Source organism: the organism of the source record quoted next, unplaced genomic scaffold, assembly GCF_019419815.1.
Source record: "Pyrus x bretschneideri cultivar Hongxiangsu unplaced genomic scaffold, Pyrus_bretschneideri_v1 Contig4, whole genome shotgun sequence".
NCBI classification, from domain to species: Eukaryota; Viridiplantae; Streptophyta; class Magnoliopsida; order Rosales; family Rosaceae; genus Pyrus; species Pyrus x bretschneideri.
In genome coordinates this window covers 3,044,976-3,117,064 of record NW_025999723.1, presented here as the reverse complement: position 1 = coordinate 3,117,064, position 72,089 = coordinate 3,044,976, and the positions used below count along the sequence as shown (strand labels likewise).

General features: G+C 35.8%; 4 protein-coding genes and 1 pseudogene across 4 annotated transcripts; 3 read left to right on the top strand and 2 right to left on the bottom strand.

Annotated features, from left to right (window-relative positions):
- Window positions 1–2,120: 2,120 nt before the first annotated feature.
- Window positions 2,121–5,872, top strand: LOC103942688. The gene is made up of 4 exons (XM_048564930.1): window positions 2,121–3,425; window positions 3,638–4,048; window positions 4,150–4,197; window positions 4,334–5,872. The coding sequence occupies exons 1-4, from the start codon at window positions 2,303–2,305 to the stop codon at window positions 5,761–5,763; spliced, it is 3,012 nt and encodes a 1,003-aa protein (XP_048420887.1). The 5' UTR covers window positions 2,121–2,302; the 3' UTR covers window positions 5,764–5,872.
- Window positions 5,873–9,452: 3,580 nt separating this feature from the next.
- Window positions 9,453–10,713, top strand: LOC125468701 (annotated as a pseudogene).
- Window positions 10,714–27,115: 16,402 nt separating this feature from the next.
- LOC103942611 (gibberellin 20 oxidase 2) lies at window positions 27,116–29,082 on the bottom strand. The gene is made up of 3 exons (XM_009352794.3): window positions 28,326–29,082; window positions 27,918–28,239; window positions 27,116–27,703 (listed from the first exon to the last, which is right to left on the bottom strand). Exons 1-3 carry the CDS (start codon window positions 28,907–28,909, stop codon window positions 27,431–27,433), a joined length of 1,179 nt encoding a protein of 392 aa, XP_009351069.2. The 5' UTR covers window positions 28,910–29,082; the 3' UTR covers window positions 27,116–27,430.
- An 18,572-nt stretch (window positions 29,083–47,654) lies between these two features.
- On the bottom strand, window positions 47,655–52,955 carry LOC125468747 (phosphoglucomutase, chloroplastic-like). The gene is given in 23 exon segments (XM_048565083.1): window positions 47,655–47,933; window positions 48,010–48,115; window positions 48,227–48,304; window positions 48,406–48,452; window positions 48,517–48,598; window positions 48,705–48,846; window positions 49,225–49,248; window positions 49,250–49,332; window positions 49,454–49,528; window positions 49,622–49,740; window positions 49,924–49,991; window positions 50,072–50,136; window positions 50,233–50,311; window positions 50,513–50,562; window positions 50,651–50,773; window positions 51,092–51,160; window positions 51,343–51,411; window positions 51,520–51,571; window positions 51,710–51,762; window positions 51,907–51,999; window positions 52,097–52,141; window positions 52,310–52,375; window positions 52,528–52,955. Coding segments are annotated over 23 exon segments (1,884 nt in total). The 5' UTR covers window positions 52,756–52,955; the 3' UTR covers window positions 47,655–47,865.
- Window positions 52,956–68,284: 15,329 nt separating this feature from the next.
- LOC103960497 (probable fructokinase-7) lies at window positions 68,285–71,786 on the top strand. The gene is made up of 7 exons (XM_009372982.3): window positions 68,285–68,511; window positions 69,317–69,561; window positions 70,003–70,215; window positions 70,322–70,519; window positions 70,633–70,773; window positions 71,109–71,225; window positions 71,441–71,786. The coding sequence occupies exons 1-7, from the start codon at window positions 68,490–68,492 to the stop codon at window positions 71,579–71,581; spliced, it is 1,077 nt and encodes a 358-aa protein (XP_009371257.2). The 5' UTR covers window positions 68,285–68,489; the 3' UTR covers window positions 71,582–71,786.
- Window positions 71,787–72,089: the final 303 nt, after the last annotated feature.

Below are 72,089 nucleotides of genomic sequence, written 5' to 3'. Positions count from 1 at the left end.
TATTATCAATCGGTTTTATGATGAAACCTCAACTTCATTCATGGTATCAGAGCATGTTATTTCATGTATGGAGCTTAATGGCTACACGTGCTCTACATCACTACGGTTGTATTGTCCACGTGTTTAGCTTGAAAATATGAGATAAGGAACCTTGCAGGAGCTTATTTATAAGTAAGTTGGTTTAATATCTATATTATCAATTAATTTTATGGTGTAACCTCAACTTTCTTCTTGCATAACGCCACAAGTACCCAATATTTAACTTACAATCATAATTATGCATGCTTCTTATTGTTCACTAGTAAAAAATATTAAGGAAACCATTATGAGTCAAGATTTAAAGGCAAATGTTAGACTCTCTTCGAAAAGAAAAACTTACTTACAAAAAAAATAATATTGTCGTTGTATATTAAATTAGTTTTACATTGTTATGTGTTTTAAATTTTTTGCATAACTCGATGCATGCAATGCAAACTAATCTTAACGAAAGTGGTCATGACTTTTATCAACAAATAAAAGGCATGCACACATTACTTCGTTTCAATCTAAATGATAAAGAGCTGAAAAACGTGCAAGCTGCAAAGCTTTATGCAGGTATTATTGCAGTAGATAAACAAGAAGAAAAAAAGGAGCATCTATCTTGGTATACGAATTCATATAAGTTGGATCAAAAAATGAAAAAAAAAAAAAAAAACTTTAGATATCCATTTTTTCACTAATTTGAATTGTGTTTCAATCAAAAGGAAATCAAATGATTAAATAGAGCAGAAAACCTGTACTGAAATGCAAGTAAGCTACTCCACAAGGGGGCCTAAAATATTTATATATTTTGAATAAATTGGAGTGAGAGAAGTGGAAAAAAATAAAATAAAAAAAGACGTTGAAAATAGTCATGCCAATCGCTCACTGGAGCAGACCCATCTATTCGTCCGGTCCCCATCGTTCTGAACCAAAAAAATGCCGTCCCTTTGTTCTCACTCGCCACTCACTCCCTCACCTTGCGCGGGAAAACGTGGAACTCTGTCAACAGAACAATTTATATGGGGTATGTGGCAATCAATTAAGAATATATATAGATGTATAAAAACGTACATATATTCTTATTTTGTTAACACAAAATAGGCTTATTTTTAATTATACTTCCTAAAATTTAATTTTGATTTCAGTTTACCACTTATGACTCAAAAGTTGCCCCTTAAAACATATGTGGGAGCAACTACTCAATAAGATCATATCACACATGCAATGTCTTGAATTATAAATCTCTACTATGTCTTAACATTCAACAATTAAAAAAAAAATATTAAAATCGAGTTTTATAGAGTAAAATAACTAATTTAACAGAAAATATTATAAATCTCCACTCTACGTTAACATTGCATGTAACGGAACTAACAAAATTAAAGCAATGTAGAGCGAGTTCTGAGTTTTATAGAGTAAATGACGATTTTTGAATTCTAGAAGTAAAATGGGATCCAAATTTGAGTTATATGGAACAAAGTGGAGCAAATTTAGAATTTTAAAGAGTAAAGTGACAACTTTAAAGTTATAAAAGACAAAATCGAATTTTGTGGCTAAAAATTTTATTCATTTCATATAAATCTTTCTCATTTTTATATGTTTCTCTAAAATCAAAACACATTCAAATCGGTTTGCAAAAAGCAGATGTTAAGTTCTTATATCTTCTTCTTCCTAAAAAAAAAAAAAATTCTTATATCGGAGCCGCGTTTTTCAGTGGTAGTACAATCATAACTCCCTTTACTTTTTTACTCTCTCACACAAGCTATACAAATGTGACAAATCAAAATTACCGTTTCAAGGGCCGTCTTAATTAAGTGATTAATTAGACTGAAGGGTCTTATTCAATCGCAGTTCCACAACCACGACTTTTTCAATCTGCTACTTTTTTCTGCTGTTGCTTTTAACTGGCCTAGACTGAAGGGTCTTATATGGCTGCAACCTAAGTGCTCTAGTCCAAAAAGCAATGGTCAGAACTCCAAACCCCAACTTAAACATTCAAAAATCCCAAGCCCTACATTATACATTATTGCAATTAACGGGCTAGATATGCTCTGAAGAATTTCGAAAAATATAACAAATAATTGTACTTTACACTGCCAATTTTTGTGATCAGATTTCAACTTTTAACTACAAATTAAAACAAAGATGAGAGCGTTATAGTGGAATAACAAAACCAAACCAGTTCCACTCCTCCAAAACTTGTTCTTCCTTGTTCTAGTTCTTCTCCAAGGCTTCTGTTTACCTCAAGTCCTTTTCTTTTTGGGCCCATTTGAGAATTGAAATGGGTGACAAAAAAGGAGAAACAACCAAGAAAAACCCACAACAACCTCAGCAGCAGCAGCAACAGATTTCACCTTCTCGCAACGACCAACAACCGCCGCCAACGGCTGTTAATATCAGTGGAGCTGCAGCTGCAGCTGGTGTCTCCTTCAATATTCCTCCTCCTTTGTTTGTCCCCACCGGTACTCCAACAACCTCATCGTCATCTCCCTTCGATCAGCATCAATTTGAGGCAGCTGTGAATCCAAAGAGGCCAAGATTTACAAGTACAACCGGACAATGGAAACTTCTTCCTTCTCCATCTTCCCAACAGAAACAACCCCAAATACCAATTCTACCCTCAGAATCAAACCCATCTCGATCTCCAAATCCAAAAAATACTCAATTATCTCAACCCCATGTCTCCACCACTGGAGCAGCCTCCTCCTCCGACACCGCCTCGTCGTGGCCGCCGCACTCTCCTCTACCGTCTCTATCAGCAACATCAGGGCACGACACAAACAAGACAGAGGAAGGAGACCCTCAAAACCCGGTTCACCACCACCACCAGTTCAGAAAAGGAAAGTATGTGAGTCCGGTTTGGAAACCAAACGAGATGCTATGGCTGGCGAGGGGGTGGAGGATTCAGTATCAAGGTGGGGCAGCCCGTGGATCTTCGGATCATGGGTCGGGCTCATCTTCAAGAGCAGAGCAGTTACAAACAGAGACAGGCGGCGCCACCGCCACTACTCACACCAGAAGCAAAACGAGGGCTGACAAGGACAGGGAAGTCGCCGACTTCCTTCAGAAGCATGGCGTCAACAGGGACGCGAAAACGGCGGGAACCAAGTGGGATAACATGCTGGGAGAGTTTAGAAAGGTTTATGAATGGGAGAGAGGTTCCGAGAGAGAACAACTTGGAAAGAGTTACTTTAGGCTTTCGCCGTACGAGAGAAAGCTTCATAGGTTGCCTGCTTCTTTTGATGAGGAGGTTTTCGAGGAGCTCTCGCAGTTCATGGGGTCGAGGATGAGGACTCCTCAGAGCAGATTAGGGTCGGTTGGGGACGACAGTCGATCGGCTCTTGTTATGACAAGAAATCTTCCCCAACCGCCTTCGTTCAAAGAAGACGACTTCCCTCTCTCAGGTATATAGAGGAGTGGTGAACCGCTTACTGATTATATATATAATGCCCACAGCACAAGTTGTATACAATTCTTTATTTTATGATCAATATCCATTATCTCTAAACAATGGAGGTTACTAGCCAGTTAATATAACAAGTTAATTAAGTTGTGTCATTTTATTTAACTTTTAGTTTCGGTTTGATATCTATATATTTGCTGTTATTATATGCAGGTAGGGGAAAGCAACTAATGATCATGAGCGGTGGAGGGGAACCGTTTTACCACGGAGGAAGAGGGACCTTGCTAGGGTTTCATCATCATGATCAGTCTTCCCTAGACTTTGCAACAGGCCTCTCTTCATCTTCTTCCAAGGAGCTCCGTCGAATCGGAAAGATTCGAATGACGTGGGAAGAATCGGTGAGTCTGTGGGCGGAAGAAGGGGAGCACCACAGAGGGAGACTGAGGCTACAAGGCTCGAGCTTCTTAAATGCCGACGAGCTCACTTTCTTTGATGATTCCATGGTTGCTTGCACCATGGAAGCCTTTGAAGATGGCCCCTTTAGAGGCTTCTCCGTTGATCGATTTGTGTCCGGACAACAAGTCAAAGTCTTTGGTAGAAGAAGACCTTCATCCGCTACTTCTGGTAAAAACGAGCTTCTCTATATTTGATATGGTACCATGTCACAAAATCTAGGTTAATTATAATTCCACATCTAACACTACATTGTTTAACAATGTTATTAGGGTTCAATGACAAAGTCCAGCTTCCCTTACCAGAATCCTCATCAAGATGTATGCCCTAAAACCAATTTGGATTTATTTGCCAATGTTGTGTTTAACTTTCTTTTGTCCAATTTTATGCTACATATCGATTTGATTAAAGGTTCTATTATGATCTATACAATATTTGCATGCGTATATGTTGCAGCAATGCCTCCATTTGAATTTCAAGACCCAACGGAGTACTACGTGGGGTGTCTTCGAGTCCCACCGCCATCACTTCCTACCTTATCCGAGCTTCAATGGTACGTACAAGAGCCACCGCCGGAGGAACTCCGTTTCCCACTCCGAAAAGACGTGTACCGCGACTTACCACAAGGCAAAGAGATCTTCTTCACCACCTCAACCGAATTGCTAGACTGTAGAGCCATCATATACGATATTCTAAGCCCCATAATCCGAACCAATCTAAGTCTTAGTGCTGCCACTGCCACAAGTAGAGACTCCTTCATTCCCATTTGGGACGACTGCATCAACCGAATCGTCTCCAAATTTTGTTCACTGGAAATGGTCTTCATCCGCAAGCCTAACGCTTCATCCCCAACCGAACCATTACAGGATCAATGGCCGAACGTGACAGGCTTCGTTCGAAGTTTCTGTCTATGGAGAGGGGAAGAAGCCGATAATTTAAGAGATGACCGGGACATTAATCCGTCAAGCTCAATAGTTGAGAAACTTTTGTGGACTTACATGGATCTTCCTTACATATTAGGGTACTACGCAATCGGTCATGTTGTAACCTTCTGTGCATTGAGTCGGGTTCAAGATCGAATAATTCGCACTGATTTAGGAACCGTTGATCTGTCATCGACCTCTGAGAGACTGAAAGCCCTAGTCCCATGTTTCAGGATTGCAAGCCTATTGCCATTGCTAGCGGATCGATGCTTCAACATTAGTAGTAATTGCAATGGTGGTTCTTACAAAATGCCACCTTTTTGCGATTTCGAGAGGATCGACGTGGGGAACGGAAACGCAATTGAAATGACGCCAACCACAGTGACTCGATTTTACAGTAACATTCGGAAGGCGACCGCCGTGAAGGAAATCTACGATTTTCTCGACCAGAGAATTCCCCATGCAGAGTACATCCACAGATCGTTGGAGAAAGATTGGGCTTTGGTGTTTAAGCCTAGAGGGTGCAAGTTCAAGCCTACAAATTGCGACCAGCTCGTTGAGGCTCTCATGTACGTGACAAAAGCGCTGGTGGCATTACACGACTTGTCGTTTATGCATAGGGATATATGTTGGGAGAAAGTGATGAGGAATGAGAGGGACAACGAGTGGTTTGTCTGCGGGTTCGAGGAGGCTGTCGGGGCTCCGCAGATATACCCGCACAGTGTGGGGATGGCTGGAGATGCGGTGGCGCGTGGGAGGCACGCGCCGGAGATGGAGAGAGGGTTGCATGGGGTGAAGGTGGACGTGTGGGGAGTAGGGAATCTGGTGAGGAGTTGCGGGTTGACAGGTGTGCCGAAGTTGCTGAGGGAGCTCCAAAACCGGTGTTTGGATCAGAACCCGGAGAAGAGGCCAACTGCAGCCGACTGTTACCACCACCTGCTGCAGCTGCAGTCGTCTCTGTAGTCAGTCACAGCTGGTGTGGTTTTGATGTGACTCCGACCCTCCTCTCTTAGTTTCTCTCTCTCTAAAATACATTGTTAACAAATTAATTGGAGTTTGTTTTTAGTTTTTATGTGTTGTCTTTATGGAGAAGGGTTGTGTTTTGGTTGGTTGGTTTGTTTTATTTCGATACCTTAAGAAAGAAGAAAGGGTTTTGTTTCTAGGTTTGCGTGGGTGGTGATATGGCGGCGGTTGCAGAAGCTGCCACTGGCCGGTGCCTGCTTCGACGGTTAGTTCCATCAAATCACAGGGTCAGAAATGCATTTTGGGGAACACTGAAAGCTGATGCACGATGGGTATCCCTTCACATACTTTCAGAGTTTGTTTGAGGGCTTTGATTGGTACGTACGTCTCGGAATGGGTTAGGTAGGATTATTAGGGTTATATAGGAAAAGGCACTGTTTTGTTGTGGAGAAATTTTTAATTTTTAATTGTGATGAGAACACGGATGATATATCACGTATTTTTATGTAAGTGGTGAGAAATTTTATTTTTTAAATTATTAAATTTTTAATGCTTATATCCTACTATTTATATGACGACACGTGGTGTACTATTTCGTGTGACGGTCACACTGAAAAATCTCTCTATGGTGTGGACAGTACTTCTTTAAAGTCTTTAATCTTTAACCTAGATTGCAAAATTTTCAGTTCCCCAATTACTCTATTTTTCTTTCCTTAATTTCATTGATGCTATTTCATCTATATATTATAAGAAGTTTTAACGAAACAGTCTTTGCTTTTAACGAAAATGATATTTTTATTCTAAAAAGTCATTTCTGTTACTATTTACTTACAATATATATATTTTTTTATTAAAATTCAAAGTTTTCAAATTATTTTTATTAATTTTTCTTATATTATATAACATTTTCCAAAGGGTATTAATTAGACAAATTAATGCATTTGCTAACACATCTTTAATATAAGTGGATTTTACAAACTAAAATTAATTTTTATTTTTTTCTTCTGCAAAATCATGTAATAGAGTGATAATTTTGTAAATTGCAGTATTTTTTTTTAATTCGGAAATTATTTAACACATTTTTTCTTAGAAAATATAAATTGAAGGAGCATTAATGAGAGAATTTTTTTTCCAAGGTATTAGCGATTTTCACTAATGTATTCTCAATTTCTCTTACACTAGTTTACTTATTTTTGTCCTTGTCTTTTCTGGTTTATTCAATTCAAATTTAAAAATTAAAAAACTGTACTAAGAGACAATAGGACCTAAAATTACTTTCCATAATTATATGAACCGCGTGACATATTATGTGATTTGCTCTGCTAAAGTATATATTCCTCAAATAGATGGTCAATTACAGGGAATTATTCAGATCTTAAAAAAATATACTTCGTTCATGCATTTCGAAGTTTAAAGACAGCTGGGAAGATCATTTGCCTTTGATACCGAATTAGAACAAAACCTCTAGGTAGTACTACTGCCCAGCATTTGTGCAAAATAGTACGGTATCATGGTATATTAGGGGTTTAAGGTGTTTGTATCCATGAATTTCCATGATTATGTTGAAAGTCCAAACAATCATCAACATATTGGACATATCTAGCAAAAGCATTAGTCGTCTTATTGCAAGTTCATTATTCTGATTTTCTATTCCCAAATGATTCATCAGATGCAACCCAATTCTTCATTGAATAGCTATTAAAATTAAGTAAATACCACATTTGGTCATGTCATATGTTTGATTTGTGTTCTGTACGTTTTTTAAAGAAAGGTAATGGAAAAAAAAAATAGTGAATAAATATAAAATTATTATCAAAAGTGGAGAAAGTTGAGATGCTATTGTAAAACTAATTAGTGGTATAGAGGGTAGCTCGACTATTTATAAGCTATTACAAGTTTTCTTCTTTTAATTATAGTGAAACTTTTTTACTTTGACATTCTTAAACATCTTCTCACGTGTAGTCGATTTTTCAACCAAAATATGTGAACAACACAAATTGAATGACGCAGAACAATTGTGATTGTCACTCTGATACCATGAAAAAACTTAGAATTCCACCGTAAAACTAATTTTACAAGTTTTCCAACAATTACTAGGAGGAATTTCACATAATTCTCTCCAGTAACCTTTCAGCTTATAATGCCAAAATATTAATCCATCAAAACGCAATATTTGTTAAAAGTAAAACGGAAGCATGGCTGCTGTAGTCTAGCTACTGAATGAGTGCAAATATACGTATGTTTCACTAGTGGGATAACCTCTCTAACATGTTAAGAAAATGCAAAACCTAATTGCTCTACCCTTGTGGGGCAATGTGTCTCCACTTTGGCTTCATTGCCCCAACTATAGTAAACATTCGAATATGCATGTAGTAAGTAATCAGTCCTTAACATTTGGGTATTTTGATCTTACGAAAAATACATGCACCACACACTTTTTGTGGTTTCTGACCTTTTCGCAACTTAGTTTTATCAGCCAATAACGATGTTTGAGTCGCACAGCTCGAAGATTGTGTCTCTTTTTGGTCGGCAGTCACACACACGCGGCTTGAATAATATGTTTTCGTGACACTGTCTTACACCAAGGCTTCATATCATATATATCACCTAGTTTTGGTCATTCCCCCCTTTGACCAAAATAACTAAAAGCCTCTATTCTCATGACATGTGTCACTCCTCTTACACATAAAACATGCAGTAATCAAACAAAAAAATTCCGAACGAGAAGGCTAAAGGAAATGAATGTGTGTGGTTCACGTTAAAATTCGTAATTTAATATTTAAAAAATAAAAAATTTGATCAACTAGGAGGCGAGTTGGTATGATAGTGATTCAGCATTTTTTCTCGATTCATGACTTTCCTCATTAAAATATGTCAACATTTTGTGTTTTTATCGGAAAAATGAGTTTGTCTAAGGAAATAAAAGGGCTATGATTGGGCCATCAAATAACACCGGTCAACACAAAGGAAGGTAAATAACCCAGTACAAAATTGAGAAACCCCAAGTACCCTTACAACCCAGCCCAATGACCAAAAAGACAAACACAACAGACACCCTAATTCCTCAATGATTGAACATCGCTGCCAAACGTCTTGTCAGTAACACTGAGGCAACTGCAACGGACAGAGTAATTGAGTGGTTCATTTGACCAAGACATTGCAAAACAAAACCTTCAAACCGCAACACGAAGTTCACCGGAACTAGATTTCGCCACTAGCGACACCCCATCAAAAGAGAACATCGAATCCGATTCACCTTCTCACACTCTTGCAGCTACATCCCAAGACAACTAGGCCTAAGGTGGCATGCAAAATATCCTTGATGCAACGCACTTGTTCTTGAAAATCCAGCAGGTCGGTCGAGTGAGGGGCAATAAAAGGGGGAATTAAAACTAGCGTCCGTCTTCGAATAGCAAACACACATGTGAGAGTTGTTGGCAGCGGCCAAAAGCTTATTCGAACAAGATTACAAACATTTGAATTAAGTCATCGAACTGCTACAATAGTTTATCCTCCCCTCGCTATGAGCGAAGTGAGGAAAGACGATAACCTATTATATTGATTAGTTGGTACATCGTGACGCATAGAAAATTGACTGTATAGATTGTATAAGCATCAATATATGATTGACCGTGTATAGATTGTATAAGCATCAATACATGGTGAAAACATACGTCCAAAACGTCATTGTATGGATTTGTTTGAGACTCATGACCAATTTGTGAATTCTTATTTACCTTGTTCTTCGAAGCTCCCTGTCGATAAAGTCAACAAATTTTGGATTTTGTTAGGCACGCGCTAGAAAAAAATCTATAAGAAGTTCAAATCCAAAACGCGCAAAATCCTACAAATTGAATCATGTCCGGTATCATTTCCAACCCGGATGGCACGTACACCCGTCGCAAACAATTCCCAACCGTACCCGCCGAGCCCAACGCGACTTCTCCAACGACTCGGGTCCTCTCCAAAGACGTCCCTGTAAACCCGGAAACGCGAACCACGGCCCGACTATTCCTCCCCCGCGAAGCCCTCGATTTACCCGCCTCTAAACTCCCTCTCGTTTTTTACTACCACGGCGGCGCGTTCGTTTACCTCAGTGCCGCGTCATCCAGCAACCACGACTTTTGTTCCGACATGGCTCTCCAGCTCCGAGCTCTTGTCGTCTCCCTGGAGTACCGCCTAGCACCCGAGCACCGCCTCCCGGCGGCATACGATGATGCTGTGGATGCGTTGCACTGGATTGCCTCCACCAAAGAAGAGTGGGTCACTGAATTTACAGATCTGTCCAGTTGCTTTTAATTGGGAACCAGCGCTGGGGGGAACCTGGCTTACCACGCGGGGCTGCGCGCGTGTAAAGCTATTGGCGATCGTCTCCAGCCTCTGCGAATCAAAGGGCTGATATTGCACCATCCGTTCTTTGGTGGGTCCGACAGAACAGGGTCAGAGCTGGCGATGGCTAATGACCCGATTTTGTCGCTACCCGGGTGCGATGGAGCGTGGAGTTTGGCGTTGCCCATCGGCACAGACCGTGACCATGAGTACTGTAATCCAACGGTGGCAAAAGAATCTGATGATCGTTACGTTGGAATTCGGGAGATGGGTTGGCGGGTCTTGGTTACGGGTTGTTTCGGAGACCCTTTGATTGACCGTCAGATGCAGTTGGCGAAGATGCTGGAGAAAGAGGGCGTACGTATAACGACCCACTTTGGCGATGGTTTCCATGGTATGGAGGTAATCGACCCGTCTAAAGCCCAAGGCTTGTTTGTTGTCTTGAAAAACTTCGTGTACACTACTTAGAGCCAATTTGGAATTATTATGATTTTTTTTTTTTAAATTGTTTCTGATGTGTTTCCAAAATAATCAGCTGTAAAATAAAATGGTTGAATGTGTGATAAATTGTATTTTAAAAGTGTTGTGGGTATGAAAAGCAGTTTAAAAATGTTTGGTAAATTTTAATGTAAAAGGGATATAATTGTGTATAATGACCAAAATAAACATGATAGTGTAGGTAATGATGACAACAACGGTGGCGAGAGCAATGGTTTAATAGTGGTTGTGCCAATAGAGGGGGTGTGGTGATTGGACTGCAGAGGTAACAATGGTAGTAAGGCGGCCACAACGGCGGTTATGTCAGTTGTGGTCGTGGTTATGTTGACAGTGGTGAAGGTTGTGTTTATGGTGGTGGTGGCAATGGCGGTGACAGTAATGATGGTAGGGGTAGTTATGGTAGTGTCAATTGTGATTGTGGTAGTGGTGATGGTGAGTATGGTTGTGGTGGTGCCGTGATTGTGATGCGGTGGTGGTGGCAACAATAGTTGTGGTAATGGCAATGGTGGTGTAAGAGATTAAGATTTGTAGTGGGAGGTGGTGGTCACTTTGTTCTCTAAGTATAAAATGTGTTTAGAAGGATAAATAATATCATTTTTTTTAAATTAAGGAACATTTTATATGAATTAAAAATATTCATTAACGGCTCAACTTCGCTATTTATTAAAGCAGAAGCAGTTTTTAAAAGCAATCTACATACTGCTTTTAAAAGTTGTTGTCTTAAGGCTATTACTTTTAAAATAAGTGGGATATTTTATTTTTACCAAATACTTTTTTATTGCTTAACTTTAAAGTGACATAGTTTTTGGTTGAAAAAACAATATCAAATTAGGCCTTAAGCAACAAATCTACAAGTTACTTACATGTTTTTTGTTTTGATATAAAAAACAATTCATATAATATAAGATATGGTTAATTATTATACTTTGCATTTGTTTAGTTTTGGCTCGATAAGGGTTTGATCTGTCTTTTAAAATTCCACTCTTTAGTTTGTACAACACTAGAATTTCGAATTATTAAACTACTGATCGATTGTATTGTAAATTAACTTGATATAAATCGGTAGAAAGCAATACCTAAAAATGTAACAGTCGATTGTATTGTAAATTAACTTGATATAAATCGGTAGAAAGCAATACCTAATAATGTAACAGTTTGTAAATTTTTACGATAGAAATAACTTGACACTTAAATCACCTTAGCTTAAGAAATAGGCCAAAGGATATTCATCTAAGTTGTCTTAGATCCGAAAATAGCCATAATTTGGCTTATGATTCATTCAAACCTAAAAGACGGCAAATCATGCAGATTTTAGTTCAAACACAAATGATATTTCACCTTAAACTATATTATGTAGAGAGAGACAAACCCCAAATACAAAAAAGCTCTAATCAATATTGTCACATACGTGATGTTACAATAACTTGTAAGTTTAAACGTTGTTTTCAAGTGTTTATGGAACATTGACTAAACTTTTTGGGGTGCAGTATGTCGATAGTATTGAGTGGTGAGCTCAATTATTAAAGATTGATTACAGCTTAATCCACCTAAATTATAATGTAAAGATGCTTCGACCTTAAGTCTTCGCACGCACCTATCCTCTCCCAATGAAACAATTAATAAAAAGTTAATAATGTCCGACGAAACGCCAGCAACCCATTCCAATTCTCTCTCTGCCGTCGACGGTCGATCCCTACCAACAACTCCCGATTGCATGTGGAGAAATTTTCTGGTGTACCGCGAACACGTCTCAATACAATAAGTATCTTAATACAAGTAGTTGGAATTTTTATTTTTTTTCAAGTATCCAACCACTTGTATTATGACATTTGGTGTAACGAATCGTGTTATTGATACACTGAAAAATCTCTCCCACATGCAACCCTTCTCATGCCAGTTTTCTCCAAAGACATCCAATCAATCTAACAACAATTGAGTTCGGTTGTTCCTGCCCCGTCATGTGCTGGATTGCTCCTCCTCAACTACACGTGCCGCCAAGTTTTCCCTAGTTGTCTTTTAACAAGATTGAGATTTCATGTAAATTGGGCTACTTTTCATATTACTAATTAATTTTATGGTAGAACCTAAACTTTCTTTATGGTGTCAAAACAGGTTCTTCCACTTGTGAAACCCAACTGCCATATGCGCTTCATGTCACTTCGTTTGTGTTATCCTCGTGTTTTGTTTGAAAATTCGTCACACATGAGAGTGTATGTTGAGAATCAATACCTACATTGATGAGGAAATGGACCTGCCGTGAACTTATAAGTAAGTTTAAACTACTCTCTATATTATCAATTGGGTTTTTGCTAAAACCCCTACTTTCTTCATTTCAATGAAGCTCTATCACATCATTCATGTCGGATGAGGATTTTCTCCGGGTCATTTTTGTGAGGATCTTGGTACCACTTCATCGTATCCTTTTATCGTACATCGTGCGACTATTTTTTGTCAGGTACTGGTTGTATTCAATTTTAAATAAAAAATTATCATTTCATTGTATCTGTTTATCATACATCGTGCAGCTTTTGTCAGGTACTGTTTGTGTTCAATTTTAAATAAAAAAATTACCACTTAATCGTATCCGTTTATCGTACATCGTGCGGTTAGTTTTCGTCAAGTACTGTTTGTGTTCAATTTTAAATAAAAAATTCAAAATAATTTTTGACAGCATAATGACAGATGAACATATACGATAAAGTAATATCTATTCGATTCACGTCTGTGGTACGTGATTTCATGTAAATTTTTCTAGTACGATCTCATTTACAATCTCAACCATTATCCAATATAATTAGTACACCCTCTTTTATATACCAAGTGATTTCAAGCTCATATCCCTACTTCATAAAATTTTGCATAGACCAATGAGCTATCTTTGGTTGAGAATCCTTGTTGGGCTTAGCCCAGGTTTTAAATGTCCAAAAGGAACTAGAGGAACTCTGAGAGTCATGTTCATTTTGGACCGTCCAGTTGCATGCAAAGCCTATACATGTACGAGATTAACGTAGGGTTTTTATCACAAAAGGTTTTTGAGATTGACCAAACTCATCATTTTAGTCTCTCATTTTTTAATTCAATCAATGTTGTCCCTGATATTCATCACCGCACATCAATTTGTCATTCCATTTAGATTCCGTCAATTATTCTGTTAGTTTGTATGTGGGACCCACAAATCCAATAAAATGATGACACATGGATTACACAAAAGAAAGGTTTTTATCGCAAATGGTCATTGACATTGATCAAACTCCTTATTATGGTCCCTGAGTTTCAAAAATCGATAAATTTGGTTCCCGACTTCATTATCACGCATCAAGTCATTCCGTTAAAATTTCGTCAATATTTTTTGTTAGTCTGATGATGTGGTCCCACTAATTTATAGTGAACTAACCGACGAGTATTCCACGCTGACATTTATCTCGCATCCCACAATCCCAATTTGAAATTTATTTTTAAGCATATCTAGATGAAGACGATGATGTCTTTTTTTTTCCTTTAGTTTTTGTTTTTAATTTCTTATTTTACTTATAGTTTTAAATCTTAAAAAAAAAAAAAAAAAAAAAAAAGATTTTTTTTAAATAGTTAATCCATGTGGCGCCATATGATTGAATTAGTGGGACCATGTTATCACACTAACAAAAAATATTGACGAAATTTTAATGGAATGACTAAATTGATGTGTGGTAGTGAAAGTCAAGGACTAAATTTATTGATTTTTGAAACTCAATGACCAAAATGAGGAGTTTGATAAATGTTGGGAACCATTGGCGATAAAAACCCTTCTTTTGTGTAATCCACGTGCCACCATTTTATTAGATTTGTGGATCTCACATACAAACTAACAGAATAATTGACAAAATCTAAATGGAATGACCAAATAGATATGCGGTAGTGAATGTCAAGGACGACACTGATTGATTTTGAAAGTGAGAGATCAAAATGATGAGTTTGGTCAATCTCAGGGACCATTGATGATAAAAACCCTTAGCGTAAACCTATCTAGCTCAACAGGTTATAAGTTCTATTACATTTGAGATGTTGTGTTCTAAGTTCTAACAAGGACAAGATATTGGTAATGAAATATTAAACATGAACCACAAACTTAAAAGTATAAACTTGTCGAATGATTAACTCAACAGAGGCTACAAAGCATGGAATTTGAACGTTTTGTTGCTAATTGACTTAATTAACTAACAGAATACCAAAAATCTAATTCGTGAAGGTGATTGGTCACAATAGTGTAACAGAGAATATGACTTAAATCATCAGGTACGAGTGGTGAAGCACAACATATTTGGGGCCAAAAGTTTTCTGTTCCATGACCACATAACACACGAAAACACTACCGGTCCGCAGTTTTTAAGGGTTGTTTGCGATAATCATTTTATGGGTTCTTCAAAATTTGGCTAGATTTACTCAACAAGTTTTTAGTTTTCAAGTTTAAAAACATGAACACTATAATATTAGAACTAAAAACTAAAATAATTATCAAACAAACCCTTAATAATAATATAGAACAAATGGCGGAATGGATCAAATATCAAGCGTAAGGTGCTAATTGGGAAGGAAATGAGCAAACCGTTGCATAGTTGGGCTTCGGGTCCGATGGGCCTCTGACCCATAATTTAAAGAGAACGTCAACCCATCAAACTCACCACTTTCCCATGACATATGGTTTTTTTTTGTTTGAATTCTATTGGTTGCTAGCCCTAAACGAGATTTTAATAGTTTAGGATGTTTTTGGTATTTTCTTATTTAATTAATGCATTTCCTATTAAGAGTAATTCTAGGGTTTCTTAACCGTTAGTTTGTTATCTTTCACATTATTCATTTATAAACTTTAAGGTTTTTGCATATTTTTGGTAGATTCTTTATGTTGTTGTTCTCTTAAGAACAACGTTATTTATTCTTCTTTTTGTTATGATGCGTCAATAACAGAAAAAAAAAATAGCGATTTGCAACTTTAAGCTATAAAATAAATTTCCTAGCCATTAAAATTTTATGCCACACATAACACACTCCCATTAAGTAAAATTTCATAAGTTGAAGCGTAAGAAACATCATATTTGATTAGTAAAATAGTTTGACTTGTACTTTAGTTGGTATTGGGGAAGAGGGGCCAGAGGGTGTGGATTGTGTCAAGATAAGCAGGCAGACAGGGAAGGGGTTTGAAATTTTGGCAGGAAGAAACGGGGGCAAGGCCACCGTTACCCCACGCCGCCACTGGCCACACATGTAATTAACCATGGTGGACCTATATATATACATCTATCGGTTTATCTTTCTATATGCCCACGCTTCAGTTCAAAGATAAAAAAGCCTTGGATGTGAATAAGAACTAAAAGGAATTTTAGACATAATATGATTATAATTCAAGGATCAAGACGATAGAAATCCAGCATTTTTAATTTAAATTAGTAATTATCAGATAATGATTATTAGAAAAATTAATATATTTGATATATCATATATGTAGTTACAAGTTTCTGAAATTAAAAAAAAAAAAAAAGGAACAAGCAGGACAGCAAAAGAATTAAGGAGAAGGATATGCAATATATGGAGTCTATGCTCTACAGACACCTAAAACATGGAGACAAAAACCATGCAAATGATGACAAACTAATGGTCACCTAATAAAATGCCATATGGTTAGCATTTGACATATATATATTGGGCTTCGATCTTATAATATGTATTAATTAAAAGAGTTTTTTTTTAACTTTAATCTTTTAAGAAGATTGAAATTTAAAATAAACTTGGTGTTAGATTACATATTGATTATAATCCATGTCCTTTATTCAAAATAATTAATGTGCATTTTATTTAAAGTCTCTCTTTAAATATTTAAATTTATTAACATAAAAATTTTAATTTATTTTTTGACCAAAAAAGAGTTTTTTAATTTATTAATTTTATTGAACATTCTTCAAACTTGAAAGAATCAATTAATGTACCTAAATGTTAGTACTGAAATGTGTGTACCGAAATGTATTATATTGAACTAATGTAATTAAATGTTAGTACCGAAGTATATGTAACGAAATATATGCACTGAAATATATTATATTAAATTAATGTACCTAAATGTGTGTACCGAAATGTATTATATTGAATTAATGTACCTAAATGTTTGTATTGAAATGTATGTACCGAAATATGTGTACCAAAATGTATTATATTGAACTAATGTATTTAAATGTTAATACCGAAATATATGTAACGAAATATATGCACCGAAATATATGCACTGAAATGTATTATGTTAAATTAATGTATCTAAATGTGTCTACCGAAATGTTAGTACCGAAATATATTATATTGAATTAATTTACCTAAATGTTTGTATCAAAATGTATGTACCGAAATATGTGTACCTAAATGTATGCACCAAAATGTATTATAATGAATTCAATGTACTTAAATGAAGAAGACAAAGTACATCGAAATATATTGTATAATAAAAATTAGTTTATCTAAATGTTTACAACAAAATATATTACGATAAATGAAATGAAAAATATAATTATAATGAAATAAAATTAATACATTAAAAATTAGGAAGAAAAAGACAAATAATTAAAAATAAAAAATATAATTAATAAATGAGATTATTAATGTATCAAATGACTAAAATTAGATTTTGATCTTACTCATGATTTTAATCTAAAAGTCATCTTGATTAAAATGAAGTTTTCTATTAATTAAATCAAATGTCATTGTAACATGACTTGAGGAAGCTTAATTAGTGCTAATTGTAAAAGAGTTGTTAAAAACAAAAGGATCATGATGTGAGTCGACTCCTCCAACCGTATATTTTCTTCCTAATTAACTAATAAGTTAATAAGCGGTTTGAAAGCTTCATTTTCACATGTGATGGTACCTCTACATGCATCTACGTGTAGATATGGACTTGAGAGTCGTTTTTATGCGTTCAATTCCTTACAAAATTACAAATAAATTGAATCAGAAACAAAAACTAATCACATAACGAAATAATCAATTTTTAGGTCGTGCTATCCACATTCTTTTTATCTTTTACATAGAGACATAAATTAATAGGATGTGTGATAGCACCACCTTTAGAATTTTCAGTTTAGAGTCACGTGGCAAGCCCTCATCCTATAATTCACATACCAATACTGTTAATCTACATATAATTCACATACCAAGACTATTAATCTGCATACCAAGCAACTACTATGATACATAGAAAAAGATTGGATGTTTGACTCGCATGCACTTAGACTAATGCAATGACTCATATGCCATACTAATCATAATTTTATACGACATAATAGTTTGTTGACCAATTTGTATATCACACCTCTTATAAAAGTATGTACAATTCAACTGGATATATGCGTCTTACATTTACTTATGATAGAGCCTATATTTCTTGTGTCCTTATATTTTTGTTAATGGGTGTTCTCTTTAATCAAATATGTAATTCTTATGTAAGCTACATACTTCCAAATGTCATGGTCGCTATAAGAAATTGCCCAAAAGACTAGAAAGAGACTTCAGATGTCTGTTGCCAGAGAAGGTAGTTGGATTCAGTGAGCTTGAGAAAGGGAGCATCATTAGGGCCAGAGGAAGGGGAGGAGGCCATGGGAGAGAGAACAGGGAGGCTCGATTGAGGGAGGAGAGAATACCGAGTAGGAGAGAGAGGATCGGCTAGGATTGGGGACCTAGGATAATGTAAACTACTGATACCATGTAGAAATTATGATTCTCATTATTAATTGAGTATAATGTACAATATATATGCATGGTTACACAAAAAAATACTCTGAGAAGGAATCTATAACAGATATATACATAAGAAGTTCAAGGAGCAAGGCTTCTGAAACTATCCTTGAACTCGTGGGATTCTATAACTAACTTTATAACTTCAAAATACAGCATCATTAACTAGTTTGTGATAAAAATAATTTCTTGTTATGAAATTGTTTAGTACTATTGTGAGCTGTGTTCTCTCGAGCTAGGCGTATATATATCTCATGTAACAGGCATGTATTTGTAGGCCGTAGGCCTGGAAGTTTCGTATATATTACTGTAATCGCTTTCTGCTTGTAGATACCAAAGATGATAAGAAATATGAAGGTTCCATATATATGTATGAAGGTTTAAATTGTCCAAAATATGTCAAAACAGGAACTAGAATATGGAGACAAGCAGGACAGCTAAAGAATTAAAGAGAAGGATAAGCAATATATGGAGTCTATGCTCTACAGACACCTAAAACATGGAGACAAAAACCATGCAAATGATGACAAATTAATGTTCACATAATAAAATGCCATATGGTTATCATTTGACATATATATATATATAGGGTTTCGATCTTATAATATGTATTAATTAAATCAAATGTCATTGTAACATGACTTGAGGAAGCTTAATTAGTGCTAATTGTAACAGAGTTGTGAAAAACAAAAGGATCATGATGTTAGTCGACTCCTCCAACCGTATAGTTTCTTTCTACTTAACTAATAAGTTAATAAGTGGTTTGAAAGCTTCATTTTCATATGTGACGGTATCTCTACATGCGTCTATGTGGAGATATGGACTTGAGTCGATTTTATGCATTCAAATCCTATCATGTGACAAAAATACAAACAAATTGAATTAGAAACAAAAACTGATCAAGTAAACAAATCATCAATTTATAATTTTCAGTTTAGAGTTACGTGGCAAGCCCTTATCCTATAATTCACATCCCAAGACTATTAATCTACATACCAAGCAACTACTATTATACATAGAAAAATATTGGATGTTTGACTCACATGCATTTCCAGAAAATATGACTCATATGCCCTTCTATGACATGCCATGTATGCTTTGTATACTGATCATATTTTATACGGAAGAATAGTTTGTGGATCATATTGTATGTCATATTTCTTGTAAAAGTACATACAACTCAACTGGATATATGCATCCTACATTTACTTATGATAGAGCCTGTATTCCTTGTGTCCTTATTTTTATTAATGAGTGTTTTTTAATTAAATATGTAATTCTTATGTAAGCTACATACTTCCAAATGTTATGGCCACTGCAAGATAATTGCCCTAAAGACACGAAAGAGACTTCATATCTGTTGCCAAAGAAGGTAGTTAGATTCAATAAGTTTGAGAAAGTGAGCAGCATTATTAGGGGGCCAGAGGAAGGGGAGGAGGGCATGGGAGAGAACAGGGAGGCTCGATTGTGGGAGGGGAGGAGACCGAGTAGGAGAGAGAAAGAAAGAGGATCCGTTAGGATTGGGGACCTAGGGCAATCTATGTAGAAATTATAATTCTCATTATTAATTCTGTATAATGATGTACAATATATATGCATGGTTACACAAAAACTATTCGGAGAAGGAATCTATAACTGATATACATAAGAAGTTCAAGGAGCAAGGCTTCTGAAATTATCTGAACTCATGGGATTCCCTAACTAACTTTATAAAATCAAAATACAACATCATTAATTAGTTTGTAATAAAAATAATTTCGAGTTATGAAATTATTTCATACTTTTGTGAGCATCACTTTAAACTTTCCAAAACTGATTTATCAGTTTGTAAATATAGTTACAAAAAAATTAATAAGACAAACAAAAGAGCTATGTTCTCTCGAGACATATATATATCTCGAGGGACCAGGATCCTCTCCTAATCTAAGGATGAGGATCCTCATGATCAAGGGATGTGGGCCGTTGGATGAAAATCCAACGGTTACAAACATTGGGGTCCCTTTAAAGTTATAATAATTATAACTGTTGGATTTTCGTTCAACGACCCACATCTATTGGTCATGAGGATCCTCATTGTTAGATTAGGAGAGGATCCTGATCCATTCCTCGAGTAACATGCATATATGCATGTGTAGGCCGTAGGCAAGGAAGTGTCTTATATCTATATCTATATCTATCTATACATATAAGGGGAGAAGGCCAAATAGGTGAAGCATTTCAAAATGCCAAGAAAGCCCCTTTATTTTCTTCACAATCAAACCTTCTAAAGTTCAAAAAACTAGGACAAATTGGTTATAAAAAAAAACCATGACCGAACAAAAAAAACCGTATTGGAAAAGAATAAATTTATAAAATTGAAAAAAAAAAAAAAAAAAAGCATTATACTTATCCTCTAAAAGTTAGCAGTTTTGCGGTTTAGAAAGTAAAACAAAGAAAAAAGTAATAAAAAAAAAAGGAAAAAAAAATCAGCACTTTAATGAAAACATTTTAATAAAAACAAAAATCAGCACCTTAATGAAAACAAATCAATTAAAAATAGAAAGAAAAAAAGAAATTAACACAACTAAGAGCAGTTTAACAGGAGTATAAGACTGCAGGGCAGTTATCCACGTACATTCCCACTCTTCCACTCTCATAAATATGAAACACGTTTTCAATGGAGAACTGAGAAACTGCTACTCCTCCCATTTATGCTATTCTCAAACACAACATCATAAAAGAAACGAGCAATTCGCGAGGGAAAATGAAACTAAACGAATTGCAATCCCTCTATGGGTGGGTAATTCCTACAAGTATGTCTCAGACTTTCCTCCTGATAGTTCTTAAAGTTCTATAAGCTCTATAAGTTATGCTTTAACTATGTAAGTATTCTCTTCCCAAGTTCTATAATAAGTTCTGCTTTAATTTTGTTGACAGGAGTTAAAGAATTTCGTGTTTCTGACATTTGAAGCAGCAAAAGCAGTCCTCAAGAAGACAGTGGAGATGATGACAATAATAATAAAGCCACATTTAGTTGCGAATCTCTGTGAGGATTAATGGATCTTGTATCTCGCCCTCGCAAAGCAAGTTCAGGTTGAAACCTCTTGAAGAGAGTTAAAACAACCTTAATTAGCCAATCAACCTTTAAAATGCCCTTTCTTCATAACATTATTCATTGTCTTCATTTCAGTCTAATTATTTGTGTTATTTATTTTGACAACCTTAATCACTTAATTTCCAACCTTTTTGTATTGCATCAATACTATCACATTGAACGAAAAAGGTGTTTCCGATTTATGTTTTAATCGATTTTTATTATCATTAGTTTAGTTCTTTTCTTTAATTTGGTAGGAACTAAGACATTTTCCTTTCTATGTTAATACCATCTATATATATGATCCCAACGGATTTGCCATTGTTATGATCCCTTCCATCACAATAAAAGCCACTATAATTATAAGGTTTTGATTTCTCTCTCCTTTCTTGGTGCAGAACTTGCGTGAGTTCATTCAATTTGTAAATACAACAAAGAATACCATTTTAGCACCATACAGTGCAATTAGTGTTCACTAACATGGTTATGCGGCTTATTCTTTTTGTCTTCTTCTCATATTTACAAACAAGGGTTGAGGCGATGAAGGATCACATGAGGTTCTGGAACAATTTGAGAAAGAACCATACTTCTTCAAATCATTGTCCTCTATATGTAATAGTTGCACAAGGGGTGTGTGGAGTTCAGTCCCAACGTCTTTTTTTTTTCATTTCCGTTTGTCTTCTAATTTCAATTTTTATGGGAGAGTATTAGGTTTGCTTTCTATAGCTTATTTACTTGGGTTTGGGATGCGAGAGTACTGATGTATGCTTTCTGATTGACGAGTTAGATGATTATGGCTGTAACGACATGTTCCAACTTAGCTTGGTTAATACATTCTTTTTCCCCTTTGAATCCCTTTACTTTGTGTTGGTTTTTCTATTAAGAAATGCAATAATATGATTATGATAAAATTGGTTCTTCATATATTGCAATTGCATATCAATAAATTTCAAAATAGATAAAAACAATGTTTCACTTCATTGGTTCCTGGAGAAGAGAAAGCCAATACAGGAAATTTTATTATCTTTTTATGAAGAAAAAAAAAAAGGCTTTGTAGTTTGTATGAAGATGCAAAATCATGAGTCCATTGAAAGTATGTTTAAATTTCATTATCTTTTCTTGATTTCAATTACAGTTTAAGTTTTTGCCTAAATAGTTGGACGAGGCCATCTCCTTTGGCAATGAGATCCTATTTATTTTCAGTAATCACTTAAGAAATATAAGAATATCTAAAGTAAGGGCGCGTAGCGCCCGTGATGCAAAAATGCCTCTCACATGCGTGGTGAGCGTGTGTGAAGAGGCTATTATTAATGTAATCGCTTTCTGCATGTAGATGTATACCAAAGAAATATAAGAAATCTGAAGGCTTCGACTTCGTCGTCTTCCCAATCCCAATCGATATCGATCAGTGCATGCATACATGCTCATTTGCATTGTATCACACACAGTCGGAGTATGTTGCTGAAGGAAAAGACAAAAACAGAGAAGAAATAAGATTTTGTGTGATTGATTAAAGCATTATCTGCGTTAGACATCCTGGCACGGCAATTGTAAACACTATCCTAATTAAGTTGATTATTCAGAAAACGACATAGCACCCTAACTCGATTTGATCATGCTTTTGTCGCCAAGTGGTAAAACCCAAAAGCAAACTTGGAATAAATGAAGACAAATTGAGATTAAGAGTGAGCTAATCTCCCAATTATCAATTGTTAACTATATTGAAAAAGAATCAAAGAACAATGAAGAATTGAGAAAGATGAAAAACTCGAGAGAAACTTTAAAGAGGAAATGAGAGTTTTGTGTTTCTATTAAGATGATTGACTGGTTACATTTGTAAGTTGAAGCCCACTATAAATTGAACAATACAAGCTTATTAAGCACAAAGTGACTAAAAATCACTTAACCACCTACCAAACATTCTAACAACTTGAGTTGATATAGCATTGATTACATAATAACCAATGATAAAGAGATAATATGTCTTCATCAATCCCCTACTGATAATATATAGTGTTGTATATTATTGGTACCAGTAAAAAGATTATTGTTTTTTGTCCTAGGTGCAGAAAATGACGCGAGACAAATGTGTTAAAAGATGAGGCGGCCGGGCAGCTAGCCCTAAATCTTTATTAGATAGAGATGAGGAACCATATGATTATACATGAAAAGAGCAAACCTCGAGCTCTCTGGATTTGATTTTAAGAAGTATGCTTTGTTTACTTCGGGATTTCTCTCTCTTTTTGTTTATAAAGTGTATTATATTACGTGTGTTAGTTACCCTTTTCTCTTTTTGATTTACTCATTGATTTTGATATATAAAATGTTAGCGTAAGATGATTAATATGGGTTAAGTTTTGTAAATCTTGTGGGCCTAGGTTTACTTATCCTTCAAATCACTTGACTTGTACATATTTGTAATCTTGTGAATCAATGAAATTAAGAAAGTTATAATTCTCGATAAAATAATAGAATTAATTATCAATAAAAACAAGAAGGTTTCCCTTCCAAAATTGAAAGTAGGGAACAAGAAAAAGAAGCATGCATGATTCACGGTTCCCTGATGCACCCTCTTCATGCGCAGCGGCAGATGCAGGTTGGGACAAGGGTGGGCAACTGCCTCTCTAATGCCGGAAAACATCTTGACCGTCTACATCTAGAGAAAAATTTATGAATCTGTCACTGTTTATGTGTAAGTTTATGGATGGGACATAAGTAGCTAGTTTCGTGGGAAAGAAAAGGGCGTTTTGTGACCATGTAATGGTTCGTATATGGGTCGGGTCTATGCAGAGGGAGGGATATGAGAATCTGAGATGGGGTAAGTATCACGCGGCCAAGAAGGGTAAGGCACGCGTTGAGGAGCTTCTTATATATTGATCTCATGCAGGGGTTGCATGTAAATTAAGATTGTAAGTTGCAAGGCACTGGTTATCTTTGTTTAGCGACACGTCGTTTTATTTCTTAAAACAAAAGTGAGGCAGCTGTTTAGGGTTTAGGAGCTTCTCATGCAGGCGAAGGGTTAAATATTTGAACTACACTAGCTTTGTTGGCGACGCATAGTTTTCGTCCATGGTTTGTTTGCGTACTTAGCTGAAGACAGGGTGTGTTTAGGGGGAAAATTAAGAAGGGAATGAGCGATTAGGGTGTCAGGTGAGTGTTAATAACTTGATTAGTGGTGTCAAGAGGAAAAGGAAGAAGACAAGGAAAGTTACAGATAGATAGTGAGGAGGGGCCCAAGGGCCGGTGGGTATCCATGAGGGAAATCCGAACTGTTGTCGCTTACTGGGTCAGAGAATAGTTGTGTTGTGCACAAAATGTTTGGTTTTGTGTTTTGGGAGTTGGATTAGAAATGTAGAAATTTAGAGAAAATTGATGCCAGATCAAACTACATATGGATTCCACGTGATGCGGGCCTTTTGGAAGCGAGTACGGGAATGGGACTGTCATTGTCCTTACCCGTGGCTGCTGTGCCTCTCGTTTTCATTCCTCCTACGTTACTGAGTGTGATATTTATCTCCTTTCTTCATTGTTAGAGAATCAAACGTTGTAGTTAATCTAAACTTAACTCATTCGTTTTCAAAAAAACAAAAAAACAAAAAAAAAACCAAAACAAAACAAAAACAAAAAAAACTTAACTCATTCTTTTAAAAGGACTTTTATTATAACTATCACATTGTATCGCGTACTACTAATTCGCTTATGTAATAAAGCGAATTTATTGTCAATATATACCTCAATCTATAATAATATAAATTATGTAGTCTATCTATACAAATAATACAACTACAACAAATGGTTTAGTAGCACCTTATTACCACCTAATAGTCATATCTAAAAATTTATGCATTCCTCACTACTCTCACCATTTGCACTGATATATATATATATGTGTGTGTGTGTGTGTGTGTGTGTGTGTGTGTGTGTGTGTGTGTATCAAAGGTATAAATTTTGATGTTTTCTCAAACTTTTGGCGTATTCCATTTTTATGTTATTTAAGTTATGGTTTGATATCTTTTCTATGTCACACCGTGTCATGAAGTCACCTTAAAAATATAACTCATACTCATCAAGGCAGAAATTCTATCTTCATATTAGAACTAATTAACAACTAATTAAGCGTGGTCCTAAATTAAAATAATTTTAATCCAGATGCAATTTGGTGTTTGTTTACACCTTAAATTATAAAAAATCATGATAATCAAATTAAACAATGTATGAAAGTTTTCAATTGTACATGCACGAGTTACTTTGACTAGTCATGGGATTTTCAACCTTGTTAGTAACAAAATTGGATTCTCTTACACAATAATAATTATGTGATCAACCCAAGGAGATAAATTTTAATGTGCTTGAAACAGAGACAATATACTATGTGTTATTATATACGTGGATGCAATTTTTTTTTTCAAGTATCTTTCTCTTTATATAATGATATATGTTGTATGTGTTTATGTTCGGAACACACTGAAAAATCTCTCCAACATAAGGCTTCTTGCCATGTGGGGACTCACGTCTACCACCTCTCCCTCATTATTCAAAAATGTTAATAATATCATCAGAAGAATGTTGCAGCATTTAAAGACAAACACCGAGACAATTTTAGCTAGTATTCCCTTGCATTCCATATTGCCACAACGTCCAAATCTCCAGCCTTCAGATATAAAAAAGAATACAAGAATAAATCCAAGAAAACATGTATATACTTAAAGTTTCTCGCAGATGAATGCACTACAAAGAAAGCTCTGCCAATCCTCCATGGATTCTAGCGGATGAGGATCCCATCCGGATCCAAATGGTGGAGATTTTAGGGATCCTCACATCTTAGCCGTTTATCGTATATCGTGTGGTCAGCTTTCGTCGATTACTATTTGTGTTTAATTTTAAATAAAAAAATTCAAATTATTTCTGACTGTATGATATACGATAAACGGTTAGAATATGAAGATCCCTAAGATCCCTACCATTTGATCTCGAATGGGATCCAAATCCGTTTCTAGCATCCTGTTACTTTGAATCATGCATCAGGGGTGGGGCCGGTGGGCCATCTCTACCCTTGGATCTTTCTCTAGGAAAAATTTTAATTGTGATGGGAACACGAATGTTATATCACATGTTTTTATGTAAGTGATGTAAAATTTTATTTTTTAAGTTATTAACCTTTTAACACACAAACCTTACAATTTATATAATGACACGTGACGTACCATCTCGTGTAACGATCACATTGAAAAATCTCTTCTTTCTCTAGGGTTTTAACCCAACCCAGGTCGACAGAGCTTTCAATTTAAACTAAACTAAATGTATTGATAAGTGCGATCATTGAAATTTGACGATGGATCGATTTAGGACCATTAGATTAATTAATATAAGCATGCAATATACAGCCATGATTAAATCACATATTGTTCGTACACAAAAACATTTGTGCTTATAAGCAAAAAATATTTGGATTAGAACAAAGTTGAAAGCGCTTGGAAAGAGTTTTTATAAGCAGAAGTACTTATTAATATTTTCTGTTTAAATTAAATGTGGAAACGGTTTAGAATGACTAAATAACTGTGTTAAACATGTTTTAGCAATTCTGACAAAAAAATGTGTCGTTAAACTGCTAATTAATATAAATTGGGTGAGTGATTATGATTAAACTAAGTTGCTAATTACGTTAATACACATGCAGTTTCAGAGAGAAAGGAAAGGTAAAGCTACATATAAACCTTTCTACATTATAAAGAAAAGTAAAAGTACAAAACAAATAGAGTGAACCCAGCAGTTCGTATTTTATTGGTTCCCTCATGTCACTTTATTTGTCTTGCTTTTTGTTGTTCACTAAGAAAACTAGCTAGCTAATTACAAGACTCCCCCCGGAAACGGTAGAAAAAAAAAAGAAGAAAAAAACTGCCTTTTCCTCTAACTTTGCCTTTGTCCTAATTCTTAATTTTCCAAAGTTTTTCAACTTTTAGCAAAACTCTCAGGCCTACCACCTCTGTTCATCTCCTTCAATGATGTCATTTTCTCTCCTCACAGTTTTTGGTTGCTTTTCTGTTGAACCCAGTTTGAGAAGGCCTGGAGGGTTTTCATGTCGGCTCTGTAATGCTTCATTGTGAACTCCAACAGCATCGACCATGTGAAATCTGGGTATTTTCTCGGACTCGAAGTATCCACCAACCCGCTCGGTGGCTTCACAACTTTATCGTCTCTCGGACACAAGAAGAATGCAAGAGACTTCCTTGGTGTTTCACTATTCACCACCGCCCTGTGCAGCCCGCTTTTGTACTTCCCATTTGAAAGTGCCTATAAATGAAGCAAAAACAATAAATTAAACCTATAACAAATACAATGATAAAAAAAATATGATTTTCATTCTATTTCTCTTATACGCACTCATGTTTATATCTAACGTTTGAACTGAATAAATTAAAAGAGAATGAAGAGACATAAATAAACAGGTGTGTGCATGGGCGGAAATTAGTTCCATAAGACAAACAAAGTTGAAAGTTTTGCTTACCATGAAGGTGTCACCAATGTTGACGACAAAGGAGTTTAAATTAGGGGTAACGGAGTGCCATTGATCATCAACAAAGACTTCAAGGCCTCCAACTTCGTCTTGGTGAAGAATGGTCAAAGAAGTTGGATCACAATGAGGGCCAGTGCCTAAAGTCTGCTCAGGTGTCTGGCATGGTGGGTAGTAGTTAAGCCTCATTATCGAATCGTTGTCTTCGAAAAACTCGTTGAAGTAAGCTCTGTCGACTCCAAGGCTGAGTCCCAGAAGTTCCATGATCCCAATAGAAAGTGTGCTCATAGCCTTGCTATAATCTTGGTAAACCCTCCTAAACACAAGAAAAATAACACAAATGGTAAGAATTAATTAAGGAAATGAATCAACTACGCGAAATTCAAGTAACATTGCGCATACCCGAATTCCTTGAATTCTTCCCCCATTTTGTCGCAAAAATAATCTTGGATAAAATTTGTTGAGCCTTTTTCGGCGGAGTAGCTGAAAGAAAGAGTCTCTTTCCACGGGAGTTTTGAGGAGAATCTGCCAGTGAAGCTGCTGGCATAGCCACAGCTCTCCCCTGCTTTCCTTTCAGTTCTCTGTTTCTCGGAGAGTGGCATTCCAAAAAAGTCATCCATGTAGCAGTGAGCGTCCGCGATGAGCTTATTGTCGACGCCATGATTCACGATGAGGAAAAATCCATGCTTCTGGCATGCTTCTCCTACAAGTTGTGAGGCTTTCGCGACGGCTTCTTTGTCACCGGAGAGAAAGCCTCCCAGGTCTATGAGTGCGACTTGGAGCTCGGGAGTGTTTTTGCAAGGCTTTTCGTGATCGGGCCAGATGAACTGACTCGGAATTTCAGTTTGATACCTGAAAACTGAGGCATCAAAAACCAATGACTTTTGGTCATCCTCTTTGTGCTGCTGGGTTTGCTGGGTTTGTGGGGAGGGAGGTTGTGTCATGGTTTGCATGCTGCTGGGTTTGATCATGCACTCAACAGCCATTTTTGCATGAACGGAAAATGTATGTGAGTTGGGGAAGGAGGGTTTGGGTTCCTGGTTGAAATACAGAGGAGAGGGAGGGAGTGAAAATTAAAGTTCGGGAGGTGTGATGAGAGAAAAGCCAGGGCCGTTCTTATACTAGGGTGAATGAGTGAACAAAAATTGGAATCTTATAGCTAGCTCTCCCTCCTCCTTCACATTATATTTGTTTGCAAAAAAGGGCTTTTATATAGGGAAATTGCAAGGGCCGAGGCCTGTATATGGGTAAAATTGGGGAGAGTTATTGTCTTTATGGTTGTTGCCAGCAAACGTTTCCCAATGGCATTTTGGCACTTCTTCTGTGGAGGAAAATGCTAATGTCACTCACTAATGTCGTCCAACAAAAATTTTCCAATAGGTCAAGAACACGGTTTAATACATTAAATGTCATAATAAATTGGTTTGAATATTTTTTTTGGCGCACTTAAAATCTCTCCTAGTGCCACTGCTAGACCAGCAAATAATAGTACTTTTGTACTACTTTTATGTGAAATAATATTTTTGAAAAGGGATTTTATTATAAATGATTTTTAAAATTGACCGACATTATAAAGATGATATTTGAAATTGAAAATCGATCAATGTAATCTTTGAAAATAGGTGTCGCAAATCAATGTTGTTTTTCCGTCAAAATGATCTGTAAAAAATTATGTTATATGCTAATATGACACATAAATCGGTCAAACAAGATTTACAGGTTTTTGTCATAAATGGTCTCTAAAATTGATCCACACCACCCAGATGGTCTCCGAATTGAAATTTGATCAATGTAGTCCCTGAAAATATGTGTCGCAAATCAATATGATCATTCGATCACAGTTATGTCAAAAATTTAGTTATGTGTTAATTTGGGTTTAAAATTTTAATAATTAATTTAAAAGTTTTATTTTTATTTTTAAAAACGATATTATGTACACCAAGGGAGAATGGTTGGGCTTAGTCTCACAATGGGCTAACAATAATGTGATTCAAGTTCACATTTGACGAGAATCGAATATAAGACCTTTCACCTATAAGTAAAGAGGAATACCAGTAGACTGTAGTACTAAGTGACATTAATTTAAAATGTTGTTAAAAACCTTTTTTGCATAATGGGATTATCTCAACGCAGAAGTCGCTATTCTCTGCGTCACCAAGATCACTGAGAGAGTGCCAAACAAGTTCTCCAAGATTAAGGATGTGAAGCTGTTAGTCGCCTAAGTGTTAATAGTGATGTCACATAAGTCGTCATCAATCCAAACTGTTACCAAAGGTGGTCTCGATCCTAGTCCAATTCGGCAAAGGGTGTAAAGATGGATGTCTTGAGATTTTTTTTTTCTTCAAAAAATAGACCATGAAGGTTACCGTAAATGGAGTTAAAGGAGTGTGGGTTGGGATCAGAGGTGATTACGGGACATGGTTTCTAGTTTGACAACTTTTTAAATTAATTATTAAATTATTCAACTTACTTCCAATTTTTCTTTTTAATTTAAGTAGACTTGTAGGGTCATTTATGTGTCACATCAACACATAACAAAATTTTCACAGAGTTGGGATGAAAGGACCACGTTAATTTGAGATACCTATTTCTATGACTAAATTGATCGATTTCTAATTTCGGAGACCATATTGATGGTGTGGATTAATTTCAGGAACCATTTGTGATAAAAAGTCGACTTGTGGAACCCATTTATATCCAACATCAACACATAATAGAATTTTTGACAGAATTGTGAAGGAATGACCAAATTGATTTACGACACCTATTTTCAAGCACTACATTGATTTTCAATTTTAAGAATCATCTTAATGGTGTGGATCAATTTTAGAGATTATTTATGATTAAAAAAAAAACGTTTTTTGAAAATAATTTCTGTGCGTGTATATATAGTATATTATGATGTATTAAATTATGTAAATGGGCCAACCATTTTCAGTGCCAAGAGAGAGAAGAGAGGCACCATTCTCTTTCCATGAAGTGCTTAAATTATGGATGAATGATTTTGTGAAAATTTGATTAGGCTAGTGATTAAAGAGTAGGGTGATGGATAGGTATAAGTAGGCTAGGTCAGGCTTTGAAACCTTCTAATATAATAAGGAAGTTTTAACAAAAAATCTACAGTACTGTTCACTTTAACCAAAAATCACATTTTTACACTAAAAAGTCAATCCTAGTACTATTCACTTTACCCTTTATTTTGTCTTTATCATTAAAACTCAAAGTTTTCAAGCTCTTTCATTAGTTTTCCTATATAACAATGCAGAAAAGGAGGGTTAAAAAGAATTAAATTAAGGAAAGCCTTTCACCCAAGACATTTTTAATTTCCCCACCTTTATTTAGTCATTTAATTTTCTTTTACATGAAAATATACAAATTTTATTTTGCATTCAATTAAATTAGTGAAAGGTATCACATCGAGAGAGCAACACGAAGTAGTTTTTTTTTTTTTTTTTGTCAAATAATAAATTTGTTAGATTAGATGTTAGATTAACGAGCATCACTCAATCTTCGTCAATGTAGTAGAAGGTCACTTGCAATAACACGAAGTAGTTGAAGGCAGAGTTCTTTTGACACAAGTGCTTAAGATCACGGGGAAGTTCTGCAGTTCGCAGCGGGGATTGCAAAACCAACGTGAGGCTGTTTGGAACAGACAAACAAAATATTTCACTCGGGGGCTCGCAAGTCACATGAAAATTGCTAGTTAGGGGCTTGCATGTAACTGTGATTTGGCAAGCAATAGAAACGGCCAGGGGCTTGCATGGCACCAGGATTAATTTCCAGATGAACGACATGCAAGAGGCTAGTTCAGGACTTTCAGGGGTTTCATGTCACATGGAAATGGCTAGGGGTTTGCATGTAACTGGGGTTTGACAGATGAACAGCATGCAAGATGCTAATTCAGTATGAGGGGTTTGCATGTAACTGGGACTTGACAGATGAACAGCATGCAAGAGGTTAATTCAGTACTTGGGCATTGCATGTCACATGGAAATGAATTTTGCATTTCACTAGGAATTGACAAATGAACAACATGCAAGGGGCTAGGTCAGGCCTTGGGGGGGTTGCATTTCACGTGAAATTGGCTAGAGAAACTTAAAGTGGGAGTGCTCACTACAAGAAAGAGCAACAGCTACCTAATTAATTAGTAATTTACAATGAGAAAATGGTGACAAAAATTCAAATATATATAAGAAACTTTTAAGGGAAGGGATTTTTTATTTTTTATTTTTTTATAAAAATAGGGATTAATTGTGAGGTTCATATCACATCGAACTTTAACGATCCAAAGTGTCTATTTTTAAAGTAGCACCTTATAGATCATCTTTACAAAATATTAGCCAAATCGGAAATGTGTATAACATCTAATTGAGTTCAAAGAAATTAACAAATACTTTGTTATATAGGAAACAATAAAATTTTATCTTGATAATTAAATAGGTAAATGGTTTCGGATTGAAATGCATTTTAACAAGGATGATCTATTAATCGAGATTTACAAAATAAATGGTTCAGATCGTTAAGGTTCGCTGTGAAGTGGGCCCCACACTTAATCTCTATTTAAAAAAAAAAAGAGAATCCCCTTGCAGAAATGGTCTCTCTCTCTCTCTCTCTCTCTCTCTCTCTCTCTCTCTCTCTCTATATATATATATATATATAATATTTTAAGGGGCGTGATATCCATACACTCTATTTTACTTCTCACATCCCTATTTTAATGCATTAGTTGTCATTGTGGTGTAGTTGTTACTTCTTTTTTTTTTTAAATGCCAACAATTTTTACCTCAGCAACAGCTCCTGTAATGGTATTTAATTCGTATTATGATGTGAAAAATTCTTCATTGCAATAGAATTTTAAGTCAATTATTTGTTGTCGTATGTATTTTAATTTTTTCACATAATAATACGTGATTGAATTGAAATATTATTACAATTATATTTTCGTTACATGACAGTTCTTTCTCATACCTAGAGGACTTTTATGTCATTAGGCCATCTCCAACCGAAGGTTAGCCAGATGGCTCGTTTTAGCCTTTTGGTTCTCCAAGAAATTAATATTTTAATGAATAATGCAGGGCCATATTTCTTACCATCTCCAACCGATAGGCCAGAGGATCATAGGCCAAACATAGCCCTATGAAAAAAACCATCTCCAACCGAAGGCCGAAGGGTCATAGGGCCAAACATAATATTATTTTAATTGAACTACAATAGTTACTTAAATTAAATTACCTCAATAATTTTATGTTATGGATTGTCAATAATTTTCATGTTGTTAAATTTTTTTTAATGTTGTTTAATGTTGTTTAATATTGTTTAATGTTGTTTCATGTTACTTAATGTTATTTAATGTTGTTTAATGACTTAAGAAGTAATAGGAAAAAAATAGAATTTTTAAATTTTGTAAATAAAAATAAAATAAGAAAAAATTGTAAAAAAAATAATAATCAAATATGACGTCAGCATGTGGCCCAGCTCAGGGTTGGCTAGCTAGCTACTTTGGGCGGGCCAATTGGCCATTTGGCCTTTTTTTGTCTAGTGGAGCCCACAAGTCCTTTGGCCTGACCCTCGGTTAGAGACGATTTTCGGGCTATTTTCGACCCTCTGAACCCTTCGGTTGGAGATGACCTTATGAATTGCTAGATGAACAACATGACAGGGACTATAACTCAAGTACTAACGCAGACCCAAAATAAAAACTTAGGATTTGGAATAGGATCCTTTTTGTGGGGATCCACATGATCAATCAATCGTGTTTGTTCATCGTACATTATACAGTTAGAAATTATTTTAAAATTTTAATTTAAAATTGAATATAAATAGTACTTAACGAAAACTGATCGTATGATGTACGATAAACAAACACGATTAATTAATTTCAGAATTCTTACAAAGAAGATTCAGAGAGGATCCTTATTCCTAGGGTATTGCATGGCATGGAAATATCTGGCCATAGAATGACCAAAGGGTCGCCCTAACAGTCACCATGTAGGGTCTAATTTAAATTTGGTGACTGATATCACCATTGCTGTCAGCTCACTAAGATCATGATATTGAATGACATGCAACGAATATTTGATGGAAAGTGCTATTCATATACACATTCATTTTTATTTTTTATATGTTTTTATTAATTTTTTGTTATTGTTTCAAACTTAAGGTCAAAAATTGAAACGAACGTGTGATAAGTAAAAATAAGTGTGTAGATAACACTACCTTATTTGATAATAAACGAGTAGATAACACTATTTCATAATAGGACAATATTTAGGGACTCACTAATCAATATCCTTATTTTACTGACCACCTATGTGGCCAATGGAATTATTACATGTCTCAAGTAAAATTTTCTCCGACACATGCTGTCTTCACAACCAAACATCCATGTTTCTTTCTCCCTTTATTGCTTGTCTCCGATGATCCACCCTCAATTAGAAGAGAATGATTGATGGTGGAAATGTAATTTACATGCTCCATTTTACTTCTCTTACATTATTTTAATTTTTGATCATTAGATTGGATGAATTAAAAAAGATCAAATGACATAAATTAACAAGAGGTGAAGAAGAAATCAAAAGAGGTGTGTAGATAGCAGATCCCTCGATGGTGGATCAATCTCCCCATATATGAAAGATAAAAGAAGGGAGTTTTAACAAAACATTCCCATTATTGTTCACTTTTAACGAAAATGATATTTTTACTGTAAAAAGTCACTATTGGTACTATTTATTTATAACATATTTTTGTCATTTTGATTAAAACTCAAAGTTTTCAAACCATTTTTCCTATAAAAAAAAGGTGGAAGTTGGAAGAAAGATGATAGAAGGGATGCATAACGTATATTGGGAGGAGGACGAGTGGGGATGAGCCTCGAACCCAGATGAGAATGCTTAGCCATTTCACTTTTTAAGTTATTAAATTCTTCCCTCTATTTTCTTTATATACTTTTTCTTTTTATTTGGTAAAGCAATAAAAACTATTAATTAAAAACAAAGCCGTATTAATTAAGGTCTTTAATTCAATGAAATTTTCACGTTAAACATTAGAATTTAACCCTTTAGCGACTATTGCCAATAGTTTAATAAAAGGTTGAACATTAATTAAAAAGTTCAAGGGATTAACAGTTGATTAGAAGCTTACCACGATTTTAACGTGTGATTTACACAATTTAAAGCACCAACAAAAGAAATAAAGTGCCATTAGGTCTGTAAAGGAGTTGGCAATAAAGGTCAAGTGATTAGAGGCAACTAGCATTGGTGGTGAGTAATATGAGACACTGTCATGCATATATAAGCAGTAGCCAACTAATTTAATAGTTTGACGCAAAAGCTATAAGTAGAAAGTGAGTGCCATATCGTCGGCAACATAGAAAGTGAGTGCCATATCCTCGGCAGCATACCTCAGTCATTATCCACTTAAAGATTAGTTTCTTTTTGCCCCGTATAGGTCAATCATCAAACATCTCCTGGTGGGACCTTTTAGGATTCGAGTTTAAGGAAAAAACTGATACATTTTTTACAAATCCGAGTTGATTATAGCTAAAGATTTTAGAGTAGTGGAGAAGGTATTGGTTTAATAGAAATGGCCTCTTTTGCACTGTGTCCTGACCATGTGCCCTGAATATAGGGCGATATGCCACATGTACAATTGATAGAAAGTTTTTTTTTAAAATGTCATTCCAATTGTATAATTACATATAGTGTACCATCCCGTATTCTGGTCACACTGAAAATCGATCTCCTCTAAAGGCGAAGGGACCATCATTTGTGGCAAATGTCCAATACAGAACACAGTTTAGGTTAGAATTATATATATACACACACATAAGCAAATCCAATGTGATCAGATTGTAATCTGAATAATTTAATACAAGCAAATGGATACTCCAAGAAACAATGAACCAGTAATTGACCGATGTTATTGAAATTTAATACAAAAATTGTACTTATCACATAGTTTATATGCTAGCTCTACCCCATCAGGCATCAATTGAGTGTGACACAAATAGTTAGTTCAAAACAAGAAGCACGTAATTTATGCCCGGATGACTCTAGGGATGGCTTTACTTTTCACATCATTATTCATTCATTTGATGTACCACCACTACTTGGTTGGACATGAAGTGAAGCTTGATGTCTAACTATTTTTGTTCCAAAATAGTACTTAAGCAACGTTAAGTATTTTGTATATACTCATAAAAAATAAATTTTGTCTATCTTTATATGCATATATGTACTACGCGAATTTCATTAAAAAAATGGCACATTAAAAAAGTTTCACTTTTACCCAATTTGCTTGAGCTTTGGTTTCATCATGGACATCATTGAATAGAATCACCATTTAAAGATTAGATATTAGGTCTTTAGTGTTATATTGATTAATGGTTTGAATTTTAAGTTTAGGCCTGTTAAAAATCAAAGACTGAAACTTAAAGTTAAAGCTTAAAGACTTGTACTCCTAAAGGCTGAGAATAAGTGAAGTTTTGTCAACACAACTATATATTCGTAAAGATACCATCTTTGTGTGCTTCACACTAATTTTAATATTGTAAAAATGGTTACACTTCTCCAATAATTCATCTTCAACATCTCTTAGCTTAATATATTTATTATATTATTGTAAGAAGTCTTAAATTTGGATCTCTGATCACATTCATTGATAAAAAAAAATAAAAAAAAAGTACAATGATTCATCTCTGTATTTCAAGTGTCTACGTGGTTTAAACTTTAAAGGGTCCAATGGTTGGTTATTGTCGGCAATAGGCAAAATTATCGGACATGGATCCTCTTCGGATTCATTGGTCTTAATCTACCAAGTCACATTATCTAGATCATTGAAATTTTGATCTCACAGCTAAAATTATTATAACATTTAAAGTGAGCCCTATTTGTAGCCGTTGGATTAAATTTCAATGGCTCGGATGATGTGACTTTGTGGATTATGACCAATGGATCCAGAGACAATCCATCACTCTCCAAATAGGATCATATTATATATTAATTGCATAGTCATATCAATTTAAGTGTTAAGCGCAAATCATTGCTGAGTGACCCAGTAGTTGAGGAAGAATTCTAGGTCTATATTTCATATGGCATGTTTTAGGTTCGATTTTTGGCACTGATAAATCACACGATGACCAGAGAGAGATTGAAGTGCCTTTATAAGTCTTTTTGGCCCCCGAAAAAGTTGACTATTGTGGCAAAACCACCACCTAGCTAGTCCCTTTTTTAAAAGAAGAAAAAGTTTTAAACGCATACCTATCTCGATCTGCCACCATCAACTCGCCGAATCAAAGCACAAGCTCCTTCTCCATTACACTTTGGCTAAAGACGAATTTCAGGTCTATGTTTCTCATGGCACATTTTGGGTTTAATTCCTAGCGCTGGTCAATCACGTAATGATGATCATGAGGATGTTAAAATGTCTCTGTGAGTCTTTCCGACCCCTAAAAGAGTAAACTGTCGTGACAAAGCTACCAACTATCCATTTTAAAAGAAGCAAAAAGTGTTAAACGCATACCTATGTTGTTGATCTGTCACTATCAATCCGCCCGATCAAAACACAATCTCCTCATCCATTAGACTTCCTTTATGCAACATGTAAATTTGGGTACGTACGTAGAGTATATAGCAATACAAACAAACATAATCACATGTACGAACACTGCCTAAACAGGACACTACAGAATAAGATCTTGCCCTGGTATATTCTTCCCCGTAAGTAACAATTTTCATTTCATCAGAAACAATCTAAAACTCTATGAATCTAGCTAGCTATTTATATGGGTACAACGTGTATAAACAAAACGTCTATGTGTTCCGGTTATAGGCTGTAGGTACATTCTTCACATACACGAAGCAGGTGTGATTAGTCCACAACGCACCTTCATAGGTCCCCACACACCACACATGCTGGTATTTGGTCGAATTCAGCAAATCCACGACACGAAATGAGTAAGAAATTTTACTAAAGAAATATTATGTGCAAAATACGAAAATAAGTGCGAGGAAATAATTTTTCTTATTGAATTTTCATGACATTAGTGTTTGTGTGCGTGGTATTGTAGAGATATTGCCCCTGAAAAAGCTAATGGAATTACATGTATAATAACTTTTCTTAACAGGAATGATCAAATACTGGTTAATGTTTGGTCGGATAAAAATAGGGTAGTTGTATTAGCACCCCACAATCTGACGAAGACATCTCACACTTCTATTTTCTCACTAGAACATTCTCTTTTACTCCTATTTGAATAAAGAACAGGAGGGGGGAAAATACCCAGCCAACCCCACCTATTCTCCAGAAAGGATATCAATTTTGACTCTGTAGGATTTATTGTCTATGAGATTAGAACCTAAAGTAATTTACTTTTATTAAAAATAAAAAATTATGCTGCTGAAATGTTAAACTTGTTTATTTGCAATTCAAATATCTGCTAAACAAGTACAAGACTATATTGCCAGATTTCAGGCAAACACAGATGTATTCATTGACCTGCGTGTATTTTGTTGTGGGTTTTATAGCAGAAACAATTTCCAGGGGTATATCTACAGAAATTTTAAATTTGTTAAATCTCTATTAGTTCCAGGTGTAGTGCAAAATACTAAAAAAAACACCTTTTTTAGACGAAATCATTTTGTCACGTCAAAGTAATTTTTGTCGCTCAAGGTTTTACCTGACGAAAAATTTTCGAACAAAAGTCATCGTGCGAAACTCGTTGCGCAAACTTTTGACAGGCGAAATTGTGTCGTTGAGCCAAGTGCATTGATCACGTTTGCCTGACGAAATTGTGTTGTTGGGAAAAAGCTACATTTTTCGAAAAAAAAAATATTATATATATATTTGGGCCAATGAAAGTATATGTCGGGCAAACATTAAATTAAAAAAAAATCATAATTTTTTTTAATTAAATTAAATTAATTAGTTCTCATAAATAAAAAAATTTCTTCAAAATTTTCCTAAAATTTCCTACACATCACATATTTCACAAATACAAATTTACATACTCGATTTTCAGATGCAAATTCACAAGTACAATGGGTCAAATTCATACCAATTCACAAACTTAATTTTCAGATGCAAATTCACAATTACAAAATTCATACCAATCCAAAAACTCAATTTTCATATGCAAATTCACAAATTCATACTAACCCAATTGTTAAATGCAAAAGTAACCATTTACAAACCCAAATTCATACCAATTTAGGCCATCTTCAATTGAGAAGGCTAAAGGTCCAAAAGCTAAAAAATGGTCTGATTTGTCCAAAAACTCATTTTCAACTGATGGATGGACTATAATTCTATGGATCCCACCAGACCATTATTTGGCCAAAGGGGAATCAGACTGGCCAAATGTAGCCCTCTCTTAGATCATCTCCAACCGAAGGGACTATATTTAGCCCCCATCTAGATTATAACCTTGCAAGAAAATATTTTTTTAATGAACACTACCAGACCATATTTATATATCATCTCTAACTGAAGAGGCTATTTTTTAGCCCCTCTATAATTATTATTTTTAAGTTTGTTCTTTAACTTTATTGGTTCATTGAATTAAACTACCATATTTATAAATGAGTGACTCTCTATATTTCTTTGTAATCTTAATAATTTTTCAGAATGCTATGTTCATTTTGCTTAAAAAAAATTAAAATAATTACTTAATTTTTCAGATAGGAGTTTAAGGAATGTGAAGAATAGAAATAAAATAAGGTAAGATGGTATGAAATGGTGAAAAGAATGTGATAAATGACTTAGGCCCTATTTGGTACGCCGTATATAGTACCATATAGGACTATTAATACGGAGTCGGGTGTTTGGCACTCTCGTATTAAATTGGACCGGACTAATTTAATTTGATCCACTTATTTTATACAGCGTATACCCTCTTAGTAAACTAGTCCCAAATGGGCGTATTAAGGCCTCGTTTGGCAGCTCGAACTGTACTGACTATTTCTGTCGGATAGGATAAATAATCACCGGATAGTACTGACTAAATTAGTAGAGGAATTCAAAGAATTCCTGTTATTTGGTTCAGTACTAAACACAATATAAATAATACGATTATCAGTCTGATACTGTACCAAACGCTCGACTAATTTAGTCAGTACTATCTGGTCGCTATTTATCATATCATATAGAAATAGTCAGTACAGTCTGAGCTGCTAAACGATGCCTTAGATACTTATAGGAAAAAATTAGATTTTTATTTTTTTTAAATTTCGTCTTAAAAAAAAAAATCAAATTCAACGGCTAGTTGATGTCAGCCAGCATGTGAGTTGCTAACAGCTAGCCCAGCATTTCGGGCTGGCTGGCTGGCTTCAATTGCCCACCCTGATGGCCATAGGCTAGAATTTAGCCCAGTGGGTCCCCTTTTTCCTTTGGCCTGGACCTCCATTGGAGATGGTTTTTTCTTCATTTCGGGCTATAAAAGAGCCTATACCCTATGGCCTAATCCATTGGAGTTAGCTTTAGCTTTTTTTCAAGTCTAGCTCCTCAATTTCAATAATTGATTCAAATTCAACAACAAGATTTGAAAACATCCAAATGTAGTTTAATTAAATTAACTAATAAATTTAAAGTATAAACTTAAAATTAATAATTTTTTTTGTCAAAAAATAATAAATTATTGAGGGGCAATGTTTATGAGTATCGCATGACACTCTTCATTTAAATAATTTTTTGCATGGCTATAATTCTGGACGAAGTTACGTCTAGCTCTTTTGGTTGGAGATGACCTTACAGACTCAAATTCAAGACCAAAAGTACCTGGAGCAATTGGCGAAAGGAACAATGTTGCACGACTGCAGAAGAAAAAGAAGAGAGAGTTTAGATGCAAAGTAACAAAACTGAATTCGAATTTACAGAGAAAGATAAAAGAGAGTTGAGTACCTCAAGTGTCACATCCTGGCCCGGGGTCCACCACATCTCAGGCCCGCTCCGCCACCGTAGCACAATATTGTCCGCTTTGGGCCCCGACCACACCTTCACGGTTTTGTTTCTGGGAACTCAGACGAGAACTTCCCAATAGGTCACCCATCCTGGGAATGCTTTTGTGCATTACTTGATTAACTTCAGAGTTCCGATGGAACCCGAAGCCAATGAGCTCCCAAAATGCTTCGTGCTAGGTAGGGATGAGAATATACATATAAGGATCACTCCCCTGGGCGATGTGGGATCTTACAATCCACCCCCCTTAGGGGCTTGATGTCCTCGTCGGCATACCACGGCCAGGGTTAGGCTCTGATACCAAATTGTCACATCCCAGCCCGAGGTCCACCATATCTCAGGCCCGCTCCACCACCGTAGCACGATATTGTCCGCTTTAGGCCCCGACCACGCCCTCACGGTTTTGTTTCTGGGAACTCACACAAGAACTTCTCAGTGGGTCACCTATCCTAGGATTGCTCTCGCGCGCTACTCGCTTAACTTCTGAGCCAGTGAGCTTCCAAAAGGCCTCGTGCTATATCGAGGTGGGTATATACATATAAGACTTACAGGATCCACTTCCTTGGACGATGTGAGATGTTACATTGAGATTTGGGCTTGAGATTTAAGCAACAAAAGTAGATCGATGAGTTGTAGAGAGAGAAGAGAATTGCAATGCGAGGAAGAAGAAGGGATTCGGCACTTATAAAATATCATAAACTTTGCCTGATGAGCCATTTCATTGGACAAACTAAGTTAGTTCGTCAGACAAAAGTTGCATAAAAATGTCGCGCAGCTTAAATTTTGGCAAGAAAAATTAGTGGGAAAACAGCTTTGCCCGACAAATAGTCAAAATTTAGTGGGGCAAACCTTTTATTCTACAAAAACTTGAACTTTTGGGGAAAAAAAAAATAGGGATTTGTCGGGCAAACCTTTTATTCTAGAAAAACTTGAATTTTTGGGAAAAAAATATCAGGGAATTTGAAAGTTTTGCCTTTTGAATATAGTGCTTTTGCCCACTGAACAATACAAGATTTAGTCATTCAATCGCTTGCTTATTATTCCAATAACATGTAAAGGTCATGAAAAGTAATCATTCGAGAAACAAACATTTCATAGAAAAACACCAAGTCAATTCCACTACCATCCCCTTGCCTCTCATGATGTCTTTTTTATTACCTCCTATATCATTTAGTTTGTTTATTAGATGATCACTATTAGTAGGTAGACGTGTGTTCTTTAATTCATTGTGTGTTATGGAGGGTGTACTAAACAATGGATCAAATGTTAAATTTTTTTTTTTAAGTGGCTAATATCTCAATTGGTTAAGAACATTTGTCCATTTATTTGAGCTCCCTTGTTTGAATTCCTTTCATATAATTTAGACTAATTTAGTATAAATTATTCTATCATTTGTATAAAATAAAATATAAAAAAATGTGAACTCTTTCCTTTACTTTATCCCTTAAATATCTTTTATGGGTGGTCCTAACCGTAGTATTTATGATTCAACAATTATGTTGCTAATCACCGGTGTTTTGTTTCGAGAATTTTTTATTAAACAAGTTAAACATTTAGATCTAAAATTTTGCTAAATTGAAAATATTATTGGTGGGGATAAAGAAAAAAGAGAGAGAGAGAGAGAGAGAATATGAGAAAACTCTAGACGCTAGTTGGAGGGGAGGTAATAAACGTAGTGCATCTGGTTCCTCTCCTACCCTCATTCTTCTCTACTTTCTTTATTTTCTTCGTTCAGTGTAGGCCTTCGTGGTGAAAATAATTTCTTGTGGTGACTTTATCTGAACTAAATCAGAGTTGAGTACATGCTCTTCTTTCGTGCTAATTTCACTTTCAAAATCATTTTTTATATGAATTTTTTTTATAAACATTGTCCTACTTCCTTCTTGAAAGACTTTGCTGCGATTTTCAAATTATGATTAATGTTGACTTTTATGCACAATTAGAACAAGGGATAGACCGATTTCGAGCCCACAAGTCCACAAGTTGTACATGTTCCTTATGACTAAATATTGTGAGATCAATAGTAGCATTGCTTCAATTTGTAGTGACTGTCAAGGTTTATAATTATGGGTTAACTTAGAATTTTTGTGATTTAGAATTGTATGGACTTAACCATCGATTACGCTTACATTTGGTGCTGTGGACTTCGTAATTGTTAGTTGAATGTTGTACGCTTTAGTTGTCGAACTTTTCTTCCTATATTAGCTTTTTTCTTTTGAGATTATTACTTTTACTGTTATTATATTTGTTGTTATTATTCAAAGAAATATCTTTTTTTATTATAAAAAAAGTCAAACATTTCAAGTTGAGGTCAATCATGTTGAGAATGAATTTCATATTGATTGGAAGAGAAACCTTCTATGAGCTTATAGGATATTAGAGCCAGATTGTCAATTGATTTTATGGTAGAACTCTAACTTCCTTCATGCTATTAGAGTCAGGTTGTCCTATGTGAAAAGTCTAACGGCCACATGTGCTCTACATCAACCCGTTTGTGTTGTCTATATGTTTGACTTGAAAATTCGTCACACGTGAATTGCATGTTGAGAAGGAATCCTCCAGTGATGGGAAAGGGATTTTGCATGAGCTTATAAGTAAATTAGGCTACTCACCACATTGTCAATTGATTTTATAGTAGAACTTCAAATTTTTCATAGTATCAGAGCCAGGTTATTCCACTTGTGAACTCCAACGACCATACATGCTTCAAGTGCTAAGCTTGAAAATTTTTCACACGTGAGAAACATTTTGAGAATGAATCACACATTAATAGGAAGAAAAAAGAAACCCTTACATAAATTTATAAGTTAGTCGAGCTACTTTCTCCATGCACACACATATATCGAGATATTAAGGATTCTAAACTTATCAAAGGAGTATAATTGGAAGGACCGCAACTTAACATTTGTCCCAGCGCTTCCAAATCTTCCTAAATTTCAAGGGTTCCCAAAATATCCCAAAAGCCATCACTAGAGGACAGGAGACAGTAGGTGGTCAAGAGGTAAAGAGGGTTGAGACATGAAGGGCCATGGGTGAAGGCAACTCACATGATGTTGGGGTAGTCACATTGTCATGCTGATGTAAAGCGGGGCAAACGCGCGAGTTCTCTCTTCTAAATCGAGTAATCCCATGAAACTGATTGACCCAATTAGGACAACACAGTTCCATCCGATCTCATTACTTCCCACTAAAAGGTTGCTAACTTTTCTCATTGTCTGTACCATTATTTTGCTGGTGGATCTGCTGGGACATTCAGATCATACAGGAAATGGGGGGCAAGGACAATCTGGTCTTGATTTTGGTTTTGAACTTTTGAATGAGAGTAAAGCCGGTTTGCTTTGGGAAATGCTGTTGATGTATGCGGTTTGGCTAGGGTCTAAAATTTAGAAATGGGGGAACCACCTTCTCAGAAGATTGAACTAAAGCAGGAAATATATCCTATAGCATTGTAGCCTTAGCAAATCCAGTAAACACAAACAACAAAAGGGACCCGACTGCACAAGCAACCAATCTTCTTCAATAACTTGATTTCACATATCAAAATCATCAGTTTAACATATTTGTAAATATGAAGGGAAATAATTTACGTGTACTTTTTTTTCAATCCTTCTGCACTTATTTTTGTCTCTTAATTTTTTTATATATTCAAATAAACAAAGGTGTATAAAAAGAAAAAAAATAATGTCCACAAATTAGTTCCCTGCGTGAAATGTACTGTATAATGGGGCGGGAAAAAAAAACCATTATTGACTCGTACTCAGCCCTATGAAGAAGGGTTAAATCTTTATTACTCACGGTTAAAAATTCGGAGTATTCTATCATTCAATACACCATAAAAATTTAGCTTTTTAGTCAAAATGGTTTATGATATTAGTATAACTCCTTATTTTGATCTCTGTTAATGAAAATAGTTAGAAGTAATCCATGAGTTTGTCTACCGTAAATTATTTTGGTCATTTCATGAAAAATCTAGAGGGGCTGGTCTGACAAAAACACTCTTAAAAAAGTGGTCATGGAGTCGCTCACATGACAATTTAACGAGGATATTGACAGATTTTACACAGAATGATCAAAATGATTTATGGCGGACAAACTAATGGACCACTTCTATCAATTTTCATTGTCAGAGACCAAAGTGAGAAATTACGTCAATCTTAACAAATATTTTTACTAACAAGCCTAAAACTTTTCGTGGAAAAAAATCGTGAAACCGTATCTGCAAAACACGTACAATACAACCCAGGAGGATCCTAGGGATCCTTCAATTACATTCGTTCATCATACATCGTATGGTTAGAAATTATTGTAATTTTTTTTATTTAAAATTAAATACAAATAATACTTGACAAAAACTAATTATATAATGTATAATGAATGAATATAATTAAAGAATTTTTGGAATTCTTCCAAAAAAGATCCGACGAAGATCCTCACTCCAATACAACCAGCAACATGCAGAAGCAACCACAAAAGTGTCACATCCCTACAAAGTAAATAAAGCCGAACTTTTTGATGGGTGGTTGATACTACATGGAGAGTACAGAAAAGGGTTGTAAAAGCAAATGTCCCGTGTAGAGTCGGTTGTACGTGCTGTGTCATTATGTCACTTTGAGAGAGAACCCTAGGAGGGTATAGCATACTAGTCTTTTTACAAATTATGTCAAATACAGTCCATTCTAGATGGCGGTCTCTCGCTTGTTTTAGTTCTAATTTGGTATTGAGATGATTCTGAAAAAAATGGTTATAAAAAAAAGCTAAGAACTATTTTATATTAGGTAAACATTCAACTTCATCTTTTTTTTTACAGTTTTGCGTTAAAAAAAGTCAAAAACACAAAACTGCAAAACCCAGCTTTGAAAAAGCAATTTTTTTTACATCTGTTTTACATAAAAGTTTATCAAACACTACTGCTTTTTTTCTTTCAAGTTTTTCTTTCAAAAGCACTTTTACAAAAAAGTTTACCAAACACTCTGCTGCTTTATTTCACAGCTGCTTGTTCTCACAGCACATTAGAAACAATTTTTTTTTCAAAATACAACAATACCAAACCAACCCTTAGTTGGACAATTGGCTCCCATACAAGAGGTTTGGGAACCTGCCATTAGATGTTTTATATTATTTGACGTCGATCAGTTCCAGATGAACCAATCGCATCGATCTCCCGTACGACAAGTACCCTTTAACGCTTCTAGGTCATAACTCATAAGAATATTGTAAATCAAATTCCCACTTGATCATGCATCCAAAGGGAAAGACCATGATGACATATTGGGATAACTCTAGACCAATAGTTACAAGGTTGCTCGTTTCCTTTCTGAGAGAGTACATGGGGATGGCATTGGCACACTAAATACTAGGCAGTGGTAAGATTTTGCCGATATTTTTCTTCATTTAATGGGTGAAGAATTCTGGTTCCATATGAACTTGTCTGGTTTCTAGAATTTGATTAGATTTGATGAATGACTATATTCAAAAGTTTAATCTTGAAGGAAGAAATAAAAAAGTTGTGTCTAACTTAAAAGGTAGAAGGTGGATTACTTAGTAAGGAAACTTGATATCTATTTCAAGATCCTTAAAGTATGGTAAGGTTAGACAACATGAGTTTCTTTCATATCTAATGTTGTCTTTCATGTCTAATATTCCGGCGGTGGCTTTCTAAGTGTACATAGGAACCTTTGCCTTTGTGTTTGAGGGTGGTTGTTTCCATATCCTACTTTGAGTAGCTAATTATTCTCACATAATCTTCTATTTTAATTTTTGCTTCCAATCCTCTCAAAATGAAAAATCATTGACTTCCACATTTAATATACTTTGAAATTTAAGAGTCACCATACAATTCATTCCAATTCTAGGCTCCAAATGAACTCTTAGATTATCGATAACAGAATGTTTAATAACAGTTTTATGTTATAGTAGTGAAATAAGGAAAAACTGAGATGAGGTTGTATTTAATTTGTAGAAATTAATGTTTCCTTCTAAATTATGCGCCCTAGCTTGACAAGAGAAACTCCCTTGCTCCCGGCCGTTTCACCATCTGTCTTGTTTCTATCTTCACATGACATGATCAATGTCCGTCGCTTCATTTCTCTCATCGCATGATAGGTCATGTCAAGAGAGCAATAGAGGGTTGACAGTTGGTCGACAATGGTTTTAGGTATCGAGAAAAATCTGAATCACTCGCTACCGTACAAATTACAAGAACTTAAACTCCAGTTTGCTCTACGAATGTCAATCAAGATTTGTTATAATAATAAGGATACTATTTTCCAATTGTCCTCAAACACCGGTCACGTGTCCCTGGGAAGATCGGATACAACTCCTAGACAAACATGCCTCCAAAGGTCCCCCATTTTGTTTCTTTTCCATTGGCCTTCTATAAATTGGTAACTAGCTAGTAACTACGTGTTCATTCGACCTTATTGGTCGACATAATGCAGTGTTGCAATTAAAAAACCATGCATGTTTGGAGCGCTGGTGCATGTCTGTTGTTTTAACTTTTAATTCGCGGCTTCAGAGATTTTATCACATTATTTGTAATCATTTAAGTTCTGTGGGGTTTCGATTAATGAAATATTACTCGTGTATCAGTGCCTTTCTCTTGCTAAGAGATTGTTGTCTTTCGATTTCTTAGTTCTCTGCAATTGTAATGTGGTAGAAAAAACGGGGAGAGAGACATTTCAGGTCTCTCCACGCACTTAGAGATAAATAATGGAGCCTATATATCTATCCATTTAAACACATCGGTTCTTTAGAACAACCGAAAAGGCATCACACATTGAACCGAGGAATCAATATCTTTATTTTTACGTTCATATACTTCAACATATTATGCAAGGATCTTCAGGCCTTATTTTTGTTTCCTTTCCAAAAAGCTGGGACTACCTACCATAAACCAAAACTGAACATGGTGAATTTGCGTCAAAACACGCTGCTTCCGGTGAAGCTTAGGGTAACACTTGGAAAGATGAGACCCGTCATGGTGTCACCGTGGTCATGTGATGACTGTGGGCTTCTCCCTTCCAGTGAATTCCTTCAGCTTCGATACAGACAATGCCAAATCTAAAGCGTAACCAGAAATGGAGTAATAAGTAACAATGTATGTAAGGCTTCGTTATAGAAACACAGAAAAACTAACCTATCAATGGCTTTAGTGCCGTTTGGGCATCCACGTCATGTTTAGAGGCATCTGGTTCATATTGTTCAATGTAAATTCGAACAGTTGCTCCTGCTGAACCCGTTCCCTATACAGATACATGAAATTGTAAGATACTTCCATTCTGTTCAAGATTTAAGTCCCCAAGATTAAAGTATAAATAAGTCATCAAAATAGGTAAAGAAAGAAAGTTTATTACTGATAAGCGATATATGATCCTTGATCCATCTGTAAAAACAAACCGAACACCTTGCTTTGACGTCACACTTCCATCAACCTGCAAAATTGTATGAGATTGGATTTAAACAAGATGACCTAGCAAACTATTCATTTGCTTGAAGTCAATTTTGAGGAAGGAGAACATGTAATGGGACTTACAGGATCAGTGTACGTAAAGTCATCAGCAAATTGGAGAATGTAATTTCCTGTGGGATGATAACTTTCAGCCTCCAAGATCACGATAGTATCAAGAAAAGAGTACAAACTTACCGTACTTGTCACCGGTCTTGCTGCTAGAGATCAATTCTCGAAGATAATCTATCATTTTGTTGGCAGATGCAGACTCGCATTCCTGGGTAAAGTATACACGATTAGAGAACTGCACAAAGTTCCACAACTGAAACTGAAATACCGACTGATTATACAAATATGATTTAGAATGCAATTGTGATGCTTACTTCGTAGTCATATCGAGAAAAGAAATTTCTTCCATAGGTTGCCCAGTGTTCCTTCACGACGTCTGCAACAGAGACCAACTTCTCCCCAGGTTTTTTGTCTTTGTTACGATATGCAATGATTGAAAGCCAAGCTAAAACTGCCCTGTCATTGGTAAATACTTGAGTCATTTTACTCAAGTGACCATTCTTTTTCTTAACACCAAAAGAAGTGATAATCGATCGTGTGATAGAATGGGGAAATTATCTTTAGCAATGAAAATAAGAAGTTGAAGCGTCAGGCATAGAATTAGAAAAATACAGAAACAAAGTATGATGTTAGAAACGCCTAAATAGAAATAGAAACAAAGCAATATTTCAAGTAAGTGCCAAATCAAGTAACGGAACAAAAGGATTCAAGAAAGCAACTTAAGCAGAAAATTACAGCTTTTGTTATTAAGAAGCCTAGATAGGGAAAATCTTGTTTAATGCAGAAAAAATGTGCACCACCATGATCACCTAAAGTATAGATTTAGACAAATACCATATGCCATCTTTCTCGCGGATAACCTGTTCCAAAACTCTCTTCCCCACATATAGATAACTTCCCAGCATCCATAAGATTCCCAAAGAACTTCCAACCAGTGGGAACCTGAGCCCGAAAAAGGTACATTATATGTTACTAGAAGAGCTTCTTGTAGAATTAAACAACTGCACCAAATACATTATGTTTCTACATTTTCTATCAATACAATAGTCAAGGAGAATGAAACCTCAAAGAAAGGAAGCTTCAATTTTTCAGCAACACGATCAAGTGCACCACTTGTTGGCATGGATCGAGCTAATCCTTAAATAATTAAAGGAAATAAACAGTCATTTCTTGTTGTTCTACAAGAAAATCGCACTGCAAACAAATAACAGTGGAAATAAAGGTGCACGACCTTGGGGCCCCTCCGGAAGTATGGAATAGCTTCTTGGGCATTGGCTGCAACAATTGCAACAGAGTCTGAAGGAGTAACAAAAAAGCCTCTACCAAGAATCATGTTCCTATCACCATCCCCTAATCAAAAATGAAATTTTTGTCATTCAACACAATGATACGTCCATTGCAACTTCTAAAGCGGCAGTTATAACGGAAATCTGTATAATGTATGACTTTGGCATTTCCATACTAAACCAAACAGCATGGCTCTTTAGTCATAAATCCATGCACACAAATTCTCTCCTTAGTCATCTAACATACCATCACTAGCAGCCCCAAAGTCAGGTCCATTTTCGCTATACAGAATGTCGACCAAATCCTTGGCATATCTATTTGACAACACAAGTCAAAATTAGCAGTGGCCTAGTATAATAGTAAGGCAACACAACTTTAATTACTAAACTCTTACGTAAGATTAGGATCTGGATGGCCATGACCAAAATCCTCCAGAGGCACTCCATTTGAAATTGAATCCTATACACAGCTTGCCAAACACCTCTCATTAGGAATACAGACATTAGATAACATGCAGAGTATAATCACTTTGAAGTTGTCCTACACGCAGCATACCAGACTGGCTCCAAGCTTATCCACAAAGATGGGTTTCGCATAAGCACCAGTAACAGCATGCATTGCATCAAACATAAACCTGAAAAGTTCCAGTCATTAAGAAATATTTCAAAAACCATGATATTACCCTCTATGAGTTTAAAAACTTTACACTGAAGCATGGCACAAATGAATAGGAAGTGATTCCTAATTACTAACAAATTCCCGGTTCTAAACCTATATCCAGAGTGAACTAAACTAGCATACAAAAGAGTCATTGCTAGACGTCAGATTAACATACCTGAAGTCTAACTGTAGAAGACTTTTGATAAGTTGGAAATCAAATACGTTCTGCACAAAATCCCATAGAATTAGTTGTCTTCAAACTGGATGAATTTTCATCTCAAAGTTCTTATGATGCATGATTTTTGTCTCCTACCTCCAACAATTCTAAATAATCAGAAACCGGATCAACAACTTCAACACTGAATTTTTCATACTTTACAACTCCGAGAGTAGATAGGTCAACATCAGCAATATCTGCTATCTTTATTTCAGCGATCTGCATTGTACTTATATGATTCAAACTTATATCGAATATAGAAACGTACAGTAAGAAGTTAAGAACACATGAAATTCGATGCAATCTGAGTTTTGGAACTTATGCTTCAAGGTTATATAACTGGAGGGCAAAATTCAACTGGAGATTGCTATTGTCAACTATCTGTTTTTCAAAGTAATTGTTAATTTTGAATAGTAGAGCTTTATCTGTATTGAATCCAGAAGAAGACATGAAAGCAAGAAAAAACTAGCCACATTTGACAAGTACGAATAGAAGGATAGTAAATGTAGCAAATATGCATATGAAGCCAACACTTACAGAAAGAGTGTTTCCGTAAATCTTGTCTGTGATGGACTCGGGTGCAGGTTGGCCACTGTTGTAATTAAACTAGAAAGTGACAAAGAGTCAGATATCATGAAGTAGTGGATTTGGAGATATTGAAATTTATAAACACAAAACTGAAAGAAATTCAAGACAAAATAGTTGAAACATGGAAACTTCGAAGACTAGATCCTATCAGATTGCATTACACCATCCATTCTTTAAATTATGTATGCATAAGAACTCACCTTAATACCCCAATCATAATCAGGTCCACCAGGATTGTGGCTTGCACTCATGATAAATCCCCCATTCGCCTATAAAATAATTGATTAATCAGAAACAAGACAAGGGACAAATAAATCCAATTAAACAAGATGTGCCAAGATGCAGAAATACAGAAAAATCGAGCAGCGCTAGCTTGCCTGCCTCTTTCTGATTACTGCAGAAACGGCAGGTGTTGACAAAATTCCTTCCCTGCATCACAAAGTTCATCATTGACTCATATATTTAAAGCCGAAATGCAGTACATAGAAGAGCATCAAAAGAATCACAAGATTAAAACAATCATAAAAGGTACTACCACTGGAAATATCAGCCAACCAAGACACTTACTTGCCAACCAAAATTTTCCCAACACCGTTCCCGGCAGCAATTTTGATAATAATCTGCATTGTACATCCACAAAGATAATCACTAACGAAGACATAGGATTTGTAGCATCAATGGAAACAGAAAGTAAAAGCAAACTGCAAAATTAAACGCAGCTTTGATTGTTTACGAAAATAAAGAATGAAACATTGGTAAAGAACCTGTGCAGCTTCACGATTAAAGTAACGACCATCACCTCCTAACACCAATAACCCATTCTTGTAATCCTCGGGCGGCAATGAATCAAATAAAGCCTACGCAACAGAAAATTCGAAATGACATTCAAAACCACAATGCACTAAAACCAAAGATGAATTCAACACCCCACAAAACCAGTGTAAGTATTCATACCTGAATCCAATTTGCAAGGTAATTTTCTTGCTGAAAAACTTTCACCTAGAAAAACCAAATTACATTTTTCGACAAAAAAGAATCAGCCTTCAATTGTTAGCCGAAATATCCAACACAATGTAGGGAAAAGCTGTTTAATTTAGCTCCATTTAGATTACAGAAAGTCCATTCGAACGGCCAAAAGGGCATAAATTAAAATATTCAAGAACCAACCTTTTTTCGGAGACCACTGGTTCCAGTCTTCTGACCTTCGATTGGTTTAGTGGGAACCAAATTAATCTGAAGAAAAAAAAAAAAAAAAAACCCATTTGTTAAATCAACCCAGAAGTCAAAACCAATACAGATTGACAGAGAAAAACGCATTCACACACGGACACATATTGCAACACACAAATAGAAATTAATGTGCAATATACAATTGAGTGAGATACCTTGATGCCCTGTGGATCAGCAACCGTGGTTGGGGAAGAAGAGGAGGAGGAAGCGGCTATAATGGTGAGGGAGTGTGAGGTTCTGAGTGGGAGGTGTGGAAGGGGAGAGAAGGAGAGGAGTGAGAGAGATGGGTTTGGAGGAGATAGAGTGGCATTTGATGATGATGATAAAGTTTTGGGTCTGAAGGTTGGGGAAAGAAGGTTGTGTAATCTGAGAGAAAGTGCCATTGTTCTTGAGTTTGTGTTTCAGAGGCACACAGAGAGAGAGAGAGAGAGAGAGAGGAGATGTTAGGGGAAGATTGAGGAGTGTATATACGCTGACAGATGCATGGAAGTGGAGAGAGAGGAAGAAGATGTTAGGGGAAGATTGAGGAGTGTATATACGCTGACAGATGCATGGAAGTTTGGAAAATTCATGTTTGCCACATGTACGTTGGGTAACACTTATCTACAGAGTTGCGTCATCGTGTGAAGTTGAAGTGTGGGATCGCTTTTTCATACTTTTCTCGGGATATTGTATTGTATAGAGATGTGCTATCCATAAACCTTATTTTACTTATTATACATCTTTTAATAATTTATATCTATTGATCATCTTCAATTCATTTAATCTGATGACCGAAAATTCAAAAAATGTGTGAGAAGTAAAATAAGGTGTGTGGATATCACACCCCTACGGTATATAATTGAATACGGGAGGTGTAAATTTAATATTTAGGCTCAGGTATAAATGAAGGATGTAATCACTTTCACGGTTTTTGATTGCGATAGCTACTAGCGTATACCTTTGAGTGAAAGGATACTTCAGATTTGCAACCACAAAAAGATAAAAGAAATTCATGTATTTTTCGTTACTTAGTACAACATGTATTCCTTTACACTTAAATGAAATGTTTTAAGTTTGAGTTTCATGGATGATGAGTTTAAAATCAATTTATTCCTCTTACCTTTTAATGTAAATACATCATTGTTCCTAAAATAAAAAATAGAGCTTTTTATGTTCAACAAGAGGATGCTCATGTGGTTCAATATTCAAGTTGATGAGCTCTTAGGTTTTTACTCATGCCTCATTGGATAGAAATTCTCCACTTTGTCTATGTCATTGAAAATCGTTTTTGTTATTCCGTGAAAAAAAAATTCTATTAAATTGAGGGTATTTTTGTCCAAACAACCCTCCACTTGCTTTTTCATTTAACAGAGATTTTTCACAGAATGATCAAAATGATTGATAGTAGACAAACTCCAGAATCACTTTAATCAATTTTCAATTTTAAGAATAAAGTGAAAAATTATGCCAATCTTATAGATTATTTCCGCGAAAAATTATGTTCTTTAGGTAATCAAGTCATCAAAAAAGGGGTACTCACCTAATGATACCAAAATTGCATTGAACCGATTAAAGAAGATTAAATGGATGACCCAAACTAAAGCCCAATTGAATTAAGAAGAAATGTTAACAACCTTATTTGTCTTTTTATTTTAATTTTTTACACTTCTTCTCATACAAGTGTATTTAATTAGCACTTAAATCTAAAATTTTAATTATATTAAAATCACACTGTTTTTCTTTATTTGTTATTATAGCAAAGAACATTGGTCTAACATACCCAAGAAACCCAATAGGATAGCATTGAGCCGGTTATCAGTTGTGACTTGTGAAATTCCTTACTGTGGTTCACGTTACAAAGTCAGCAAAGTTTTTTCCATTTTCAAGTTTAAAATGCTTTATTTGCGATGTGATTTTATCAAATAATTTTGTGTAAAAGCATTAGAAATAAGCACACATAAATCACTCTGACAGGTAACCCTTAATTTAACCGCCACTTAAAACTTGAACAAAAGAATTTGCCACTAATGGAAAAGGAAATTAATATATAAAGCAACGGACTGTCTTGGGTGCTCTAAAGTACTCAGTATTTTGAGTTTTTAATCGTTAAATTATGGTTCAAAAATATAAAAATCAAAATTTAACAGATAAAACATCCAGAATATCCAAGATTTTTTTATAAGACATTAACAATGAAGCTAAGTGCATCTCAAGTGAGGTAACAATTAGATGACAAAGCTAGATTTGCTATAACACAGAAGAAATACGCATTTCCAACAAAGGTAGCAACTCAATTGCCACTTTTTCAAATTAGCAAGTTGGTTCTCATAATATAAGATAAAATTAATGGAAAACTAATGAAAATGGCTTGAAAACTTTGAGTTTTAACGATAAGGACAAAATAAAGGGTAAAGTGAATAGTACCATGATTGAATTTTTAATGTAAAAATGTGGTTTTTCATTAAAGTGAACAGTACCGAGAGCTTTTCGTTAAAGTTCCATAAAATTAAACAGTTGGTAGAGTGAATTTGAATGAGAAATTTCTACTTTTCTAGTATAAAAGTGTAAAATGAGTTAGCAAATGAACCCAAATCCTCTCCGGATCTAAAGATTATGAGCCTAAGTATCAAATGATCCAGACCGTTGAAATTTGATCTAACAGCTACAATTATTATAACTTTTAAAAGAAGTCTCATGTTTGTAACTATTGGATCAAATTTCAATGATCCAGATCAAAAGATTCTTAAGCTCAGGATCTTTAGATCTGGATAGGATTTAGGTTCTTAGCAAATGACACATTTAAAGAAAAATTTGTGGCAGGTTGACTTCAGCCAAAAAGTTCTTTGTGTACCGGCTACTGGCCAAAACCCAAAGCTTCTTGTGCGGTCAAGCGTTTAGGAGCTATACTATGTGTCGAGGTCCTATTGCAGGGTGGTTAAAGTTAGGTTCAACTTTACCAATAATGATGTCCACTAGGATTACCAGTGATGGCTTAGAGCCACACTTGATCCCCTCCTCTTGGACTACAGTAAAATTGCACCATGGTAGGCCATTTCTACTGTTTTATCACTGGGAAATGCCAAGTACGATGTCCACAGTCCGACATGTATCCTTGAACTTGTCATCGTTCCCCTCTCTCACTCCCTTTCTCGGTCTCTTAAAAAGTGACCACAAACCATAACACCACTTTACAAAAACTTGGTTTCTTATAATTCTCTTGTTGTTGTAAACATTGATGGTTGACCATTAAATGATGTAATGGATGACTATATCAACCATTTTAGGACACTATAGCTTAGCTGGCAACAAGCATTATCATCTGTGCCTATAAAAAGGAATGTTAAGGATAAGAGCAAACACATAGAAACCACAAGGCTCACGGAAGAGGAAGAGAGAAAAGAGAGGAAGATGAGAGAAGATAATAGAGAGAGTTAATTTGTACTCTTATTATTCTAAATTATAATGAAAGCACGACTGCTGCTCCAAGGATGTACTCCAGTCACACTGACTATAGAGGAACCTTATAAATTTTGTGTCTTGTTATATTTATTCCATTACACACACCGTCAATTTTACAACACGTTATCAGCACGAGAAACTCTCATGTCAATGGAAAGCACAACGCCATAAATCAGGTGAAGCACTATCTATCTCTCACCTCTGTCAGCTAAAATCTCACAGAATAAAAGGGTATGTCCATTTTCTGTCTCTCCCACCGCGCCAGAAGCATCCCACCGAATTTCGGTGAGAATTGAAATTTTACGACCTGTAGTCGTCACAATATGAGAAAACTCGTACTTGATAATTGGTTTCCAGAGATCCAGAAGAATCTCATCAAACTTAAAAACCCATATCATGTTGTTTTCAACAGATCTTGAGGACTCCCATGAATCCTCAGTTGTCTGAAATGGTGATGGTAGGACTGACTCCACACAGGCCTCCCTCTCTTGTGCCTCCATCAACCCCGCTGTCATCTATGTCTCTGTATGGAGGTTCTTGCTTTGCGATGCCATGTTCCCTGGGTCATGCAAGAACAACGTCAGTATCTGGTAGCCTTTTGGATTGAATTGAATTTGGGCAACCTCCACAACAACACAACTAGCCCTGAGTTTCGAGATTGACAGAGAATGAAGAAAAATAATAGAAAAGGGGGATTGATGGAATGGTAAGGCACATGTGAATAAATAAAAAATAAAAAGTTTGGAAATGTGTGGTGTTGACTGCACCCTAAGAAAAAATAATAATAAAATATAAAGGAATTTGAATGGTCCATGGCATCATTTGGTCAAATAAATAAATAAATAAATAATATATATATATATATATATATAAAGATTTATGTTGGTACATGACACCATGCTGCAGAAATAAGAAAAGTAATAATAACAAGGTTTGAATAAGTGTTGACAAAAGAAAGAAAAATAATAAATAAAAGGAGGTCAGATAAAATTCTATTTGCATTTGTGTTTGCATGTGCTGGTGGTATGAGCGTCTACTGACTGAGTTATATATATATATATCCTAAGAATGTTGCTTGGTTTTATATATTCAGCCTGCCTAGTTAATTAAAATCAAGCCACTCCAAGCAATTTTGTATATTTTTATGTTTTTGGTATTTATGTATTAGGAAATTTGAATACTTTCATATTATTTTAGTATGAATTATGATTGATTTATTGTTTGTTAAGTCGATTAAGATGTAGTCTTTTGGTTATGGGTAATGTCAGGTAAACCAAAATTTTCACATACCCTTTTTTACCTTCTGCACACAATTTTTAATTTTCGGTTGTCAGATCAAATGAATTGTAGAGGATCAAAGGACATAAATTAACTAGAGTGTGTAAGAGGTAAAAAAATGTGTGTGGATAGAATCAAACTTTTCTAATACAATATACGTCGTTTCAGTTGCAACACATACCTATGACCACATTATTGCTAGTCTATTGTGAGGCTTAACCCACTCCCCCACCTCGTGTAGATAATATTGTTTGTTCAAAAAAAAAAAAAAAACTTGGATATAAGTGAGACCTAGCACTATAAGGGGAGTTTGTTTGCCTTCACTAAACTTCCTTGGATTGGACTGGCTTAGCTGGGATTGCTAGCTAGTGTTTGATGCGAACATGGACTACCGTTAATGAGACTAAGTCGGACTCGAACCGACTAAGTCTTTCGCTAGGTTGTCTTAGCGGGGATCCCCGATAAGTATGGGATTGCTAATCCCGTCCCCAAATCTATTTCGTTTGCCCATTGCATCGTCTGCAAGCGTTCTTCTCTGCAACACCATTTGCCCATCCCCCAGATCTGAAACAAAAGCCTCACCCGTTGCTTAAATCTCAAAATCCAACCACAAAATTTAAAAAAAAAATTAAAAACGAAAAACAATAACAACAACCAAATCCAACCACCAAATTCAAAGTCAACCCCGTGCCAGAAAATTCCGAGATGGCTTTGTAGGCGGAGAAGCCAACGCATGTATTAGATGGAAGAGAGAGATCTGAAAATTTTTGGAAGAAAAAAGGATGAGGAAGGTGGAGATGCTTAATGGCGGCAAGAGGGTGAAGATGATAAGCTTGTTTTTGAAGGATTTGCGATGAGCTTCACACCTGCGTTGTGTAGGAAAATGAGGGAGAAAAGAAGAAATGGACGGAGCCAGAAGGAGGAAAGAAGAGATGATTCCACAGAGTGATAGTTTACCAGGAGAAAAAAAGGTTAAAAGGTTGAATAAATAATAAAATATTATTATGTATGCATCAAATAATATAAAATGTTACTATACATACATTAAATAATATAATATATTATAATATATGCATTAAATGGTATAATATTATAGTTTGTTTATTATCCGGTTTTATAGTCTAACACTGCACCAAACGCTTCACTAAATTAGTCCAGTTTAGTCTAGTCTAAGCCAGTCCAGTTAGTCCCAACAGCTAGTCCAATCCGAGACAGTCCGGTGCAACAAACGCACCCTAGAATTATAGTGTGTTGAACTTAAAGATCCATATAGCTGCTGTGGTGCAAACCTTATTAAGGTGTGAAGTCCGATCCTGCTACACAGTATAGGGACTGATCCATATCAGTAGCTAGTGCCCTTTTTGCTATAGTGGTCTTGTTGAATGAAAGGCATTCTTTTCTTGATGCGATCAATATTTTTTTAATCATTTATTTTTTTTAATGCAGAAACTATATCAAGAGGTCTCAAGATTAAAGGTCAAACAATAGTCTCTTCAAAGTTCATAGAGGTATATATACAATATCATCAGATTCAACTTATTAATCAATCATATTATTTGTTCTTTTGTGCCATTTTTTCAAACATACAATCAATTCTTACTCCCACATATTTAGGCATTTGCTTGGAGTCTTAAATTTCAGGTAGACAGACTATGGCCCATTTCAACAACACCAATACTGTCCCTACTTAGTCATCTGCTCAATCCGTTAGGTGTGGGGTTTTAATACAAAAGGCCTAAGTGTTAATTAAAGTGAGGTAATTCTATTTAAAGGGCTTGTTCTCAAGCCTTCTGGTCGATATGAGACAGATAAATTCTAACACTCCCCTGCACATGAGACCCCATTTTATAGGTCACATATCGGCAACCCCGTTGAGCCAAGTCGGGACTCACCCGTTCGCGCAGGGCCAATGGGGACCCACCCATTCACGTGGTATATCTTGGCCTACGTGGAGCCAAGTCGAGACTCACCCGTTTGCGCGGGGTCAAAGATGGCCTACTCGTTCACGTGGATATATGGGTCCGTCCCCTGCCTCTGATACCATCTTAAATTTCAAGTAGACGGGTCATGGGCCCACTCCAACAACACTGATACTGTCTCCACTTGGCCACTTGCTCAATCAGTCAAGTGTCGGGTTTTATTGCAAAATGCCTCGGTATTAGTTAGAGTGGGGTAATTTTATTTAAAGGGCTTGTTCTCAAGCCTTCTGGGCGATGTGGGACAGATGAATTCTAACACTCCCCCACACGTGAGACCACATTTTATGGGTCATGCGTGAAGTTCCACACATCGGCAACCATGTGGAGCCAAGCCGGGGCTCACTTATTCCCGCGAGGCCAATGCGGACCTACCCATTCACGTGGCATCTCTTGGCCTACGTGAAGCCAAGTTGGGGCTCACCCATTCGCGCGGGGTCAAAGGGGACCCACTCGTTCACGTGGTAGTACGAGCCCTTCCCCTGGCTTTGATACCATCTTAAATTTCAGGTAAACGGGTCATGGGCCCACTTTAATAACACTGATACTGTCCCCATTCAGCCACCTACTTAATTTGTCAGGTGTGGGGTTTTAATTCAAAAGGCCTTAGTGTTAGTTAGAGTAGGGTAATATTATATAAATAGCTTGTTCTCAAGCCTTTTGGCCAATGTGAGACAAAGGAATTCCAACACGCCCCTGCATGTGAGACCCCATTTTATGGGTCACACGTGAAGTTCCACACATCGACAACCATGTGGAGCCAAGCCGGAGCTCACCCGTTCGCGCGGGGCCAATGGGGACCCACCCATTCACGTGGTATCTCTTGGCCTACGTAGAGCCAAGTCGGGGCTCACCCATTCACGCACGGTTAAAGGGGATCCATATCCGTTCACGTGGATGTACGGGCCCGTCCCTTGGCTCGGGTACCATCTTAAATTTCAAGTAGATGGGCCATGGGCCCACTCCAACAACACCAATACTGTCCCCACTTGGCCACCTGCTCAATCCATCAGGTGTAGGGTTTTAATACAAAAGACTTTAGTGTTAGTTAAAGTAGGGTAATTCTATATAAAGGGCTTGTTCTCAAGCCTTTTAGGCAATGTGAGATAGAGGAATTCCAACACGCCCTCGCACGTGAGACCCCATTTTATGGGTCACACGTGAAGTTCCACACATCGACAACCACGTGGAGCCAAGCCGGAGCTCACCCATTCGCACAGGGCCAATGGGGACCCACCCATTCACATGGCATTTCTTGGCCGATGTGGAGCCAAGTCGAGGCTCACCCATTCACGCATGGTCAAAGGGGATCCACACCCGTTCACGTGGATGTATGGGCTTGTCCCTTGGCTCGGGTACCATCTTAAATTTCAGGTAGACAGGCCATGGGCCCACTCCAACAACACCGATATTGTCCCCACTTGGCCACCTGCTCAATCCACCAGGTGTGGGGTTTTAATACAAAAGGCTTCGGTGTTAGTTAGAGTAGGATAATTCTATTTAAAGGGTTTGTTCTCAAGCCTTCTGGCCGATGTGGGATAGAAGAATTCTAGCATGGAGAAGATCTGGAAACGCCTCGCCTAAAAGAACTGCTTATTCTTGAGAAACAACTTGACAGAAGTCTCTCAAAAACTAGACAACAAAAGGTATACCAGCAAAATGTAGCATTATACACACATGCACACTCAGAACTAGCTCAGGTTTCTTAATTTGCACAGAGTCTCGCATGTTATACATGTTTATTATTAAAGATTCAAAAGTGTTTTACCACGATTGAGCATGCCATCTCGATCGTCTTCATCTACCGGTGGCTGATCACTTGCAAAAATACAATCTAGCTAGAAAGACGGAAAATGATATTTTGAAAGGTAAAGACACTTTTAGATTTTGACCAAGAATAAAAAAGAAATGTAGAATGTTGAAAGTATGAATCTTACATCCGAAAAATAAAAAATAAAAAAAAAGACATTGTGCTTGTAAGTACGTAATTAGACTACTCTCTATAGTGTCAATTGTTTTTATAATTGTATATATAGGATTTCTTGGAGCGAAACGAAGCACCACCTATATTATCACGACTATACTTCACATCAACCAACAATATTGGGCATAAATTTTGTGGCACTGTACAATATTATTGATTTTTCTTCTTGTGCTTCTTGATCAACTCCATTTATAGACCCTGTTCTCTGTATCTTGGATTAACATATAAATATACTAATCACCTTTATTTTATATTGTTATTGTTCCAACAGTACTCTTTTTTGTCCTCCTGCTTTTGTATATGCAGACGCAGATGACGTATAATCAACTAGAAGAACTGCGCCAAAAGGTAAAAATATATGCATTGCTAGCATACCATGCATCCCAGTCCTCCTACATATCATATGCGATTTTCTGTGTCCCCTGGCCCCAAATCACGTGAAGTTTAAGGATTTTCTCCGGAGAAGATTTTCAAATTGTGTTTATTCATTGTATATTGTACGACCAGTTTTTATCAGGTAATATTCATATTTATTTTAAATAAAAGTATTTAAAATGATCTATGACTGCACAATGTACAATAAACGAACATGATTTGAGGATCTCCAGGATCCTCACAAAAAGAATCCAAAGAGAATCCTGATTCGAATTTAACATCATGATTATAAGATTTTCTTCTCGTTCTTCTGTCTTGAAATTTGGTCAAAACTACGTGCATAGAATAATGTTTCAATTGACGTGCAATACTGCAATGTGTTCAATTGACCTCCTTTACAAGTTTAGAAGGGCGATGAAAGGTTTAAATATTTGTTAAACAATAATAATTTTTTTTTTTTTAACAAATGATATTATCTACACTAAGAGAGTGGGGTGAGTGGCTATGCCTCACAATGAGCTAGCATTAATATAGTCTAAATTTGCATTTGATGAGAATCGAACATAAGATTTCTCACTTATAAGTGAGGAGAAATACTAATAAACCGTAGTACTAAATGGCCAATAATAATGTCGTTAGGCATACAAAACTAACCATATTGACGATATATTCTTTAATATAAAGTAACTTTTAGGTGTATTATGTTGTGTAATTCCTTTCTCTTTATCTCTTTGATCACATAACACGTCATGTTATGAGAGATGAGAGTATGTCTCATGAAGAACCTTATAATATAAGTGCAGGGAGATGTGCCTATGAATAGTCTTTATAAGTGGGTTTTCTAGTAATGTATTGAATCAGTTACACGGTAGAAAATTTTCAAATACAAGCGAGTTCTATCCTTAACACTATAATTAATTTTGTGTATGTAAACAAAATTACTCTAAATTTATAAATAAAATAAAAAAAGAAAAAAAAGAAAGCTTTCTCTCATTTTTCTCCTCTTCCAAATTCCAATTAGTAGTTGAGATCATATGATATTATTTTGAAAAAATTGACAGGAGAAAGATCTTGCAAAAATAAATAAACAGCTCAAATGTAAGGTACTTTAAATTGTTTATATTCCTGAATTTCCATCCCACCATGTGATGATAAATTTTCAACGTTCAACATGTGATGATTTCGAATGCTCCACATTTGATGGCTAATTTTTTCTATTTTTTGGTGCATGGAATACTGTTGAAATTTCAGCTTCAAGAAGTAAGGGAACCTTCAAAAGTCAATCATGTTGCATCTGAAGGACCTACCTTACGATTACACATATGGTAAACATTTCCTTGTTTCCATTTAATTACATATACATTTAGTTAATATCTTTAATTAGGATATAGGGTTTTGGTTGTTTTTAGCTGCATGGCTTAAATACGGATTATGCTAATGTGAAGTTTTTTTGTTAAAATGAAGGGTTTTGGTTGTTTTTTGCCTAATCATTTGAAGCATAAAATGAAACAATCTTCCACTTCCGTTAATTGTGATTTCTTTTGTTTTCTTGCTTAAAATGGACGTTAGATTACATTGTTTAGGAAGTATATAATAATTAGACCTTTTTGCATTACAATTTAATGCTCAAATTAAATAGTACCAATATCTTATTTTTTTTATTGAGATAGCGTAAACGGACCCAATAACTTATAATATTAGTAAGTTAATTCATAAAAGTGGATTATTATCGCACATGATTGTGTTTTATCCCATAATTTTATCCAACTAAAGTGACAGACTTAACTAAAGTTTTTAAACAAGATGGGTACCAAATAATGCCGCTGATGGAATGGACGGAGACCAATATATACCTTTGAATCATTTTCCTTGCTATACCTGGGTGCATATAATTATGAAATGGTGGGTCGAAGTCAGATCAGAGGTTGGAACATAAGTGTTATAAACACGCATGTTCCTAGAATTTCATCCGAATCTATTCCTTAATAAAATACCAGATCACTTCTTTATGTAAAACGAGTCAAACCATTCGAGTCAGATCAGAGCTTGCAATGAGTTGGATTTGACGAATTCTGGCTTGGAAAGAGAATATTTTGCGGTTTATTTGGAGTTTCAATTTCATATAACAGTTTATGATTTCGTACCGATGTCATAAAATTGTTAGTCAATGTGTTAAATTGGTCGTTAAGTGATGTTGTGGGAAAAAAACAAATTAGCAATCAAATTGGACAAATTGACTTAACGGTTGTATGATGTTAGTGCGAAATCATGAATCGTTTATGCAATCATAAAGGCTTTTTAGCTAAAATTGTGTATGAGATTGACATAACTCCTCACTTTGGTCCCTGATATTTGAAAGGGAAATTTTATTTGAATCCATATAACCGATCTCTACACCCAGCTTAAATTTTAAATATGAAATTTCTTTTTTATCCTATTGCATAATTACCATCAAATACAAAATAAAATTAATAATGAAACTAAAATTTATTAATAAATCCATCATCGATTCTCAAGACAACTGAGGGCCTAAGGCTTTGAATCGAGGAATCGTTCTCTCGCAGGCCTTAAGAGGGAAAATGAATTGTGCGAGCAATCATAATGGATATATTCTTGGAAATGCCACTAAGCAACAATTATTGTCCAGAAGAACTCATGACACTATAGCCCTAATACTAACTTAAGCATTTGGGCTTAATAAACATACAAACCAGACAAAAGAACCCATTCTATATAATTTATGTCTTTATATAATTATCATTACTACTGTATGTGTATTTATAAAATGATTTTGAGTTATGGAGTAGAGTTTAATTACTGTGGTAGTGGGAGTGAGTGAGTGAGTTTGAATAGGTCTTTTTTATGAAGCCGCAATGGGATAAGAACAATGGGAATCCAATTCGGATAAAGCACACTTTGAATGAATTGCAGGACAGTGATTCGGAGTTTTAGTTTTTAAATGGGTCTATAGATAAATTAATATATTAAATTGGGTTTGTGAGGGTAGTTTAGATATATTAAATTTGGGTTTAAGTAGATATTGATAGTGTGACAGTCCGTCCCGGATTTTTCGTACCGTAGGGGTAAAATGACGGTTTTGCCCCTAGTATTTTTGTTTCGTTGTGTGGTTGTTTGGGGTTTTGGTTGGCTGCTTTTGGACCACACACACACACCCACACTCATTCTCATCCTCTGCCCTGTCCTGTATCTCTCTCTCTCCCTTTTCTTCATCACCTATGTACGGACAAGAACCAAATCACTCGAAAACGTTATGGATCAAGGAAGAAAACCATACCTTTGTGTTCGTGAGGTCCATACGAGTTCAACCATACCCATTTCAGGTAAGGAAACCTTCGTTTTCACGTCGAACTTAAGATCCCCGATTTGGTCATTGTTCATGCACACGTAAAATCATGTGTTTTTGGGAATTTCAGGGTTATAGGAAGCTTGGTGAGGTCTTTAGGAAGCTCGGGGTGGTTCGTTTGAAGGTTTTGGACGTCGGGATCGTGAGTTGCAGGTTTGGCCGGATTTTGTGAAGTTTTTCCGGCGAGATTCCGTTGGTTTTAGTGCTTGAAAGTGGTAAGGTTTTGTTCTACTAGTTGTAAGCTTCATTTTGGTACCAATTTCATGAAATTTGGGTGAAAATGAGTGAGAAACAAAGGTTTGAAGTTTTTCCAGTTTTCCGGTGACGGCAACGATGCCGGAGGTTAGCCGGAGAAGACGACGGAATATTCCGTCAGTTTGGATGGAATATTCCTAACGGTGTTAGGTTAACTTTAACAGAATCTGTTAGTTTTAACGAAATATTCCTGACGGCGTTAACTGACGCCGTCAGTGTGCCAGGTACGTGCTTGCGCGTGGAGGCGCGTGAGGCGTCGAAAAATTATTTTAAAAATATGGGGATGTTCGTGAGGTTGAGTAGATCACATTGGTGTATTCATACACCCCATTTGAGCATTGTATGAGAAGTTATTACCTAGTTTTGGGTATGTGCTTTAAAATTAACGTTTTTATAGTTGTTTCGCATATAGGTGAGACCTATCCCGAGGACGAGCGCAGTCACTTGAGGTAAGGGGGTTACGACCCTTCTACATACCAGTGAGTGGGCTTTTGGTTTTCCGTATATACTTATATACTTGTGGTTTTCCCAGAAAATGAAATGAAACGTTTATATGTTTTAAATGCCATGCATTGCGTTTGCCTATTTAATTATGCATTAGTAGTTGCATATATGTATGTTTGGTGCTGCGGACGCACATGTAAGTGCCAGGTAAGTTATGGTTTATGTTTGTGATTAGTAGTGATATGAGATGCATAGAGAGCTCATAACCTGCACCCCCGGTGTTAGTGCTCCCGCCAAGAGTAGGACACAGTCCTTCACATGATGTTCACCTCCCGCACCACACGCTCATCTTGGATCCAAGTTAGGTGCACAGTCTTGTCGTACAGACCACTATAGGTGGTTCCGACTCGTAGGTGACCCGCGATTATTCGCCCAGTCTTCACGTGATCGTAGCACTTGAGCGTATTTATTTACACTCAGTCCTATCGTACAGACCACTTTAGGTGGTTCCGACTCGTGTGCAGGTATAGTTAGTGAGTTGGAGATTTGAGCTCTAGATTCAGCCGTACAGGTCACATTAGGTGACTCCGGCTGACATATTACATTGCATTGATTGACATTACCTGGGTTACTTACAGTTTATGTAGAGGCATTCGACATGGCATATTTCTGAGCATGTTTTCTATATGTGTACATATTCTATTTTTTTGGGAAACTATACAGGTTTGACGGCGAGGGGTTAGAACTTTGTTAATGAAATGGTTTTGAAAAGTTTTGTTTTTTCCCACTCACACTTTCTGTTTTGCGCCCCTCCAGGTTCTAGTTTGGATTGCGGTTTTGGTGGCTCTCGAGGAATTCTCGGCATATCTGACAGATTATCACCAGTGTTGGACCACATCTGGGTGTGTTTCGTTAGTGTTTGTTCCTATGGACTGCACTAGGTCTTCTGTGTTCTGAATATTATTTTTCACACTTATGCTTGCACATGTATGTTATCTACTCAGTGTATAGCTTGGTTTTTATTTATTCGTACTTTTATTATTATTCTTAGCTTCCGCACTGTGCACATGGTTACGTCACTCTCACGTGACGGCCAGCATGCCCTGATCTTGGTCGGGGTGTGTCAGATAGTTTAATTAATAATAATATGGGTGTAGATAGTAAGTTGGATGTAAAAAGATGTTACATGGGTTCAAATAAAATTTTCCTATTTGAAATCGATAAAAATGGTCTTGAATTTGTCCACCATAAATCATTTTAGTCATTATGTGAAATATTCTGTTAAATAAGAACTCAATTGACAATAATACTCTCAATTTAATAAACAATGGGTCAAATATTTTGACAAAAATTGAGGGTGTTTTTGTTTTTGTTTTATCCTTATTTAATAGGTATTTTTACGAAATAATCAAAATGTTTGATGGTAGACAAATTCATAAACCACCTCTAGAAATCATTCCAATTTCAAAAACCATTTTGACTAAAAAACCAATCATAAAAATTATGAATTTAAATTGAACGAAAACATGAGAAGACAGAAAATGTAATTATCTCACATATGGACAATCGACCAGCTGCCTACTGTAGTTGTTCGTAAAGTGCTATATAACTTATACATAAAAGGATTCAAAGTTTTCTAGGAAAATCAGTTTCCACTCGGACCCTTCAAGACCGACGTGGCTCAAAAGACAAAATATTATACATTACCATATAATACGAAGGATACATACAAGTATACATTAATTATTTAAAGATTAAAAATTACTTTAAATTTGTTCTTATAATTTACACGTAGACTTTTCTTCTATTTTGTTCTATTTGTTGTCTAGAAATAGACCAACAATTATTTTGTCGTAATAAAATATGATCACGCGAGTTCACATATAAGTTGATAAATATGTAGTGATACTAAACTTCAGAAAATAGTGCCACTTGATAATATAGTTTAGTGGCATATTTTTTGTTCTAGGAGAAATGTTTTAAGTTTGATTTTGTACATCACAAATTCGATGTCAAAATTGTTATTGTTGATTATTATGTTATTTTGCCTATATTTTCTAGTCTTAGTGTAAAATATATTATCTATAGTTGATCAGTATTGTTGACTTAATGTAAATATATTGAAGTATAAAAATACACTTTGAAATAAAAAAAAGCAAATATGAGCGTAGATAAATTGATTAGAGTTATATGCTCACAATTTGCACTGATATTCGAATCTTCTTTCGTAATTTAAAATTACAAGATTGATAATATAAAAAAACTCTAAAGGTGAGAAAGTAATATACATTTTAATCAGCTAATGCATGAGTTGATATGTAGTGATACTAAAATGTAACATAGATTTTTTTTTTTTTGAAAAAGGAGGACAACTGGTGGCAAGCCACGGTTATCCACCATTTCCAAGGGTCGGGAAGACTCAGCTTATTATAAAGTTATAAAATATCAACTGGTTCTTATATTTAACACGTGAATTGAATATACGCGTGATTAATATAATTATACAAAAAAGGTAGACAAGATTTTAGCCAAAACAGGTAAGAATAAGTTGAGGATGTGATATGAATTATTATAAAAATAGATGCTATTCACATCCTTATTTCTATTTTTCATACATCCATGTTATTTTTGCCTTGTGATTATTTTTAATTAATCGATTCAACGATAGAAAACGAAAAAATATATATAAAAAATAAAAACAGACATGTGAATAACATCGCCCCATAAAAATTCCGACAAATTATCATATGGCTTGTTTGCTTTCTTTCTTTTAAACAGCTTTTGATTTGGAGTCTCAGCCGACTCAATCGCAAATTTACTCCCTCTCCTTCCCTTCTTTTTTCGTTCCTTCCTCTCCTTTATTAACAAGCCTACAACAACACTGCACCAACACCGAACCTTCTCTCTCTCTCTCTCTCTCTCTCTCTCTCTCTCTCTCCATTTCTTCTTGCATACTCTGCTCTCTCATTAAACTTCAATCTCTGCAATTCCATTCCGGCGATGGCTAATAATCTCGCCCCAGGTTCGTTAAGTCCTCCTTCCGTCTTTTGATTATATACGATGCTTCTGATCGTATACGGACGTCCTGATTAAAATTGGGATTTCAATCCATTATTATTATATTGGGAGATTTCACATCTGGGTTCTTCGAGTTACTTGTGTTAGCTGAAAGATCGTTGATTTGCAGAAAAGATTGATGATTTCTGAATTCTCGGGCATTTCTTTGTATTGGGTTTCTGTATTTTTGATCTATCTTTCGCAGCAATCAATCTTTTTCTTTACGTGTTTGATCAAATGTCTCTTACATAGCTTACCCACTTGTGAATCTCTCTTAAAAATTCACTTCTTTAAAAAAAAAATCATGTTATGGGTGTATATGCTTTCTAGTATGTGATTCGGCATCTTATTGTATTCGAAATATTGTTTCTTGCTTCGTATAGATGCACTGTGTGTTACGATTTACACTGCACTGTGCACATGTGTGTGGTAGTCGGGTAACAGATGCTTTGTAAAGATGAACAATTTTTGTTTACTAAACATGCAGTTTCGAGTTTCCGAGTCGGTTAATCTGTAATTTTAGATTTAGTACCAAAATTGGATAAAAGAAGGTGAATTAATTCTAACATAGTCCCAGTTGGAGCAACTGTGTGATTTTTAGCTTACTGTATTGTTTTATTAATTGCATAGATGATGAGAAAGTTTTCATATTAATTAACGTTAAACGTATGTCCATGGCCGACTATTACATATGTAACATCGAGGCGTAGATAAAGCTTGTTGAACTTCTTTGCAATTTCATTAATACTGCTTAAATGATGTGACTGCAGCTCTGGACAAAAAATTGGTTTTGCGTGAAGATTCTAAAGACGCATCCTCAGATAAAAAAGGAGGGTCACAAGATGACAAGTCCCTGGTTGTTTGCTTTGGGGAAATGCTAATTGACTTTGTGCCCACCGTTGGTGGAGTTTCACTTGCTGAAGCACCTGCTTTTAAGAAAGCTCCTGGTGGTGCTCCTGCTAATGTCGCTGTTGGAATCGCAAGACTGGGTGGTTCAGCAGGTTTCATAGGCAAGGTACATTAGATTCTGTGGATGCTGGTATTAATTTCTCCCCTTGGCTTTTGCCTTTCTTTCTGGGATTTCTGTTAAGAAGAAGGATTTCTCTAATAACATTTTGTTCCACACGTGTAAGAATAATGAAACATAGAAAGACGCTTTCAACCTTTTTACTGAAACCCCCCAACGGTTCAACTCCATATTGACTTTGTTGAGCATGGCATGATTCAAATATGTATCTTTCTCATATTGTGTATTTAACCCATTTCACAATCTCCAGACATGTATTCGAACGATGTTTTCTCTCAGTTTCAGTGGACCTCCTTTACATCCAATCTCTGCAGTCGAGCTCCTTTTTAGTTTTAATATATATTTCGGACTAACCTTTTTCTCAAATCTGATAAGGATATTCGAATGTGAGTGGCTCCTTGATTTAACTTATAACAACTTGCATTACAGGTAGGTGATGATGAATTTGGATACATGTTGGCTGACATTTTAAAACAAAACAACGTTGACAATTCTGGCGTGCGATTTGACCCCAGTGCAAGAACTGCATTGGCATTTGTTACACTCAGAGCTGACGGAGAGCGTGAATTCCTTTTTTTCCGTCATCCAAGTGCTGATATGCTTCTACATGAATCAGAGCTTGACATAAATCTTATTAAGAGGGTGTGCTTTTCTTTTCATTTTGATTAGGATTTGGAAACAGTGCATCGAATATATGAAGCTTACCCATTTGTCGGAAATTTACTGATTCAAACAATATCATCTGCAGGCAAAAATTTTCCATTATGGTTCAATTAGTTTGATTGATGAACCGAGCAGGTCAACCCATATTGCTGCAATGAAAATTGCCAAGAAGTCTGGTTGCATCCTTTCTTATGATCCAAATTTAAGATTGCCATTGTGGCCATCAGAAGATGCCGCACGGAAAGGCATAATGAGTATATGGGACCAAGCAGATATTATCAAGGTATGGTACCTGAATAAACAAAATTGCGGAAGTCGGTAACTGTTGCTTAGGTGCAAATCTGCTGTTTGTATCTTTATCCTTGGTTCTCATCTGGTGTTTCCTCAAACTTGCAGATAAGTGAGGATGAGATTAGATTCCTGACAGGTGGTGATGATCCTTATGATGATAATGTGGTGTTAACGAAGCTTTTTCATCCTAATCTTAGACTTTTGGTAGTAACTGAAGGATCAGAGGGTTGCAGATATTACACACAGGTAAGTTTGTCAAATATATTTGATCTTTCTGTGTTCAGTATCTTTTGTCTCTCGTGGTAAAGAACTCACTTAATCATGTTGTCACTTCTCGACTTCAATGAGTCCTTTTGAGATAGTCCCTGCTATTGTGAAGACGAAATTTTTTGTCATCGTATTGTTATTATTATTGTTCAAGAGGCTGTTGACTAAAAAATATCCTTGAATAAAGACGCATATTTTTGTTGAGGAAAATAATTGTTGGACACTCGGAATGTGATTTGCCTTTTGTCTTCCACTTTATTCGGTTTCATAAAGATTGGTAATATGAAAATTGATGTCACTCCAAATACTCTCAGAAATTCCATGGCCGGGTTGGTGGTGTTAAAGTTAAACCTGTTGACACAACTGGTGCTGGTGATGCATTCGTTGGTGGGGTACTCAACAGCATAGCTTCTAACTTGAGTCTTTTTCAGGTACGCATAGTTCTTCACGGAATTGAGAAAAATCATCCATAAATCTCCCTATAGAATATTTTCATACACTTCAATTCGAATGTGACTTGGTCCTCGTACTTTAAATGTTCTGTTCCGAAGACCATAAATTCTGTATGTAGTGTAGAATCTTTGTATGCTTTCAGTTTGTATCATCTCCTTTGGAACTCGGCAGTATATAAAAATCTTACCTGCAGGACGAGAAGGGGTTGCGAGAAGCTCTACTCTTTGCGAATGCATGCGGTGCGCTCACAGTAACAGAAAGAGGAGCCATTCCTGCAATGCCGACAAGAGAAGCCGTGCTCCAGTGCTTAAAGCAGGCTGCTGATAAAAAGTAGACGGCAATGGTCGGAATCCATGTATCAATCTTAGTGTAATTTGAGTTTGTTTGCTGAGATATCATTGAGCTTTTTGCTCCTGGAGACCTCCGTATAAATTTTCGATTCGACCCTACCCTTCGATTTAACTCGGAGGTACCTCTGGTACAGCGTACACTGGTGGTTACAATGTAAACCACTGCCAATAAAAAATTTCAAGTCCAAAGTGTGAGCATCATAGCATTTCTGAATGAACCTTCTGTGGCATACAATTTTTCTCCTCTCTTTTTTGTATCGGGATGCCGGAAAGTCCTCACTCTTCGGTGCAAGGGTAAATGCTTTTAACCATAATACTTTGCTTCACTTTTGTCGTAGTTGGATGACTCGAGTTGTTTCATCTTACATGCGTTTTCGGACAAATTGCATTAATAAACTGTGTAGCTTACTCGAGAAATTTTTTTTTTTGGTCAAACAATAAATTTGTTATGTTAGGTGTTATATTAGAGAGTTTGGGGGGGGGGGGGTTTGA

Excerpts from the sequence above, each read along its gene's own strand:
- LOC103942688 (XM_048564930.1), top strand. The coding sequence starts at position 2,303 with ATGGGTGACAAAAAAGGAGAAACAACCAAGAAAAACCCACAACAACCT. Across the intron at positions 3,426-3,637 it reads AGACGACTTCCCTCTCTCAG|GTAGGGGAAAGCAACTAATG; the intron begins GTATATAGAGGA and ends TATTATATGCAG. Across the intron at positions 4,198-4,333 it reads ACCAGAATCCTCATCAAGAT|CAATGCCTCCATTTGAATTT; the intron begins GTATGCCCTAAA and ends TATATGTTGCAG.
- LOC103942611 (XM_009352794.3), bottom strand. The coding sequence starts at position 28,909 with ATGGCTGTTGAGTGCATGATCAAACCCAGCAGCATGCAAACCATGACA. Across the intron at positions 28,240-28,325 it reads GAAGAATTCAAGGAATTCGG|GAGGGTTTACCAAGATTATA; the intron begins GTATGCGCAATG and ends TCTTGTGTTTAG. Across the intron at positions 27,704-27,917 it reads ACATTGGTGACACCTTCATG|GCACTTTCAAATGGGAAGTA; the intron begins GTAAGCAAAACT and ends CTTCATTTATAG.
- LOC103960497 (XM_009372982.3), top strand. The coding sequence starts at position 68,490 with ATGGCTAATAATCTCGCCCCAG. Across the intron at positions 68,512-69,316 it reads GGCTAATAATCTCGCCCCAG|CTCTGGACAAAAAATTGGTT; the intron begins GTTCGTTAAGTC and ends ATGTGACTGCAG. Across the intron at positions 71,226-71,440 it reads CTAACTTGAGTCTTTTTCAG|GACGAGAAGGGGTTGCGAGA; the intron begins GTACGCATAGTT and ends TCTTACCTGCAG.